The sequence below is a fragment of the Zingiber officinale genome, chromosome 3B (assembly GCF_018446385.1).
Source record: "Zingiber officinale cultivar Zhangliang chromosome 3B, Zo_v1.1, whole genome shotgun sequence".
NCBI lineage: Eukaryota > Viridiplantae > Streptophyta > Magnoliopsida > Zingiberales > Zingiberaceae > Zingiber > Zingiber officinale.
Window position 1 is genome coordinate 1,769,703 of NC_055991.1, and position 69,225 is coordinate 1,838,927.

General features: G+C 41.4%; 8 protein-coding genes across 10 annotated transcripts; 5 read left to right on the forward strand and 3 right to left on the reverse strand.

Annotated features, from left to right (window-relative positions):
- The first annotated feature begins 2,926 nt into the window (after positions 1-2,926).
- LOC122055462 (putative wall-associated receptor kinase-like 16) lies at positions 2,927-5,435 on the forward strand. The gene is made up of 2 exons (XM_042616914.1): positions 2,927-4,029; positions 4,100-5,435. The coding sequence occupies exons 1-2, from the start codon at positions 2,982-2,984 to the stop codon at positions 5,191-5,193; spliced, it is 2,142 nt and encodes a 713-aa protein (XP_042472848.1). The 5' UTR covers positions 2,927-2,981; the 3' UTR covers positions 5,194-5,435.
- Positions 5,436-12,112: 6,677 nt separating this feature from the next.
- Positions 12,113-14,608, forward strand: LOC122055464 (putative wall-associated receptor kinase-like 16). The gene is made up of 2 exons (XM_042616919.1): positions 12,113-13,207; positions 13,273-14,608. The coding sequence occupies exons 1-2, from the start codon at positions 12,160-12,162 to the stop codon at positions 14,364-14,366; spliced, it is 2,142 nt and encodes a 713-aa protein (XP_042472853.1). The 5' UTR covers positions 12,113-12,159; the 3' UTR covers positions 14,367-14,608.
- Positions 14,541-17,716, reverse strand: LOC122055466 (protein disulfide-isomerase LQY1, chloroplastic-like). Its single transcript, XM_042616921.1, has 5 exons — positions 17,425-17,716; positions 17,261-17,344; positions 17,139-17,190; positions 15,454-15,607; positions 14,541-14,767 (listed from the first exon to the last, which is right to left on the reverse strand). The coding sequence occupies exons 1-5, from the start codon at positions 17,584-17,586 to the stop codon at positions 14,746-14,748; spliced, it is 474 nt and encodes a 157-aa protein (XP_042472855.1). The 5' UTR covers positions 17,587-17,716; the 3' UTR covers positions 14,541-14,745.
- Positions 17,717-17,924: 208 nt separating this feature from the next.
- Positions 17,925-26,199, forward strand: LOC122055465 (calcium-dependent lipid-binding protein-like). The gene is made up of 11 exons (XM_042616920.1): positions 17,925-18,281; positions 19,042-19,143; positions 19,748-19,798; positions 20,280-20,400; positions 21,026-21,144; positions 21,243-21,341; positions 21,868-21,948; positions 22,048-22,133; positions 22,879-23,104; positions 24,162-24,329; positions 25,605-26,199. Exons 1-11 carry the CDS (start codon positions 18,177-18,179, stop codon positions 25,977-25,979), a joined length of 1,533 nt encoding a protein of 510 aa, XP_042472854.1. The 5' UTR covers positions 17,925-18,176; the 3' UTR covers positions 25,980-26,199.
- Positions 26,200-26,298: 99 nt separating this feature from the next.
- LOC122055463 (putative lysine-specific demethylase JMJ16) lies at positions 26,299-34,963 on the reverse strand. 3 transcript variants are annotated; one of them, XM_042616917.1, is made up of 12 exons: positions 34,339-34,963; positions 32,856-33,206; positions 32,616-32,687; positions 32,449-32,526; positions 31,865-32,353; positions 31,408-31,635; positions 31,062-31,223; positions 30,516-30,884; positions 28,918-30,442; positions 27,903-28,006; positions 27,354-27,551; positions 26,299-26,836 (listed from the first exon to the last, which is right to left on the reverse strand). In XM_042616917.1, exons 2-12 carry the CDS (start codon positions 33,201-33,203, stop codon positions 26,474-26,476), a joined length of 3,936 nt encoding a protein of 1,311 aa, XP_042472851.1. In that variant the 5' UTR covers positions 33,204-33,206; positions 34,339-34,963; the 3' UTR covers positions 26,299-26,473. The 3 variants fall into 3 exon arrangements, with proteins under 3 accessions (XP_042472851.1, XP_042472850.1, XP_042472852.1); XM_042616916.1 differs by having other exon boundaries at positions 34,316-34,962; XM_042616918.1 differs by having other exon boundaries at positions 26,299-26,788; positions 34,316-34,957.
- A 227-nt stretch (positions 34,964-35,190) lies between these two features.
- On the forward strand, positions 35,191-36,717 carry LOC122055468 (putative lysozyme-like protein). The gene is made up of 2 exons (XM_042616922.1): positions 35,191-35,981; positions 36,051-36,717. The coding sequence occupies exons 1-2, from the start codon at positions 35,915-35,917 to the stop codon at positions 36,440-36,442; spliced, it is 459 nt and encodes a 152-aa protein (XP_042472856.1). The 5' UTR covers positions 35,191-35,914; the 3' UTR covers positions 36,443-36,717.
- Positions 36,718-37,825: 1,108 nt separating this feature from the next.
- On the forward strand, positions 37,826-39,004 carry LOC122055469 (basic blue protein-like). Its single transcript, XM_042616923.1, has 2 exons — positions 37,826-38,106; positions 38,635-39,004. The coding sequence occupies exons 1-2, from the start codon at positions 37,836-37,838 to the stop codon at positions 38,826-38,828; spliced, it is 465 nt and encodes a 154-aa protein (XP_042472857.1). The 5' UTR covers positions 37,826-37,835; the 3' UTR covers positions 38,829-39,004.
- Positions 39,005-39,748: 744 nt separating this feature from the next.
- Positions 39,749-43,437, reverse strand: LOC122055470 (KIN14B-interacting protein At4g14310-like). Its single transcript, XM_042616924.1, has 3 exons — positions 41,605-43,437; positions 40,803-41,428; positions 39,749-40,529 (listed from the first exon to the last, which is right to left on the reverse strand). The coding sequence occupies exons 1-3, from the start codon at positions 43,363-43,365 to the stop codon at positions 39,995-39,997; spliced, it is 2,922 nt and encodes a 973-aa protein (XP_042472858.1). The 5' UTR covers positions 43,366-43,437; the 3' UTR covers positions 39,749-39,994.
- Positions 43,438-69,225: the final 25,788 nt, after the last annotated feature.

The window sequence follows — 69,225 nt, forward strand, 5'->3', positions numbered from 1 at the left end:
GTTATCATCTCTATAGCGAGCTGGTTTGGTAATGTTCCTTCGGGGTCTCTAAGAATTTTCTACATCAATAATTTCTTCTTCTTGTTGTGTTTGAGGCTGAGATTGATTTGACCTCCCCCTTTCACTTTGTTCCTCTCTAAGTTCTTCTTGCTGATGATGAGATTAAGGTTGATTCAAGACCTCACTTCCTTTTGTCCCTCCCTGGACTATAAAGAAGAACTAGAGATATTGTTTATCAAAGAAGGAAGATTTATTGATTTATGCTTGAAACTTTTAGAATCTCCATTTACAGGTGCAACTCCATAATACCATGAAACTTCATCAAACACGACATCTCTTGAAACTACAAATCGATGACTTGTAGGATCCAAGCACTTCCAGCCCTTTTTCCTTTCATCATATCCAACAAAAATGCATTTCCTTGCCTTTGCATCTAATTTACTCCGTTGAGATTCTGGTACATGGACGTAGTAAATGGAACCAAACACCCTCATATGCTTGATATTTGGCCTCTTCCCAAACATGAGCTCGTAAGGAGATTTCTTGTTTGTTGGAGACTGAGGCAATCTATTGATAACATATGCTGCACACATCATTCCTTCTGCCCAAAAGGTCTTGGGCAAATTCTTTGCATGCAACCAACTCTTGTAGGTCTCAGTGAGATGTCGGATATTTCGCTCAGCCCTCCATTTTGCTGCGGAGTTTCTGCATAAGAAAGTTCTCTTTTGATGCCATTTTCACAGCAAAAAGATGAGAACTCATTTGAAGTGAACTCTCCTCCGTTATCTGTCCTTAACTGTTTTATCTTGGTACCAAGTTCAGTTTCAACTGTCTTTTTGAATTGCAAGAATCTATTCATGACTTCAGACTTTCGCTTGACAAAATAGACCCAAGTAAATCTTGTAAAGTCATCAATAAAGATTAGCATGTAAGAATAATCAGAAAAGGAGGGAGTCTTTGTTGGATCCATTAAGTCACTGTGAACGAGTTCAAGAGGATCCTCACACTTTGATATTGATCTTTCGAAAGAAAGCCGATGTGCCTTCCCCATCCTTCACATATATGACTTTCGCTAAAGTTATTTAATTGAGGCATCCCATCAACTAATTTCAACTTCACCATAGCCTTTAATTTCTCCATGTCGACATGCTCAAGTCTGGCATGCCAAATAGCGGGATTATCATTGCTACTCATCTTTTCCACATACAAATTTGAAGTAGACAAAACAAATAAATCATTTACTCTCTTGCCGGTGTGAACAACATCAACTTTCAACTCCTTGATATTCCGGAGAAACTTCACATCATGGGGTTCGAATAGCACGAAATGGCCAGCATCAACAACATTTGCCACTGAAAACAGATTCTTACGCATGCCCGGAACATGGTACACATTGTCAAGCATTATCGGGTCCCGGTGCTTCCCATTTATGATCACCGTGCCTTGATTCTTCACTTGATGGACTGTATTATCAGCTGTAACAATAGCTTTACAACCACTGTATTGTTGAAGGTTGGAGAGTTTTCCATCGTCCCCAGTGAGATGATGCTCACAACCCGAATCAACAATCCAATCCTTGTCAAAGTTGATTGAGTTCATAGCATTGATAGTCTTATTTTCAACCATAAAACATTTGGCCCAATCTTCTTCGTCTTCAACCAGCTCAGTACCAATCACATTACCTTCCTTTAGCTTTACCCGACAATTCTTCTTTATATGACCAATTTTTCTACACCGATAGCATTGGATCCTTTTCCTACCAAATTGATTTTGAGAATAATCTTTTTCAGCGTCAAAAAACGGATCCTTCTTATTTTCCACTCCCCTTAATCCTTCTTCCTCGTTATAAGAGCAGCTCCTTCTGATTCCTTCAAAGAGACTTCGGCCATTTGCTTGGCCAAGGATTCTTGGGATGATAATAGGCTCTCTACTTCCTCCAAGGATGGTTGTTGAGCCCAACCTTGGACTGATGTTATGAATGGAATGTATTCTGGTCTTAGTCCACGAACAATATTTCTCCGAATTCGAACTTTTGAGATAGCTTCCTCTGGATTTAACAAGGAAATCTCCGAACAAAGATTCTTAATTTTCAAGAAGCACTCCGAGATAGACAGATTACCTTGAGTAGCTTTCGCCAAATCATTTTCCAAGTGTTGCAACTGAGCCTCATCCTTCTTATTGAACAACTTATCAAATGTCTGCCATATCTCATGAGCAGATTTGCATCTCACTATATGATCAAACAGGCTAGGTGAAATGGATCTCTTCAAGACAAACTCAACCTTTGCATTTAACTGCTTCCATTTCTTGAGATCATTCGAGTTATCAACCATGGCTTCTGGACATGTGGTATTGTTTCCATTTACAATATCCCATAGATCTTCTCCATACAACTCCTCCAAACCTTTTAATTTGACTGGTTTAGCAACTCAATACCATGGCCACCATCATGACCACTTAGATCCATTTGAGGCACCGGCTGAATCCTTCACCAAGAGTTGTTATCACATGAAGCTACCAATCCCTACGGCCCTTGTGCTCTGATACCATGTGAACAAAAAAATAGCTCTACAGCTAGTTCTTGCTGGCTCAAGATCTAGAATCAACTTGTGAAGGAAACGACCAAGAAACAGAGGAGCTTTTTTTAATATGAAAACTCAAAAAAAAAACTACCTTGAATTACACACATAGAAGCATAAAAAAATAGAACAAAAACTAAGGAAACTTTTTGGGAAGAGAGCTTAATAATATCTGCTACCTAATTGACAGCTAATAATAACCATTTCTAATACAAAATGAGCTTTATAATGTTCGTTCAATGGATCGACAGGACGCATCGTTCTAGTCAACGCGGCGGCGGCCTCCGCCCATCCTTCTTGACTCCTCGTTGAACTGTTTCTATCACGAACTTTAAGAGGTCTACCGTCTACGTCTCTGCAGCATGACTGCATCCATCGCAGTGCGAGACTTCGAGTAATTCCATGACGGAAACGAAGCAGAGCATGCCTTTCTATTATTCTTTCCTTCTTCCCCTAATTGTGATAGCAACAGCAGCAACGACGGCGGCAGCGAGCAATATCACGACGTTGCCTGGTTGCCCGGCGAAGTGCGGCGACATCGCAGTCCCTTACCCATTTGGGATCGGCGCCGGTTGTGCCCTCGAAAGCTTCGAACTCACCTGTAATGGCACCAGACTCTTCATCTCAAACTACGAGGTCGACTCCATCTCCCTCGACCCGCCGGAGGTCACCATCCAGCTCAACGCGAGCTGGAAGTGCTACAACGCCACCGGATACGTCGTCGGCCAAGAGTCTCCCTCCTTCGAGACCGGCCTAACCAAGCCCTATCGGCTCTCCACCCGCAACACCTTCGCCGCTGTCGGATGCAACACCTTCGCCGCCTTCGACGACTACGAGGGCTACTTTGCTAGCGGCTGCGTGTCGCTCTGCCACCAGGAGAGCGTTGTCGTCGACGGGGCCTGCTACGGCGTTGGTTGTTGCCGGTCGCCGGTTCCTAAGGATGTGCGGTACTACCATCCGTGCTCCGATGACAGGTTCAACAAGTCACAGGTGGTGGATTTCAGCCCCTGCAGCTACTGGTTCCTCATCGACAACGACAAGTTCCAGTTCCGGGCGGCAGAGGCGAGGATGAGTGACAGGGGAGGGTTCACGACGCCGGTGGCGCTGGACTGGGCCGTGAGAACTCCTGCCACGAGCTGTGAGGCGGCGAGGAGGAACATGTCGACTTATGCCTGCCGGAGTGACAACAACGAGTGCTACGAGACGACGAATGGAGAAGGGTACCTCTGCAACTGCTCCACGGGGTACCGGGGCAATCCATACCTCGCCGGCGGATGTCAAGATATCAACGAGTGCGACCTTAAAGAGGAGTTCCCCTGCTACGGCCAGTGCACGAACAATAATGGAAGCTATGTTTGCTCGTGTCCATCGGGACAAGAAGGCGATCCTACTCGAGAACATGGCTGCCGATCGAAGGATAGCTTCACGCTCGCTCTCAAAATCGTCACTGGTACTCAATCGATGCAGAGAATCCATACCTGACGCAGAGCTTCTCTTCTTGATCAACACTTCACTTGCAGGTGCCGGCGTCGGCGTCCTCTTCCTCCTGCTGCTGTCTCTGATGGCGTACTTGGGATCCAAAAGGCGAAGGCTCATCGAGACGAAACGCAGATTCTTCGAGCAAAACGGCGGCCTCCTCCTGCAAAAGAGCATCACTGCTAAACAGAGCATCGGGTTTAGGATCTTTGCAGAGAAGGAACTGGAGAAGGCGACGAACGGTTTCGACGACGACCGCGTCCTCGGCACCGGCGGCCACGGGACGGTGTACAAGGGCGTGCTCGACGACCGGACCGAGGTGGCGATCAAGAAGTCCAAGGTGATGGACGAGGGGCAGCGGAAGGAGTTCGCGCAGGAGCTGCTCATCCTCTCGCAGCTCAACCACAAGAACGTGGTCAAGATTTTAGGGTGTTGCTTGGAGGTCGAGGTGCCGATGTTGGTCTACGAGTACGTACCCAACGGCACCCTGTACGGCTTCATCCACCGGAAAGAGGCGATCTCCATTGACACGAGGCTGAAGCTGGCAGCGGAGGCTGCTGAGGCACTCGCGTACCTGCACTCATCTGCGTCGCCGCCGATCATCCACGGCGACGTGAAGTCGGCCAATGTGCTGCTGGACTGGGATTTCTCGGCGAAGGTGTCGGATTTTGGAGCGTCGAGGCTGGCGCCGACCGACGAGGTGCAACTGGCGACGCTGGTGCAGGGGACGTGCGGGTACTTGGACCCGGAGTACATGGTGACGAGCCAGTTGACGGAGAAGAGCGACGTGTACAGCTTCGGGGTGGTGCTGCTGGAGCTGCTCACGAGGAGGAAGGCGTTGTGCTTCGAGAGGCCGGAGGAGGATCGGTGCTTGGCGGCGAGCTTTGCGAAGGCAATGGAGAAGGGGCGGCTGACGGAGGTGGTGGATGAGCAAGTCCTGGTGACGGAGGGAAGAGAAGCAGAGTACGTGATCAGGGACGTTGCAGAGCTGGCGAGGTGTTGCTTGCGGATGACGAGGGAGGAGAGGCCGGCGATGAGGGAGGTGGCAGAGGCGTTGCAGAGGTTGAGGAGGTGGAGAGAACATCCGTGGATGCGTCTTGATCTGGAGGAGGAAGCGAGTTTACTTGGAAGAGATTGATGAAGATGATGATGCACATCAAGAACAAACAGGACAAAATTACTATCAAGAACAGCTCCTTCACCTCAGTTTTGTGAAGAATGAAATGTACCATTATAGAGATATATATGCATTAAGTGTTTAGTCCAGCAATAAAGATCATATATTTAGTGTTTTACTGCATAAAAGATCATATATATGTATGAACTCTGGATTACGATAGTGAAAAAAAGAATGATTTGTTTGGAGAGAGTTACATTAAAGGCTGCACAAATAGAGATAAAATAGTGACAAAGGCATATATTTTTATATATATGAATTCTGTTGCATTGTTATGTTGGCCTTCAAACTAAATCACGCCCTCACTTTTTCAGTCACTGGAAGAAATGGCATCAATCATCATCCTTGAACTCTCTAATGGAAAACAAGAGAAACAAATATTTCAGAGATGCTGACTCAAATTTGGTAAGCTGAAGTTTAGAGGCAAGTATCTATTACTCAAAGCTGATAAATGAAATCAAAGTAAAATTGTGAGTTTCATTCCGAGCCTAAGCAAATTGTTTTGTTAGTCTCACAAATTTTGGAAATCCTTAAATAACAATAAATTTTACTGTTATTGGTAACTAAATGTTAATAGCAACAATAACTTATTCCGACATCAGAACCTTCTAATCAGAGAGTTGCTGATCAATACTGCCAACATTGTTCCTTACTAATTGACACAACCTTGGAGCATGCGTAGGCATACTCACACTGACCTATGTGTCTGAATTCGAATAATAACCATGTTGCTTAAACATTTTATCAACTGAAGAAAGATTTTTTTTTTTTCAGTTCTACAAGTGCACTAATAAGATACGACTTGGAGTTCTTTAATAATATGCATAGGAGAATTGTTCATCTGCAATTGCCAATTTACTTGATAAATTTTTTTCTCGAACAAGCACTCTAGGAATCAAGTGTCATTTTCACCTAGTGCTTTTAGCAACAGGATAATATCCAAATGATATTGCAGCTTATGATGATGATTAAAGGAATACCTTCGATCAAGATATCGCGGTTGGATTCCAGTGCCTTGACAAGTAGTGCAGGTTAAGGTACCAGCACCATCACAGTTGATGCACTGTGAGACTTCATTTTCACCTCCTAACGCTATAGTGATCTTGCCACTTCCAGTGCAAAATCTGCATTGTTCTGAAAGAAACCAATTCCAGCTCAACTGAAGTATGGATGCTGATCCGGTTGTGTAAGGGGCAGAGAAGGAATTAGGAGGAAAGTGGAGGGCATTTTAGACATTTGGGATCAAATTAGGTTTTGGGCTTGAAAGGGAGATGACGGTTCATGAGGAGAGAGAGGGGGGGTTCGTGGGAGAGAGCCGCCGCCGCCAAACGGAGCAAGGACAGAAGCATTTTCTCCCCTTCTCGCTTCTCGCCGGCGCCGGCCACCACTGCCTTCCTCTCCTCCTGGCGATTCCGACCACAACCCTCCTTTCTCCTCACGGCATCACCCGACAGACCCGGTGGACGGCGACGAGGAGCACCACCACTGCTGCCGTCAGCGAGCACCGCTGCCGCCAGTGAGCGCCGTTGCCACCAGAACGCGCCGCCGCCCCCGACAGGCGCTGCTTCCGCCTCCGGCGACTACAGCTGCCGATTCCCTTGGCCGCCGTCAGCATGCGCGGCTGCCACCAGCGCGCACCGCTGCCGCCAGTGAGCGCCGTTGCCACCAGCGACCATGGACACCTCTCCCATACTGCCGGCAGTGAGTGCCTCCGCCGGCCGTGACTTCCAGTGGCCGTCAGCGCCTCCCGCCGGCCATGTGCCTCCTCCAGAGGCTGCCGCTACCGGCATCTCCTACGGTGGCCACTGCCACAGCGCCTTTGGCAGCCCGCGTCTTCGGCAGCCAGCGCCTCCGGCGTCTAGCGCCGTCACCTCCGGCAGCTCCTGCCGCAGCCACCGACACCCCCAGGCAGCCGTCATCACCCTACAAGCAGCCGTCATACGACGGGCTCAGGTTTGCGTATTTAGGCCTTCGCGCCAAGATTATGTTCGGCTTGTGAGCCGATGTGGATCCGGCCATCGTGCCGTTGTACTTCATTCTTCGTACCATTGTTGTTATCCGGCCTGTGTGCCGTGTGCCGGCCTATGAGCCACTGTATTGTTCCGGGTCGCTACGACTCGATTGGCGACACGACCAGCTCATCCATCCATCCGAGGGCGCCCCCCTGGGCCAGGGTACGTTCTCGTACCTTCTTTGCATTTATTTCAATATTCTATTATTATCCGGATATTTATGCATATGTGGGATTCGCCTCGAGCACCGAGGTACCAGAGACCGGGGGAACCCGGTCGCTGGATACAGGTACAGTTGACCGGAAGAGGACTTCTGACGATCTGGTCAACGTAGCGGACAGATCATCGACCGGGTCATGGGGATGCGGTCAACCTTCCAGACACGTCACACCGGCAGGTTCGTCTTCTCAGCTTCCAGACAGCATCAGATGCATTTATTGAACACCTAATTCATATGGATGTGCGGTCTGTGAGCATCAACTAAACAACCAAAAAACACTAACTGATAAAGTGAATCCTAGCCATTTCACTTCCAAGAAAACAAACTTGTCCATGAATCAAATATGTTCTTAAGCATTAAAATGAATCGCTATTCTTAAACAAACTCAATTATTGATGTACTTGAAATTTTATTTAGTGAAAGAGATTAGAGATCATTGAGTCTAGAATTAACTCGGGCGGACCAACTAACACTGGAGTAGATTACACTGATAAGAAATGTTTAAATTACTAGAGTACTGGTTCAGATAAAAAGAAAGATCTAATGTGTTGGCGATTGAACATTGTGTTGCTTTTAAAGAAAAGGGTTATAACTGTCAGTAGCTTAGCAAGGAATCCATTCTTACAGTATCCTCTTTCAAACATTTTGTAGTGAGCAAGATAACTATGTAATGAAATTTCACAAGCACCAAAACAAACAGATGATTTGCAGATCATCATTTTGTACATTCCTATCCTACATTGTTTCTTAAATACCCAATCCTCATTTGTTAGTTATGCAAGTTCATGATTCCATATAACACACTTGCAAACCATCGACAACAATGCCTTTTTATTTATACTTAATAAACCTACATTAGCAATTTTTATCTGTAGTTTTCCTTTCAGAAAAGCCTTTGTAACAGAGAAAGGCACTTTGTTCTCCCGACGGAAGGCACCTTGCCATTATGCCGCATCCTGAAAGGTGTTTTATGATGTGGCAGTTCCCATGGTTTCCGAAGGAATGGGATGCCGACAAGAGAGGGCCTAGTCCATGGCTACGCATGTTTCAGAATGCTCGCGAATGGTGCTCTTGAAAGAGGTGCACATATCCTAATCAATTGTTGTGGTGTTTCTATCTTTATTGCTGGGTTCACCCTTTGATTTTGTTACTGAGCTTGTTTTGATGCTCTTCTGCAGAGCTTGAGCAGATGACAGAGCTTCATACTTTCTTGAGATGCCTCTCTTTATCTGAGTTTAGTTCGGATGATATATTTTGAGTACAATTGTTGGATGAGACTTTAGCCCGTTCATGGAACTCTTTCTTCTTCGACTTTCTTTCTCTTGTAAAAAATAAGATCAAAATTGCATCTTGATTACTGTTATTGCACTGTCTAATGCTTTACTTGTACAAATTGCTGTGGCAGATCTTGTGCCGGTCACACGCAGAGGAAACTGGAGAAGCGATAAGCTGGCCGATCGGATCAATGCATCCACTCACCGACAAGGCTTATCAGTTGTCGCACCGTTCTCTAGTGATTTGAATGGCAGTCGGGAATCAATTTCTACAATTTGGTGATTCGACCGTGACTTAACTCAGCCTCAACCTTAGTCTTCCATTGGCCGCAAGACCTCAGCCACACGGTCTGACTTCATTCCTCAGCAGACACATGACGCAGACTCATTAAGCGACCACACAGCCTCAGTGCAGTCATAGTTGCACAGTCTCGGCTCTGATCATATGACTTCGTTCTTACTTTTATAACTTTAAGACATCATGAACTTGTTCTTGCTTTATGATCATACCATCTCCTTTCTTTTGCTGTTTTGTAGACACACAGCCTTAACCCGACCACACGGCCCTAATTCTATTCTGGTGCTCAATGACCCCACGACCACACATTCGACGACATGGCTTGATTTTACTGCTCAGTCAGCCATCGCCTTCGACCACATATAGCCATCGGTTGCTGAATCATCGAGCTTCTTACAAACATTTTCTTCCCTAAGGCTATAGTGTTATGATATGATATTTAAGTTATCATCAGACATTCATAATTTGATCTTAACTATAATATATATGTAGATTTTTTTTTTTCAAAGAAGAGTACAACTAAATAATATTAAATTTCTGAATTAATCGTCGCACGCGCTTTTAGATAAATCAAGCGTAGAAAATTATTATAAGATCAAATGGATATTTAAGAAATAATTAATGAGGTTGAGTTTAATATTTTTATATATTTAATGGACTATGCAACCAAAGTATTTAAAAATTACATATCCATTTAGGTGAGAGCTGCTTTTCCCCTCCCTAGACCCTCACCTCCCGGGCCCACCAAATCTTTTTGACCCTTATATCCTTTTCTTAGTCAATTGTCCATTTTTTCTCTTTTATCTATTGAATTTATTTTTTAATCATTTTATTTTTTTTGTCTGTTCAATCATTTTTTTTTTTTTATGTTTGTAATATTTTATTGAAAAAATTTTACTAGTGGAAAATTTTAGAAGTTATTATTTGTAAAAAATTTAAAAAGTAAAAAAATATGGATTAAAATAAAAATTATATATTTAAAATTAATAAAAATACTAGTGAAAAATTTCGACATATGTTAAAAGTTAGAAAGCGATAATTTAAAGAGATGAAAGATTTTGACATGTGTCAAAGGTTGGAATTGAGATAATTTAAAGGGATAGAAGATTTTAACATGTGACAAGAGTGGGAAAGGGGGTAATTTAAAGGGAGGAGAGATTTTGACATTATCAAGGGTTGAAAGGGGTAGTTTAAAGGGAGAGTGGTGTTTGACATGCGTTAAGGATTTGAGGGTGGGTAATTTAAATAGATGAGAGGTTCTGACATATGTTAAGCGTTGAAGAGGGGTAATTTAAAGAGAGTGGTGTTTTGATAAGTGTCAATGGTTGGAAGATGAGTAATTTAAAAAAAGTGAGAGATTTTGACATGTGTCATATGTCAAGAATTAGAAAGGAAGGATAATTTAAAGCGAGAGAAGATTTTGACATCTGTTAAGATTTGGATAGGGGTAATTTAAGTGTCGAATTAGGAAGGTAATTTGAAGGAAGGGAGAGATTCTGACATATATTAAAAATTATATAAAATAAAAAAAAATCATAAATAATAATAAATAAAATTGATTAAAAAATAAAACTAAATAAAAAATAAATAAAATTGAAAAAATAAACTAAATAATAAACTAAATTGATTGAAAAAATAAAATTAAATAAAAAATAAATAAAATTAAAAAAAATGATAAAAAATAATAAATAAAACTGATTAAAAAATAAAACGAAATAAAAACTAAATAAAATTAAAAAAATATGTAAGTATTGATAAAAGTAATAAATAAAATTAATTAAAAAACTAAATAAAAATTAAGTAAAAATAGAAAAAAAAAAAGAAGAAGGATAGAAGTGTCATTTAGCAGGGAGAGAGAGGGTGCTGTCGGGGTGGAAAAAATAATTTAAATGACCTTGACAGTCCCTTGACAGTCCACCCCTCTCTCTCCCTATTAAATGACCTTTTAACCCTTCTTTCCTTAAATAACAAGTTCTTTTTTTTTTTAATTTTATTTGCTTCTTTAATTTTTTCCAATTTTATTACTTCTTTAGTTTTATTTTTTAAATAAATTTTATTTATTATTTTTTCATCAATTTTTTTATTTTTTATCTATATTTTACTTTTAAATTTTTTATAAATAATAATTCTTAAAATTAATATTAAAAAATAAAAGATTACAAGAGATCTAATCCTCTATTCCAATATCACCTGCCCCTGTTCCCACTCGTTGCCTCAGCCCATCGTCGATGGCACCATCGGCGGCCCTCGGTCGTCGCCTCGATTAAAATTATATTCTAAGGGGAAGGTGAATGTAGTGGGGTCGCATCGATGCGATCAGCGCCGAAATTTAGTCGGATCTGAGCAGATTTTCTTTCACCGTTGATCTGAATCCCTGCTCAAATTCGACCAAATTCCGATGTCGATCGTGTCGATGGCAATCCCCCTAAGGTATAGTTCTGGTCGGGGCGACGACAAAAAGCCATCGGTAGAGGGCTAGAGGCGACGAGTAAAACACAAGGAGAGAGAAAATTAGAGACATAGGATCCGATTTCATATTATAAATATAAAAACAGTATGATATTCTTGTCGGAAAAAATACTTAATAAAGAAATAAAAAAAATAAAAATAAATGAAATAAAAAATAATATATAGATAAATAATATGATCGGTGGAAGAGAGTGGGTGAAATATTAAAATTTATAACTAAAAATTAAATAAAATATTGCAAATATATAATAAATATTTATTTAAAAAGAATAAAATTGATAAAAACTTATTAAAAAATCAAACTGTTCAAAAAAATTTGATTAAAAAGAAATAAAAATTTGTAAAAAAAAAAAACGTGGACATAAGGGGTATTAAAGTAAAAAAAAAATGGATGGGGCTGGTAGGTGAGGGTGTCAGGGGAGGGGGGAAAAAGGATGTCTCTTTACTTACAAGGTACACTGAACAGGTCATTATTCAATGGATCGGCATGACGAATCGTTCTAGTCAATGCGCAGTGGCGGCCCCCGCCCATCCGTCTTGACCATTTCCACGGTTCCACCTCCTTGTTCAACTCTGTTTCTATCACGCACTTTTAAGAGGCCTACGGCTCTGCTGCAGCCTGCATCCATCCCAGTTTGAGACTTGAGTAATTCCATGGCGGAGACGAAGCAGAGTATGCCTTTTTATTATTCGTTCCTTCTTCCCATAATTGTGATAGCAACAGTAGCAACGGCGGCGGCAGCGAGCAATATCACGACGTTGCCTGGTTGCCCGGCGAAGTGCGGCGACATCACCGTCCCTTACCCATTTGGCATCGGCGCCGGTTGTGCCCTCGAAAGCTTCCAACTCATCTGTAATGGCACCAGACTCTTCATCTCAAACTACGAGATCGACTCCATCTCCCTCGACCCGCCGGAGGTCACCATCCAGCTCAACGCGAGCTGGAAGTGCTACAACGCCACCGGCGACGTCATCGACCAACGGGCCCCCTACTTCGCGACCGGCCCCGGCAACCCCTACCGACTCTCCACCCGCAACACCTTCGCTGCGATCGGATGCAACACCTTCGCCGCCTTCTTCGACCCCCAGGGCTACTACGCTAGCGGCTGCGTATCGCTCTGCCGCCGGGAGAGCGTTGTCGTTGACGGGGCCTGCTACGGTGTTGGTTGTTGCCGGTCGCCGGTTCCGAAGGATGTGTGGTACTACGAGCCGTACTCCGATGACAGGTTCAACAAGTCACTGGTGGTGGATTTCAGCCCCTGCAGCTACTGGTTCCTCATCGACAACGACAAGTTCCAGTTCCGGGCGGCAGAGGCGAGGATGAGTGACATGGGAGGGTTCACGACGCCGGTGGCGCTGGACTGGGCCGTGAGAACTCCTGCCACGAGCTGTGAGGCGGCGAGGAGGAACACGTCGACTTATGCCTGCCGGAGTGACAACAACGAGTGCTACGAGACGACGAATGGAGAAGGGTACCTCTGCAACTGCTCCACGGGGTACCGGGGCAATCCATACCTCGCCGGCGGATGTCAAGATATCAACGAGTGCGACCTTAAAGAGGAGTTCCCCTGCTACGGCCAGTGCACGAACAATAATGGAAGCTATGTTTGCTCGTGTCCATCGGGACAAGAAGGCGATCCTACTCGAGAACATGGCTGCCGATCGAAGGATAGCTTCACGCTCGCTCTCAAAATCGTCACTGGTACTCAAGCAGAGAATCCATACCTGACGCAGAGCTTCTCTTCTTGATCAACACTTCACTTGCAGGTGCCGGCGTCGGCGTGCTCTTCCTCCTCCTGCTGTCTCTGATGGCGTACTTGGGATCCAAAAGGCGAAGGCTCATCGAGACGAAACGCAGATTCTTCGAGCAAAACGGCGGCCTCCTCCTGCAAAAGAGCATCACTGCTAAACAGAGCATCGGGTTTAGGATCTTTGCAGAGAAGGAACTGGAGAAGGCGACGAACGGTTTCGACGACGACCGCGTCCTCGGCACCGGCGGCCACGGGACGGTGTACAAGGGCGTGCTCGACGACCGGACCGAGGTGGCGATCAAGAAGTCCAAGGTGATGGACGAGGGGCAGCGGAAGGAGTTCGCGCAGGAGCTGCTCATCCTCTCGCAGCTCAACCACAAGAACGTGGTCAAGATTTTAGGGTGTTGCTTGGAGGTCGAGGTGCCGATGTTGGTCTACGAGTACGTACCCAACGGCACCCTCTACGGCTTCATCCACCGGAAAGAGGCGATCTCCATTGACACGAGGCTGAAGCTGGCGGCGGAGGCTGCGGAGGCACTCGCGTACCTGCACTCATCTGCGTCGCCGCCGATCATCCACGGCGACGTGAAGTCGGCCAATGTGCTGCTGGACTGGGATTTCTCGGCGAAGGTGTCGGATTTTGGAGCGTCGAGGCTGGCGCCGACCGACGAGGTGCAACTGGCGACGCTGGTGCAGGGGACGTGCGGGTACTTGGACCCGGAGTACATGGTGACGAGCCAGTTGACGGAGAAGAGCGACGTGTACAGCTTCGGGGTGGTGCTGCTGGAGCTGCTCACGAGGAGGAAGGCGTTGTGCTTCGAGAGGCCGGAGGAGGATCGGTGCTTGGCGGCGAGCTTTGCGAAAGCAATGGAGAAGGGGCGACTGGCGGAGGTGGTGGATGAGCAAGTCCTGGTGACGGAGGGAAGAGAAGCAGAGTACGTGATCAGGGACGTTGCAGAGCTGGCGAGGTGTTGCTTGCGGATGACGAGGGAGGAGAGGCCGGCGATGAGGGAGGTGGCAGAGGCGTTGCAGAGGTTGAGGAGGTGGAGAGAACATCCGTGGATGCGTCTTGATCTGGAGGAGGAAGCGAGTTTACTTGGAAGAGATTGACGAAGATGATGATGCACATCAAGAACAAACAGGACAAAATTACTATCAAGAACAGCTCCTTCACCTCAGTTTTGTGAAGAATGAAATGCACCATTATAGAGATATATATGCATTAAGTGTTTAGTCCAGCAATAAAGATCATATATTTAGTGTTTTACTGCATAAAAGATCATATATATGTATGAACTCTGGATTACGATAGTGAAAAAAAGAATGATTTGTTTGGAGAGAGTTACATTAAAGGCTGCACAAATAGAGATAAAATAGTGACAAAGGCATATATTTTTATACTAGAATATATATGAATTCTGTTGCATTGTTACGTTGGCCTTCAAACTAAATCACGTCCTCACTTTTTCAGTCACCGGAAGAAATGGCATCAATCATCATCCTTGAACTCTCTAATGGAAAACAAGAGAAACAAATATTTCAGAGATGCTGACTCAAATTTGGTAAGCAGAAGTTTAGAGGCAAGTATCTATAACTAAAAGCTGATAAATGAAATCAAAGTAAAATTGTGAGTTTCATTCCGCGCCTAAGCAAATTGTTTTGTTAGGCTCACAAATTTTGGAAATCCTTAAATAACAATAAATTTTACTGTTATTGGTAACTAAATGTTAATAGCAACAATAACTTATTCCGACATCAGAACCTTCTAATCAGAGAGTTGCTGATCAATACTGCCAACATTGTTCCTTCCTAACTGACACAACCTGGGAGAATGCGTAGGCATACTCACACTGACCATATGTGTCTGAATTCGAATATCCATGTTGCTTAAACATTTTATCAACTGAAGAAAGATTTTTTTTTTCAGTTCTGCAAGTGCACTAATAAGATACGACTTGGAGTTCTTTAATAATATGCATAGGAGAATTGTTCATCTGCAATTGCCAATTTACTTGATAATTTTTTTTCTCGAACTCTTGATCATCTGTTGGTTGGATGTGTATAAATGAACATATAATAGCAATAACAGAATGTGCTGTCAAAGACTAGGAATCAAGTGTCATTTTCACCTAGTGCTTTTAGCAACAGGATAATATCCAAATGATATTGCAGCATATGATGATGATTAACGGAATACCTTCGATCAAGATATCGTGGTTGGATTCCTGTGCCTTGACAAGTAGTGCAGGTTAAGGTACCAGCACCATCACAGTTGATGCACTGTGAGACTTCATTTTCACCTCCTAATGCTACACTGATCTTGCCACTTCCAGTGCAAAATCTGCATTGTTCTGAAAGAAACCAATTCCAGCTCAACTGAAGTATGGATGTGCGGTCTGTGAGCATCAACTAAACAACCAAAAAACACTAATTGATAAAGTGAATCCTAGCCATTTCACTTCCAAGAAAACAAACTTGTCCATTAATCAAATATGTTCTTAAGCATTAAAATGAATCGCTATTCTTACACAAACTCAATTATTGATGTACTTGAAATTTTATTTAGTGAAAGAGATTAGAGATCATTGAGTCTAGAATTACCTCGGGAGGACCAACTAACACTGGAGTAGAGATTACACTGATAAGAAATGTTTAAATTACTAGAGTACTGGTTTAGATAAAAAGAAAATACAATTTTCTCACAATGGTAGATCTAATGTTGGCGATTGAACATTGTGTTGCTTTTAAAGAAAAAAGGATTATAACTGTCGGTAGCTTAGCAAGGAATCCATTCTTACAGTATCCTCTTTCAAACATTTTGTAGTGAGAGCAAGATAACTATGTAATGAAATTTCACAAGCACCAAAACAAACAGATGATTTGCAGATCATCATTTTGTACATTCCTATCCTACATTGTTTTTTAAATACCCAATCCTCATTTGTTAGTTATGCAAATTCATGATTCCATATAAAACACCTGCAAACCATCAATAACATTGCCTTTTTATTTATACTTAATAAACCTACATTAGCAATTTTTATCTGTAGTTTTCCTTTCAGAAAAAGCCTTTGTAACAGAGAAGCTCTATTTATAGGATCATAGTCTTCTCCAAGGCCTTCAAAATTTCATCAATATTATCACAATCGAGCATTTTGTGATGAATAAAAATGCAGAGTGCATTTGGAATTTTAAAAATTTTCAATTCTTCAATACTCAGCAGACTTGTTTCGAAAATTTTCAACTTTCCTATTTAACAGGATTCTAGTCTTCACTGAGGTTTTACAAGATTTACTACTCATCATCCATACAAAATTCTTGTGAACCATAAACACCAATCGGCTAAGAACCTCATTCTAAGTGCTAGAGAATAGACTTTACATGGCATTTATGTCTTCTTAGTGAATCTAGATTAGGCATTAGTTCTTAGTTTCCTTTCAAACCAGTGAAACCAGTGCTTGAGAACAGAGAAGCTCCATTTACAGCATCCCATATTTCACTGGGGGCTTAGCAAAATTTCATGTAAGCAAAATTTCATGTACATTAGGCAATTGAGTATTTTGTTGTAAATGGAAATGAGTGAATGATGCATATGGAACTTCTTAAAATTTCTTATTATTCAATCTTGATCATAACTATTCTGAAAAAACAAAATTGACTTACTGCCATTTCAAAACCAGCAGATGAATAAAAGAGCATAAATTGAACCAGAAAAAACAGATAACCAACTGCATATATCTAGCCAAGAACTTCAATTTTTTCTTGTTCTTGACCACAAGGTGGAGTCGACTCCCGAGCCAATCTAGCTCACTTACCACCATACTAAGCCAAAAGCTACGATTACAATGAAAGAAATTGTAAAATATGGTGTTCAGTACTTACGAGCGCCGGATCCATTGCAAGGAAAACAAGGCTGGGAATTCTCCCGCTTAGCCTGCAAATCCAACAAAAAATTTCACCATCACAGCATCCCAGCCCAATTGAACATCCACGACAAAACTTACCGCATTATCAATCTGAGACTCGTAGAACACGGGTATAGCAATCCCCACCGCAACACTCACAACCCCCACGGAGATCGCGACGAGCTAAAGCACAGAACAAACGCGTTACGACCGGCCATCGCTAGGGCCCCTCATTTGGGAGATGAAACGGAAGAGGGGATTACCGTGTCCTGGTCCAGGTCGAGGGCTCGAACGCGGGGGTACGAGGCGGGAGGACGGTGGCGAATCGCCGGGGGATTAGGTGGGAAGGTGAGCCGGGGGTGGGCGGAGGGGGAGGCGAAGAAGGAAGGGCAGAGGGTGGCAACGACGGGCGGCGCCAAAGCCATTGCGAGCGACGGTGGCGATCGACTGCCGTCGGCCGCCGCAGTGGCCCTTTTCTGGATCTGGCTTCGATCGTCTCCGGCCACACGTTGAGGATCAGGATTCAGGACGATGACGTGCGAATAGCAAGCGAGTACGCACCACTCATATGAACTGATCGGGCCCGACAGCCGTCGCGTCAGTATTTGATTGGATGCCCAATATCAATAATTCTAATTAATTTTATTTTATGTTTTCGGATGTTTAATTAATTATTAAGTACCATTTAAACTGCCATTATTTGAATAATAATTACACATAAATGATCTCGTGGACCCATTTATTATCCTCTCTTCCCGCTCCTTCAAAGCAACGCCATCCGATGCCTCTCTGTTTCCTTTCCATCTCATAACGCCGACAACTCACTCGACTAGTCGACTTCCCTTCCACTCTTCCGTCGCTTCCTTCCTTCCTTCCGTAACGCTTCGATTTCATTAGGTTTCCCGTCGGCAAAGGATCGGATCTCGTACGACTTCCCGATCCGATCGGGTTGTTCTTCGATTGGATAGGTAGGTGGTTTTGCTGGAATTCGTGAGAGGAGAGGCGGAAGGCGGGGATGGGGCTGCTCTCTGGGTTGGTCATGGGGGCGATTGTCGGGATCGCGTTGATGGCCGGGTGGGCACGCATGATGAGGCGTCGCAGCTCTAAGCGCGTCTCCAAGGTGAGAATTTTGTTTTTTTTTTCTCTTTCATTCCCCGGGGATCTTGGGTAGTTTCAATACCTCGTCGGCCTTTTTTTTTTTTTTTTGATGTTTTAGTGTAGTGTCTTTTTGGATCTGGAATTGCGACGGAAATTTGGTTCTTTTGATTGACATGAATGGCTCATAAGTCTTCTGTCTCTCTCATTCTAGTTGAATTGACAGAAGTGACAGGGAATTTACTGGTGTTAAGTCGTGGGTCTGACCTTTTTCTCGCTGCAGATGAACCTGATGATAGGTCTTCCTTTTTGATTGAGAATCATCTCTGCAATTCTGCAAAAAGTAATTTCTATTTGCCAGTCTGAATTCTTCTTTAGCCAGTCCTTCAACACACTTGTCGGAAGTTTTTGGGAAAAGTGAGAGAGTTACCTGTCATTCCCTGCTCAACTATTGGTCAATGCTCTCCTTGTTCCCAACTGCTGAAAGAATTAATCGTTTCATGACAAGTTGGAAATCCTAGCAAATCATTGTACTGCAATCAAATGACTCTAGGACTTGGTGACTGAGTTTCAACAAGCGCCAAGCTAGAAATAATCAAGTCAAGAGTTTTTTTTTTTTTTTATCATGATGGCTCTATGGTTTACTCTGCTTGTTGTCAAGTTTCTATTTCACAGGAGAAATTGATTTGATATTCATGTTTAGGTTAGCTAGTAATTGCAGCGGCATGAAATTTAATTTTTGGATTAACGCTTTTAATCTGTTGCTCACATTCACTTTCCTACAGGCTGCTGACATAAAACTTCTTGGGTCTCTAACAAGGGATGACCTGAAGAAACTTTGTGGTGATAATTACCCTGAATGGATTTCATTTCCTGCATTTGAACAGGTTATTGCAACAAAATAAAGATTATCTTTTTTTAAGATTTTTCTGTAGTTATACACCTGAAATGTTAAAATGATGATCCTGGACGGATATCCTGGAATATTGACGTGATGCATAACATGGCTTATTAGTTGTTATTATGGTTGAGGTGGAATGCTATTTAACATAGACAATATAATATGAAAAAGTCTCGATAATCATTTAAGGCTCCTAGATCTAAGGATGAAGGGGTTTTGCAGCTTGATGTTGCGACTGGGACTCATCTGTTGCTGAACAAACTACCAGGTTATTGTGTCACTACATATACTAGGTACAAATTATCTTGCTAGGAGTTGCACCTTATGCAAGCTCCCTATCCCAGAAACCACTACCTGCCCTAGTCAGTTCTAGTCACAAAATTAGACCATTTGTATTTTTCTTCTCCTAATAGTTATTTCACTTTTTCAATGAGATCAAATAGATTTGTTATAGCCTTAAGGCATCCTAGGTAGTATGAAAATGTTTTTTCTCTCTACAGTATATGCATTTGATTGTTCTATTTTACTTTGTTCAGTTTTACACGAGTATCTTCAATAAATTTAATTTACATTTCTGTTTTTTTCTTCAGGTGAAATGGCTAAACAAGATGTTGGGTAAATTGTGGCCTTATATTGCAGATGTAAGCTTTGTGATTTTTTTTTTTTGTTTAGAGCTCTACTTCTATTCTAACAATTTCTCCATTAAAATATCTTTCATTCTATTTGTAAGAGTTATTCTGAGTTTGTGATTAGCAATACTGATAACCTCATTTCTTTTGGATGCTCTATTTTTTTAATGGGTTGGTGGTTATGGTAATTTCAGCTATAAATATCACGCTGTGAAAAAGGAAATTAGTCATTCTTTGACAAGTAGAATACACAATTGACTGTGATCTGAATCTACAAATGTAAATTCGTGTTTCCTTTTGTAATTGACTGTGAACAGCGTCTGCTACTCTACTGCCATAGATTTTTTTGTTTATTTATGGGTTTTTGAATTTTTTTAATCTATTTTATTTTTATCCAATAGTATATATCTTTTGCTTTCTGGTTGCTAGTGTTTGAATTTGAATCAGCCAAATTCTACTTGCATGCTAACTTATAGGTTTTACATGGTCATAGGCAGCAACACTGGTAATTAGGGAAACAGTTGAACCATTACTGGATGATTACCGTCCTGCAGGAATAACTTCACTTAAGTTTAGCAAGCTATCTCTCGGGACAGTGCCACCTAAAATTGAAGGTTTGTTTAGGTTTCAATTTTAAGTATCTGTATATTCTAATAAATTTATATATGCTTCCTTAATTGTTAAACATTGTAGTTTCATTGTCCAATCAAGTCTATATTTCTAATGATTTTCTATATGCTTCCTTAATTATTAGAATAATGTTGTTACGTTGTGCTTATTGTCCTGTTGCTTAAAATATAACTCTTAGTGTTAACGTAGTGTTTGTTCTCACTAACAGTTTGTGAATTAATTTTACCGTCTAGTCCGTTCTTGTTTTCACAGTGAAATACTGATTAGTTGTCCCAAAATGGGAGGTATATATGACTGTTTTCTTCTTCTTATTTTCTTTAAACAAACTAAGTTAATGAATTGTACTTTCCTAATTCTTTCCATTAAGCTTCCTGGCTTAATTTACCTATTTACAGTGAATCAAAACTTATGCCTGTATGGGTCTATTTTAATTGATTCCTAATTTCCAACCTGAAAGCTTGCTGTTTTCTATGATTCTTTTTCATCTTGACTATTCCGATTTTTTATTCAGAAAAAGGATATTTCTAAAACAACATAATCCTGTACAGATGAGCTATTCAGCCTGAATTATGTTGTACATTGTAGTTGATGTATTTATCTTTTACAAAGGTATCCGAGTTCAAAGTCTCAAGCAAAGTCAAATTACAATGGATATAGATTTCCGATGGGGTGGAGATTTAAGCATAATTCTTGCAGTTGAAGCACTTGTTGCATCACTTCCTATTCAGGTTAATAGTTGATTATAATTTTCTAAGAATTTCTGTAGCCCTTGATTATCATTGTGCCTTATGATATTTTATGTGCTGCTTCATTTTGCTGGTTGTAGTTAAAAGATCTCCAGGTCTTTACGGTCATTCGTGTTATATTTCAACTTTCTGAAGAGATACCCTGCATTTCTGCTGTTGTTGTTGCACTTCTTGCTGAGGTATGCTTAAATATTAATTGCACTGTTATGGTATATTGGTGGCTTCAGTTTATAATCATTGTCTAAAACAACCTTTGTTATTATTCTAGACAACTACCAAATATATTCAAGTTTGGGACTAATTTCGTTGCTAAACTTTGACAAATTCCAGGCAATGACTATTTAGTTATTAGTGTTTTAAATGATGATACGTAGCTTGGATTTTGGAGCACTTATTTGAACTGCGATATGGCATCCCAAGTTTTGGACGTAAAATAGATAACAATCCTAATGTTATTTTCTTTTGTTGTTAAAAGTCCTAATAAAATTGTTAGCATAGATTTGTTCTATGAAAAAAAATGGTGAAAATTTGATGTAGTTGGCAGATGGAAAAGATATCCAAGCTGTGAAATGTGGTTAACTTTGCACTATTCCTATTGTATTATGAAGGCATTTTCACCAGATATTGCTTCTGCATGTTTGCATATAACTGATGTACACAACTTTGAATATCAAGTTTATATTGACTTGAAGCTTCCCCTTTCAGCCAAAGCCTAGAATAGATTATACATTGAAGGCTGTCGGAGGGAGCCTCACTGCAATTCCTGGCCTTTCAGACATGATTGATGTAATTAGAATTCCATATCTTCTGTTAAGAAAACTTGGTATAAATTTTCTAATTATCAAAATAAATAATGAGGAAGTTCGTTCTCTATTTGATTTGTAGGATACTGTCACTTCAATTGTCACTGACATGCTTGAATGGCCCCACAGAATTGTTGTTCCACTCGGTGGAGTAGATGTTGATGTTAGGTACTATCTCTGTTTTTATATGTTTATCATGTGTTTTTTTTGTTGTACTTTGTAGTACATTTCGCTGAAAGCTATATTGGACTTTTATGCTTGCCTTACCAAGTTATAGTGTGTACATCGTTTATTTTTTTGTTTATCTCTCTGTGTAACCAATCTTCTCTGGTTGAGATTCTTTGTAGACTATCTTGTTCCTGTCATATTTCGCTTCTCTTTGTTATCTTTCAGTTAGTTGAAATTCTATTAGCATCAAATTGTTTTAAAAAATCTGAATGTGATGATCACCAAAATCTTCAATGCTATTTTCCACTTCAACTTCTAACTTGATCGTATGTTCATATCCATTCTATTTGTTCCTTCATACAACTAAATATTTTGAGGTTTGCTACAAAGATTAGTTACTGTAAGGTTTTTTTTTCTTACTCCATTTAACTTAATCAACAACCTTTGTTTCTATCTAATCCTTAGCTAAAGTCAAAACCAACAAAAAAAGAATCTATAGTAGTTACTCTCCTCAATTAAAATTGTTAATTAAATTTGGATAACCATGTGTGTCATGTCATATTTTATGTGTACTTTCAATTTCAAGAATGACATTCAACTAGATCTATACCTTTTATGTCCTAGAGGTACATTCAGAAAAAAAAAAATTGTTTTATCTTCTAATCAACCAGAAATTAATAAACTAGTAGTGCTGTAGGTTTTGTCTACTCTTATGATGAACTGATATGTTAATGATGTTGTGCAGCGAGCTAGAGCTTAAACCACAAGGAAAACTCACAGTAACAGTTGTCAGAGCAAATAGTCTAAAGAATCAAGAATTAGTGGGAAAATCTGATCCATATGTGGTTTTATATGTTCGCCCAGTATTCAAAGTGAAAACAAAGGTAGTCGACGACAATCTCAGTCCTGTATGGAATGAAACATTTGAACTGCTTGCTGAAGACAAGGAAACACAATCTATTATTTTTGAGGTACATTTTTATATCTAACTCCTTCAAATACATGGTAGATCTTGTCTCATAATACATCAATGTAAAGCAAAGATGGGAGTAGAGAGTATCTGGATGAACAGGCAAAGGTTTAGTTTCTTGTGATGCATAATGCTTTACTAGGTATTTTATTATTATGCCAATGAAAACAATTCCATTGACATACTATATATATTTATATCTCAGTCCATTGCCATTCTGTCCACTTGACAACGCTTTTGATAACCTCTTTCCAAATCTATATTAATGTACAAGGCTACAAGCAATGTAAAAAGTATCCAAATTGCAATTGCTTTACCATGATATATTATTTGCTCATCCATCTTTTATCACAAGTGTTAAAGCTGCACTTGTCATGCCACCTTTAGTTCGTTCCTGTTATTACTGCATTTGATAAAGTAAAACAAGAGTAGAAGAAACCAGTTCTGCTTTAACATATGTGCAACTGAAGTTTGCTTTCGATTCTTCTGTTGCTATTTTTTTCCCCCTATGTTGGTTTGTTAGTAAAACCTCACCACCCGACCTTGAGCTTAGCCTGAGTTGAAACTGAAACCTTTGGGAACATCTTTGTTAGGATGTGTTGTTGGTCACTGGCAGAGTTTAAGTTTCAATGCTACACATGAAACTTGTCTCTCTCTTTTTTTCCTCTTTAGCAACACAAATGTGTCGACCTGTGGAGAAACTAAGATTTTCTACTCAAAGGGACACCAAATATGTGTCCTATGTTCCTACATGTAATTCTGCCCTTCATCTTGGCTGTCTATTTTATAATTGGGCTGTCAGCACCATGATTTACTGAGAGGACTGTCCAGCAAGTTCCTGTATAGCAAACATTGCTGTGTCATATAAACGGGAAAAATGATTAACAATTAAGTAATTAACTTCTTATTGTTAGCACGTTATTTTTTCCTTGTAATGACTACAAATGCTCGATGCTTTCTATACATGCTTGATAGTTGTTCCTTCACGTGTTGATAGATGCCTTGTTTTGCCAAAGAGAACTTCCTTCTTCACTAAAGTTTGCTTCTTGATTTTCCAGGTTTACGATGAAGATAATCTTCAACAAGACAAAAAAATGGGTATCGCAAAATTAGGCTTGCAAGAATTGGAACCTGATGTCACAAAAGAAATTGAACTAAACTTGCTTGCATCACTAGATACACTAAAGGTCAAGGATAAAAAGGACAGAGGGAGTCTTACCATAAAGGTCAGTATATGCTTGCTTCAATCTACAACGATTACTAATTACTCGTGGGAAGCTTTATTAGTTCTAATCGGGAAATTATTTGTTTACATACTTTGGACTACTAGTCGTGCTTGACAACTTAATTGGTCAGATCACTTATTTAAATATGTCATAATAATTGATATCATAGTAGATCTAATTATAGGCACGATGAAATGTTGGAAAATTCTACTCGTCTGAGAGTGTACCTATACTGTTGGACCTTACACACTATTATTGATTGTAGATGATTTTAAGCTGAGTAGGATTTGGAACAACATCAAGCCCTAAGTAAGTGTAACAATTACACTCTATAACTTAGTCCATGTTGTGAATTGTGAACTAATAAAGAACTTTATAATCTTAAATGAGTATACTACTATCAACTTAGTTTAAAGCATTTTAAATTAATGGTTGAATTTGGCTAGTTATTAAAACATATTTGTCATCAGAAAAGGTTGGGACATTAAATACCATCAGTGTATTTCATGTCAACGCCCCCAAAATTGTTTGCTGGGTTGTCACTGTTTTAACTCTCATTTTGGAACCTAATAAATTACCCATGGCACTAGTTTGAAACCTTAATAGCAAGTATGTTCCTATCATTATAACAATCAAGTTTCAATATTAAACATTAACGTCAGAATAGTAAGGTCAAAGAGAAAGTCAACTAGATTAGAATTTATAAGAAAATCATACACAAATTTCTACTTATCCAACATTTTTATATTATAAGATATGTACCATAACGATTTCTGATAAATCTATAACAAATCTATGCGCATTTAAAATTATCTGTTTCTTATTTTACTCCTTCCGTAAATTACTATGATGTTGTATTCAAACAACAACACTCGTGTTGCATTTTAAAATTAGTACTAGTGTGATGTTGGTTTTCAAAATACAACATTGATCTTGGTTTTTAAAATACAACACTATGGTGATGTTGATGTTTAAAATGTAATACCAGATGTTTTTTGAATGTAGCACTAGTTGATGGGAGGAGTAAAATAGAAAATAAGTGCGTCCGATAAAAAAATTTAAAAGTTAAATACATCTTTTAAAAATGGACAAAGGAGATGATTGGTCGTAAGTTATAGATTATTAATGATATTCATCAATGAGATAGATTTATTATTTTGTTACATGGCAGGTGACAGATTTATTATTTTTGAAAGAATTGATTGATTGATTAAAAGTGGTAACTGTAATATATTACACTAGTTTGTTGAAGTTTCCATAACCTTCCATCTTTAGGTACTGTACCATCCATTCACAAAGGAGGAGCAGCTGGCGGCGCTGGAGGAAGAAAAGAGGATTTTGGAGGAGAGGAAGAAAATGAAGGAAGCTGGGCTCATCGGAAGCACGATGGACGCACTCGGCGGCGCAGCTTCCCTAGTCGGTTCAGGGGTCGGGCTGGTCGGCACCGGCATCGGAGCAGGCGCCGGGCTGGTCGGCTCCGGTATCGGTGCAGGCGTCGGTCTGGTTGGCTCCGGCCTCGGCGCTGGCGTCGGGCTGGTCGGGAGTGGGCTCGGCGCCGTGGGCAGAGCCGGGAAGTTCATGGGCAAGAATGTGACGAGCCAGTTCAGCAGCTCCAAGAAGAACGGCCACACTGATGCGAGTGCAAGTTGAAAACCTCAAATTTCTTCACGGATGGCAGTCGATGCAACAAACAGTGTCATATGTGCAAATGTTCAATTCGTAGCTGTTGAGAGTCCGAGGTTCGATCTTCGTTCTTCGATGTAATATTAATTGCTGAAGTGGTTCAATTTCCCAAGTGTCTGGAGTAACTAAACATGAACCGAGTTGTAAACAGTTGTAATATTAATAGTCTAAAAAATTTCCTTGTCAACCTTTGGGACAACCGATCCTGTCAAAAAATTTCCTAAGCAAAAAATTAACAACGATATCTACAACGTTTTTAATATGGCACCCACTACTAGTCTTCTACTACACAAGCCTTGAACAGAAGGCAATGGCTTCATATTGCTCAAAGAATTATCAACGTTATCTACAACGTATTCTACCATTGTGCAGCTAATTTCCCAAATGGCCTGTAGAAAATTACAAAAAGGAAAACAATGAAAAATGAGTATCGAATTAGTTAGGCGACCGCGGATACGGATTTATGTAGGGAAGTTACGGCTCTTGATTTCTTCGTTGACCGTATGCATCAGTTCTTGGTTGGATTTGTTCGATGGATCATTGCCTAGTACTGTCTGTAGAGAGTGCAGCTCGTCCATGTTAGCTTTCTTGAAGAGGCCTCTGATGGATACAAAAGAAGCGGTCTGCGATGGGTCTTCTCCAATGCCTCGACATCTTTTAGTAGGTCTCTGTTCCTGAGAGTTCGTGGAGTTTGCCTGAGTATCTGCTGCTGGAGGCTTCGGTCTAGATCTCCAGTACTCGGTGCAGACGAAGTCCTGATCAAGCGCCTGAATTGCCTGCAATGAAGAAATTGATGATACTGCTTGAGGATCATTTTGAGTCACCTATAGAGCAAGAAAAGATCATTACATATGCTGCAAGATAAGCATTCGAAATTGATGGAGAAACACAGTAATATAAGAGATCTTGAATTAAGACGAAAAATGTAGGGAGTTGTGTTAGAATCAGCGTTAAACTTGTCTAAACCTCTATGAATATGAATTTTCATCCTATTTTTCAATTGCAGGGTAAGATTCATGTAGCTGGTCTTAAATAATTTTGAAAAACAAAATTTGATGATGATGATGATGGGGCACGATTCTAATTTTCCAACTAATTCACAGGAAAACAAACTTGTTGACAAGCTAATGACCGGCCCAAATCGAAAGAGTAGGTATTACCAAGTTGGATCATTACATTGTCCTCAGATATAACAAAGCATCTCTTGACAAAAGGAAGAAGGACTATGCAAACGACAGTGATGGTATCGGTTAAACTTATTTGAAGGATATTCATTAGAAATTTATTATTGAGCATGTCGGCAAGAAAAGAAATTTGGCAGTGATATTAAAATAACCTCACCTGAAGGATTTTTGGTGATGATAAACCAAACATTTCAAGGCCATCAAGAGATCCTGGAGGCTGCAAGGGAGGAAGGTTTTGCCTTCCTGTACCACGGTGCTGCCTAATTTGATCATTCACCTTTTCTCTCACCATGTCCCAGCATTTTGTGGCAGAAACATGGATGAATACTTCACTTGGACATTGTTCAACTACAACCTGAAGATCAAAGGAAGAAACAAAGTATTATATGCAATTGCAACATTATGAAATGACACTTCTCTTATAATCATGAGGGGAATAACACAAGCATAATGCCACCCAACTCAAGACCAGAGAGCATGCGAGTGTTTATTCATTTTAGTTGTAGCAATTATGGAAGAACAGTACATTGCAAACAATCCTGCTTTTATCTGTAAATGCATCAATTTTTTTTTAATTGAGAAGATAACAAGTCTAAAGTAAACAAGAAAATGCATCAACAGCACTTTAACTAAAGACCCAAGCACACTTCTTTGATGTTCAATAAGATAACTTGATGCATGAAGAAGAATTAAAAGGCTTACTCACCATAAATAGGGGCCCAAGCAATCCAGCATCCAGAATCTCAGATATGTAGCAGCACATCTGTGTTGGATCTAGAACACTGAAGTACCTGACCCGACTTCTGTATCCTGTAATGAAAATGGAATCATAAGCAACTGTTGAAGGGAGAAAATAATGAGTGAATGAGTGTAGGACACAGAAGTGGTAGGAGTAATTGAATATACTTACAAAATACAAAAGCAAGCTAACATATGATAATATCTCTATTTCCAATAGTAGATGCGTTTATAAAATCGTAAAGTCAACCAACCTATGATAGAATAACTAATTGTACATTTACAAACATAAAGCTAATGAAACGACGATAGAACTGAAAATAGCATTCTAATAAGGAACATAGTGCTCACACTTTGAATCCACCACTTTAAAGTCATCAAACCACAGTTATGAAAATGGTAAAGATTAGGGCTTGATAAGCCGTGTGTCTCATCATGCCTTTGATAACAGAGCAAAAAGGGAATTTCTAGAGATTGTTCAGGCAACTTTTTGGCTTAACTTAGATACCCTTCCATATGGATCAATTATTCAACTTCTTGGCATACTAACTTGCAGTAGATCTACTCAGTAGTAGATGTGGCATTACAGTCAACCAACTATGTCATTAAGGCTCTGGCACGATTCTCTTTCATTCAATCTTATCCTCTTGAAACAAGAAGGCATAATCTTCTAAGGTTTTGAACTATTTAACAAATGTCAAAAGAATAATCTATTGAAAAGATAGGAACCATAGTGACAAATATCTAGGTAATAGGTTAACACGTGTGCTGTAACAAATCTGAAATGTTAGAGGGGAAAATCTGCAATTGGTGAGTTTAGCAGAAATAATAAAACACAAAGAAAAGACATGGAGCAACAAAAATATGTAAATCAATTTCAAATACAGATAAAAATATGAAATCATAATATGAAAAGGAAAGAAAGTAAAAAATATTCCAAATGGGGTAAATTCCTGGGATACTTCGACTATAAGCAATTATACCTTTTGGGAATATGGCCTGACTAGTGGACCATAATTTTCCGGAAAGCATGACACCATATTCCAACACCTGAACATTGCAATTAACACGCCGCACCACCTTGGCTATGCGAGGGCCCTTTTGTTGCAGATAGTATTTATCAATATTATTTTGTGGATAAGAAGCTGAGCTTGTTGCAATTGGATTTCTTCTGTCTACCCCATTATTCTCTGGACTTGATTCAATTTTCCCTTTACTTTCATATATTTGCACATCACCTCCAGAAAATTGATGATTTTGGAGAAATTTTGAAGAATCACCTCCATTTGTTTCTTTTAAATAAGAAGGATCTGTCAATGGGCTTGTGATGATGTCGTTGGCAGATTTAGGGCATTCAGACGCTTTGCCAAAAGGCACCGTCAACAATTGTTGATCCAGTATATTGGATGAATACTTAGTGAAAGTTACCTTTTGTTGCATCTTGACATCAGGCTCTATAGAGCTTAAATTCTTACTGCTTGATGTTGCCATTACAGGTAGCATGTGGATCTCTTTTTCACTCAGTAGTGATGCATTTGTCTGAGGGGTGATAAGATCTTGATCCTTGTGAGAACTGCAGGATGTCACCTTATCTTCAGAATTCAACAACCTAGACAATGATTCAGAGCAAACAAATGATGCTTCCTCAATTTTATTTGTTAACGATTTCTTTGCATCTTTAACTTCATTGGCTACTGGTGCAATGCCCCCTCCACCAGATAAATAACAGGTTTTTGGTTCGGTGTTGCCAAGTACTGAGACGCTTGTACTTTTTATCTCTGTTATTTCACTAGAATTGGTTTGCAAAATAACATGGTTTAAAGTGCTATTGGAAGAATGTTGAGACTCTGAAGAGACCACCGAAGGGGCATGTGAACATCCATTTGCTCTAGGATTTAGACCACTCAAAATGCTGTTTTGATCTGTTACAACTGACAGATATTTTGAAGCATCATCAGCATGTTCACCAGTTGACTTATCCATGTCATGAGTTTTTCTTTTTCTCTCTTCTATTCCTTCAAAATGTTGCAGCTTTGATGCATCATAGTCTTTATATGAACTGCATCTTGCATTGACGGTCCTTTTTTGATTAGCCATTGTGTTATCCTTGTGCGTTGTTCCTTCTTTACAAGCCGGAAGAACTTGTTTGCACTCTTGTGCTTTCTCTTTAGTAACATGAGAGCTTAAACTTAATCCAAGATCAATAAGGCCCCATCTATGAATTGCACTCAACTTCCCTGCTAAAGCATCTAGTAAGACATTCAACTCGCTGATCTCATAGCGGAACAAAAATGACCTCATTGTCAAAGCACATGAGCAAAGCTGTTTTGCGTGAACAAGACACGCATATTTGTCTGGTGAACATTCACATTTGGTAGCTGAGATGTATAAGTCATAGTGGCAAATGAAACATTCCCTTTCACAGTCAGTATCAAAGTTAGAGTCCATTTTTGCTGACTGGGAAGAACAAAGATTCTCTCTTCTAGCTCGCTCCATATCAATTCGTTCCTAAACAAGAAAGATGTCAGTTTCTAAATGTTTTATGCAAAACTACATGGGAAATTAGGGAGAAATAAATCACCTTGAGTGCCTTCACCAGTGTGCTTCCAGGTCCACAGAGATTTTTCCATCTTAAATTATCTGGAGTGTTTTTCCTCAGGAATAGAATATTCCACTGTGCTCTAATGGCTTCTCTTGCAGCTCCCAGCAACAATTTGTCATGCGATATGGATATCCTGCGTCCCTGTTCGCGGTAAAGCTCCACGGCATGCTGCCCATGGAGCAGCCAATCAACAGGAGCTACATTTACAGCCTCCGCACAGTTGAATCCAGAATTGAAACCAGAATGATATGCTCGTGGGAACGTGAGAACAAATTCTCCTTCATTTTGAACACAACGATATACAGGTACACCTTCCAACCGTAAAAGAGAAGGTGAAAATTGTGTCACCTGATAAAAGAAGGATTAGTAAAAAGAGATTCTAGCACATAAACTAGATGTTTAAAAAGATTTTCAAGTTTTAATTTCATTAACAGATACATTTAAAATAAAACACGATTATAACAGTGCATAAAAAAGGAATGAATATTATTGTAATAGGATTACAAAAACCAAACATATACATACAAGATTGTGCAGCAAGTCCGGTTGTTCTTCAAACAAATCTGGCAGATTTTTTTTCATAGCTTCCTCTAATTTTAAGGCATCTTTCCCTGCAACTCCATACCATATTTTTGGTGCACCCCAATGCATATAGTTTAATGAGTATAGATGATGATCTTCCACATGCTGTTAACAAAAGAAACATCAATTAGCCTACAAGTTCAAAGTAAAGAACTATGCACTTGCAATGTGCAAGTTTATTAGATGCCAATTCTACGGCAAGTTTATTAGATGCCAATTCTAAGGCAGCCTCATGCCACATGTAAGCTATGGATTTGCTGAGTGTGTGATGTGAGAAATACCATCTTACCCAACAAAAGGAGGAAAAGCACATTCCAACATACAACCATGGCACTAGAACACCAGAAATGTCTCCACTTTCAAACGATAAAACAGAGCCCGGAAGCCGAGGGAAGTTATTTAAATTCCATCCCGAACTCATATACTGATCCTCTAGTGTTGGTACCTTCGCAGAGGATAACTCTTTGGGAAAGCCACTACTGAAAACTCCAGTGTCAACATCAGCACCATAAAGAACCTAAACAGTCAAAATTAGCATATGAGTTAGAGTTCTACCTGGCTGCAGGTTCTGGTCAAAATCAATATATGAATAAAGTTTCTAATATTAAGGTATGGAAACAACAAAGGGTTTAAGGAAAGAAGAAAGTGGATACAGCACATCAAAGTTGTGAAGCCAAATTGTGAAATAAATCAACAGATGAAAACGCATAATGATTATGTATGTCTGCATATGAAAGTGGTGGCACCTCAATCTCTTCTGTTGGTCTTTCCACTATCCGCCAATATTCACCTTCAATATCATCAACGGAAGGTTCCTGCTGGCAGGACCCTAAAACAAATTCTGCACTTCTGCTAAAATATTGTCTCTTGAACTCATCTGCATATGTCTCAAAAGATTCCAGAGTGAAATCTGGACCAGGTACAAATCCAAACCTCTCAACATTGTTACAGCAATTAGATTCTGCCTTATCTTCTTCATTGGTATTCTCTGTTTTCAGGGCCTTTCTTCTTCCCCTCATAAAGATATGACTTCTGCCCATCTTCTTTGATGTAAGGCGGTTTTGAAGCTTATCTACCTGTTGGATTCGGGTAGCAAATTTTGAATTTCCCCATATTTGCTTCTGCTTGAGAAGGCACGTGGGATTCCAAGATGAGGGTGGAACTATTCGGCATATTCCATACTGCTCTGCACTTTGGCGTATAGTTGCAATATATTTGATAGTATCTTTAAACTCCTATTCAAAAACCAAAATTATTCATTAGCACCAAAAGAATGTACAAGTTCAAATCTAGAGCAGTCTTTTCAGATAGCACTATAAATTAAAATAACCTCTTCAGTAGGATAAAATACAGGCGCATTGTCAAGAACAGGCTTGCGAGCATCTTGTGGCTTCCATCTTGCAGTAACCTATTACAGCACTCTAACAGTCATTTTGTAAACTAGAAACAAAAACTGTGTAAGTAATGTCTGCAAAGTTATTGATGGAATTTCACTACCTTCTGACAATTTTCACATTTGGCACATCCTCGAAAAACACCTTTAGGTAGACGGCGAGTTGAAGAGATGGCCTACATGAGAAACAAAGTAGGTTATTAAGAATGGCCACATGCATCATATTAGCAAGGCTCCAACAAAATTAATTTCTTAGAACAAAGTACGATGCTCAACAAGAGATTCTAACTAAAAGCTCATCATTTCCAAGACTTCTGTGAAGGTCATCATCTACATCTACTAACCTCTTCAAAAGGTTCATAGTCAGACTCTTCATCTGAACTAGTATCAAACTGGCGATAATTTATAGATGGTCTTTCTCGAAGAGACTTCCTTGATTTCTCTTCTTTTGTGGTGCATTGTACAAATTCAGGAGCATTTCTAGAATTTTTAAGGTCTTGGGAGATCTGCAAGGTGACACTTGATTTGTCATCTCTCATGATATATTGCAACGCTTCCGATGCATTTGCTGGAGCCTTAAGATCCTGGGCATTATGCATGTTCAATAATGCGATTGGTGCAAAACCTGGTGGAAATTGTGACATTCCATCCAGGTCGTCTTTAACAAGGGTCCCAATGCAGTCTGCTCCCATACTCTGTTACAGAAAGACAGCACAATGTACTCATGATATCACCATATAGAATGTTTCAGATCACTTCATATGTACTTAACTAATAAAACTTAACCATTCGGCAGGTAATTTCTAGAGTCTGATGATCAATGGAATGACTATGCAAGTAAACACTATAATTCATCCATGATTCGTTGTAATGAGATTGCGTCAAATCACTTCATACACAATTACACTTCACTAATAAACCTACCCATTAAGATAATGACTTCCGAACTCTGATGACCAAAGGAGTGACTATGCATGCAAACATTATAATCTATCCATGATTTGATGTAATAAATATTTAAAAGGCACAAACATCATAAAGAAATAACACATGTATTTCAATGAATACCAGAGCTTAATTAATATACAGCCTGAAAATTTAATCATATAGTTAGCTCATATTGGATTACTAAATCTACTTGCGATGTAAGTCATCAAATTCCAAACAAGATAGATATCAGCATTCATGAATTTGCTTATGGTGTAATTTCTAACAATTTACTACTAGATATATGTACTCAACGTCACAAACGTAAGATCAAGACTGCAATTATTTCAAAAGAAACAAGCCTCACTCTCTATCTAATATATGCCAGAATTTAGATAGTCACAAGTGATTTGCAAAGAATCATGAATATCACTTCTAGATGTGTCTCACCGAAAACCTTGTCAAACAACGAAGCATCAAAAATGAAATGCCATGGACCTCTAGGCAAAAGCCAAACTGCATCTAGACTTTGGCAGGTCATCAGAGGCCTCCTACAAGGGACTAGTGAATCTTAGGTTAATATTTCTAAGCTCGCATCTAAAATTCAACATTTCAACTGCTGATTGCTGAATGATGAAATAGCCAATTACTTGTGTTAAAAAACCACAATATTTTTTGAGCTAGAATTGATGAAAGTTCATCAAAATTCAAGCTTACAATCTTCCAGAATAACTAACCCCAGACTCTTATCTCAAAATAAAAAGCATTCATTAAGACAACACAACAAGAACCTACCAAAAACAGAAATCAGCACGCATACATTGACAAATAACAACATTATTCAAGAAAAATGCCAACAGAAACTACATGGACTGACCATTTACAGGTAGATCAACTCACAAATCCTCGAGTAAACAGCCTCGATCTTCTACTGGAGGTCAGCTGTTGAATTCCAAGTTACCTTGCAGGAGCACAAGAAGGCAAAAAGGTGAGGACCCCAAGAACCCTAGCAAAGCTGGATCTTGGTGATGGATAACCCTAACCCTAACCACCACCAGGAGACAAACCCTTTCCCAAAAGATCCATATCCCTCCTGCTGCTCGATCAAAAAGAACAAGAAAAAAAAAAAATCAAGAACTCAAAGGATTGGGGGTTTTGCAAGTTGAATCCGAACAGATCGACATCGGAGGGACGAAATCAAGAAGATTGGGGGGGCCAAACTACAGGAATCAAGCGAAGGCCGACAGGTGAAAAATTAGGCAATTTGTGAGATCCCCAAATTAGGGGGGTGGGGAGGAAATCCCTAAATCAGAGATTTTTTTCATTTTGTTCTTGAGTATTAATGATGCGATTACAAGACGATTCGAGAAAGGAAGGATGACCAATGCGGTAGAACTTGGCAAGGGATCATCATCAACAACAACAACTACATGATCATCATCTACTTTGCTTGTTTGATCTTGAACAGGTGACGATAAAGGTAGATTGGTTGGGCACAATAAATAATTGCAAAAATATTATCGTAGCTATTAAAATAATTAATAGCGTGCCTGGAAAAAGGTTGGTTTAATCTAAGCCGTCCATCCGAGGAGTTCGGGGCCGAGTATTTGCGACATTATCGCCGTCCATCTAAATAATATTTTTTTTGTTTTTGCCCTTTTTCCAACTTTTTATATTTTATATTCCGACAAATGCAATAGATTATAAATTTACTAATTTTATGTATTAACATTATTTATATTTTGAATAATCAAGTAGAATATTTGAATCTTATATTTTGAAAATTTTAATTAGTGGTTTTGTAACAAAAATAATTTGACTCACCAAGTGATGGCGTGTCATCGTTGACTCGACGGAATTTCTCAACCGCTCTCCCTCCCGCTATTCGCGCCACGACACCAACCGCCAACTGCCTTTTCCTGGAACCAAAATAGCCATAAAAAAGAAGACGAATGAATTTAAGAGGTTGGGGGTAAAAACAAACGAGAATCCGTCGAGTTAATTTCGAGAAATCGAGTCGTCGATCTTTTTGATACCCGGTTGGCAGCTGCGTTGACTGCATCAGCCAACATGGTCACCGGCGTGAAGTTTAAGAACCTCTTCCGGGGTCTCCATTACATATCTCAATTCCTTGGTGGGTTTCGGTGACCTTGATGATTAGGTTATCTTGTTTCGACGAGTCTGAGACGAGTTTGTCGAACTCATAATGCAGGGATAGAGGAGGAGGAAGAAGAAGAGATGCAAATCGGCAACCCCACCGACGTTAAACACGTCGCACACATCGGCTGCGACACTCAATCGATTAATAATTCTCCTAGTTGGGTGCGTTTAAATTTTATTTTGATCTTAATATTGTTTTTTTTAATGTTTTATAAGGGTTTTTTTTTAAACTTTTGTTGAGAAAGTTTTATCACGTTTCGTTTATCATGCGTCTTCCGATCTTGATCTGACGGACGTCTCTGATTGCCTCGGTCAGATGAGCGAGTTCCGATCGCGCCCGCCCACATCCGACGCGGATACCGCTTCCGCCGACGCCGCTTCAGGTTCGTCACTTCACCATTTTTGACGCGATCGACGCCTCGACCGACCCTGACCTCGCTTTTCGGCCGCAGACCCCCACCCTGGCAGCGGATCCAACACCCGCGACGAGGCGGCGCCTCCCCGGTCCTCGCGGCACGTGGAAAGCCCCAGCCGCGAAGGCTCCGTCCGGGGAACGCGAGGCCACCAGTCGTCCGGCGGCAACGACAGCCCGTCGAGGGAGCCGTCGGATGGGACCAGAAAGGGGGCGCGGAAGCACCGCGGAGGCGCCGCCGCGGGCGAGGAGCATCTCCCGGCCGTTACCAAGAAGCCGCACCGCCGCAAGCCCAAGGCCACCTCCTCATCCTCGGCCGCCTCCTCCTCCTCCCCGAGGTCGAAGGCAGCGGTGGGATCGAACGTATCCGGATTTGAAGAGCAGGTATCCGACTCCTCGAAGCCCGTGGCAGAGGACGGTGAACCGAAATGAAGGATGCGATCGCAGCTACGGGCTGATGGTAGGCACAGAATAAGAAGAGAAGCAAGTGATTGAAATCTGAAGAGATAAACTTTGCAGAAAACTTAAAGACATAATTGTAAGATTATGGAAGATCCATTTGTCGGAATTAGATGCGAAAAATGCAAATTTGAAGGATATATACGTATATATAATCATGTAATCGACTAAACTAGAAAACTATGGAGATAGCAAATTGTTTGATGGATTATGAGATATATATGGAAGATTACATGTGGTTTATCTGATTTGTTTACCGCCTTAATTATAGTTCAACAAAAACCTCAATTGAGAAATGAAGGCATGATGCTCTAAAGTTGTATAACAGCCACACAAAGGAATGCTCATAACAGAAGACGAAATCCTGAATTAAGTCAATATCAAGAACTAGTTCATTAACTTAATTTTTATTAGCTCAGAATTCATCGTACAATTAATCACGTGGAGTTAAGCTGTGGGTGTTACAATTAGCATTCATTGAGAGATCATTAATATCAAAAGCAAGAGATATCGAATGATTAGGATCTTATCAATCAAGAAAGAAAGATTATCTTTGACAGAATGGTTCGTCTTCAAGCATGTCAGGGTTTAGTGGGCTTAAAAAGAAACAAAAGAAAGGAACTATGACTAGAGGCAGCACTAGCATAATTGCTAATTAACTACCATAAAGCTACTTAAGCTATGGTTTTAAAAGACCAATTGAGTTTTACTATTGGCCAATTTGCACGATGCTCTCCCTGTGGATCTGCACCAACATTGCCATAAACCAAGAATATTGCAAAGCAAACTACCAAATGATGAAAATGGACAACATGTAAAAAATGAGCAAAAAATAACGATAAGATTGTCATTCATTGTGCTCCACCACCGTCCTATCAGACAATGTATTGTCCAGTGGAGGGACGGGGAGGAAAAGCAATCATTTCCCTTATCTAATACAATAAAATAATAATAATAATAATAATAATAATAAAAGAGAAAAAGAAAGGAGCAATTAATTAATTTGAAGGTACTCTGCCCGCTAAGTGTTAGCTAACAAATTTCTAATTTAAATACTTTTTTATATATTATAAACATTCAGGTTTAGAACATTAAAATTTTTCCTACAAGGAATAATAAGCTAAGAGATTGTCTCTCTATAGCTTCTAACTTATTTTCCCGAACTCATTTGACAATGAACCAAACATCTTTTCTCAGCAAAAGTTCAAGTCTTTTCCTGTAGTACTAAACAATTGTCAAATAGCCATCATTGATCCTCCCACACTACCATCATTTTTATTTGCACGCTCAAACCGTGCTTTCCAGTCTTCTGGAGAATTTTTTATATCCACGTAGAAGTGGCCTTGAAACTTGCCAGTGCCACTTTATGGTTTCACTCTTCTATAAATGCATAAGCCTGAAGGCAGTGAGTGTATCAGCTAAGTCAGGTACACACCAAGTAGCTGTCTCAGAGAATATGGCCATGGGAAGAGGCAGTTGCTATGCAGCCCTGCTACTATCCTTACTGTTACTTTTATGTTCACCCAGGCACTCTTTTGCTGCCACTCATGATGTTGGAGAATCACAGGGCTGGGGTTTCTCATTGTCCTATGATAATTGGGCGAGGAGCAAGAGCTTTGCCGCTGGAGATACTCTTGGTATCTTCTCTCTCTCTCTCTTTTTCACTATACTGATCGGGCCAAGTGTCCCTAAAACATCCAAGAGATCGGTAGTGTTACTAGTATGTTATTGTTTGAGAATTCTTCACTAAGCCTGCATAAGGTATAAATAAAGTGTCCATGCACACATAAATACTATGTGTGAAAAGAATTTATCATTAAGCCAGCGAAGTCATCCCTCTCTCCTTTGTTATATATAAATACTATGCACATGTCTATATAAAAGTGTTCCTAACACATCTAATTGTCTAAAGATTGCAAACGTTCCTTATATATTAGTGTTCGAGAGTTCATCACTAAGCCAGCAAGGTATATCCCTCTCTCACTTTCATTATATATTGACTTCTATGCACATATATATTAAAAATTTCCTACAACATCTAGAATTTGGTAAATGTTCCTAGTATGTTATTGTTCAAGAACTCATTGCTTGGAGCCTAAGCCTACAAAGTTCGGAGAAGGCTCTTTAGGTTTGAATGCTAATGATGGAATTTTCCAAACTGGCAGTTTTCAAGTACCAAGCTGGTCAGCATAATGTGGTGCCAGTGAGTGTGGCAGATTACAGGAGCTGCAAGGCATCAGGAAAGGCAGCTGCCACGGGCAATGACAAGTTCTCTCTCAAGAAAGGGTATAACTATTTCATCTGCAGCCTCCCAGGTCACTGTGAAGCAGGCATGAAACTCCAAGTGGTTGCCAACTAAATGCCAAATCCTATGTCTATCGTCAACGATGACTCAACTACATATAGTAACAACTAGCAATGGCCAACGGTTGCTCAGAGAAACAGTCACTCTGTTTGCTAGCTTAAATAATGACTGCAGCTCCTCCAAATGTCATGCTTCTAATTATTCCTCAAATGAAAGCTTCAATATCTAAATGATTGTCTTATAATTTTTAGGTGATCCTAAAATAACCAAGAAATAGAATTGCTAATAAGCTTTTTGCTTAAAATTAGCACGCATCTAAAAATGACAGAATTGAATAACAAATGATTTAATAACTGTCATCAAAGTTTACAGTTGGTTTATTTAACAAATTGCACAACAGCAACAAATAACCTTCATTAACAATTTTTAATATAAAAATATATTGCAGACAAATAGAATGATGGGAGAAGTGTGTCATAGCATTGGCCTAAGAGGAATGGGCAACTCACGTGTGGGGTTGATCCTCATGCCTACTTTCAAGGTATAAATCAGAGAGCATAATGATAATAAGTTAGGATGGAGCCTACTATATTGTGATTGTTAATTTCCCCAATTGAGATAAAAGAATTTCATCAAACTATATTACCATCTACAGATGCTACACTCAAGAGACTTTTAACAAGCATGTTGTATTAACAAGGTTAACTTTCCGAGTTAATTCCCCATTAAGTCATCAACTACTAATGGAGTGATTAGCATCCATCAATCCTAGTTTAAGAGGCAAAACTGAAACTGGTGAAAACTTGGATGACTTAAGCTAGAACCAGTAGGAAACCAATAAGGGCAGCCATGAAAAAAAACAGCAAAAAGAAAACCTGAAGACATTGATTTGTATTGCAAAAAACAGTAATTACCATTTTGATACTTAAATTGGCAGAGAAATTCCATAAAGATTTGGATGGTGGAAATTTCTGCAGGAGATAAATTAACTTTGACAGGATATCCTCCTTATGAAGTTGATATTCCAAATTAAACAAATCCAACGAAGTGTCAGCTTGTATCTTTTGGACTTTCAAGAGATACTTAGATCAAAGAAAAAGATGTTGAGACTGTAGAAGAGTACAAGACTATAACAAACTAGGTATACAATTCTAAATACAACTGTTAGACGACATTTCTACAGGACAATCATAGAGTAATTATGGTGCATACATATCTAATCACAATAAATACCTCCAAGAAGCAGGACGGTCTCTTGATATGACAAGAATTCTTGATCCAGAATAATCAAAAGTAGGGCGAAAGTACAAATCGGCAGGGCAGATTGTTTCCTTCGCATAAACTATATTCCCATGATCAGAGCAAAAGGCTTGAGATTTTTCATCCTGCAAAGAATCAAAGACGAAAAGTCCCATCTCACCGATGCCCATCACATTGTTGGCATTTCCCCATGTTTGAGTTAATGAGGAATGGAGAAACTTAGAATTGAATTCTGGTAGTTGATATGATGTAATAAGCTTTCCTTTGCGCAAAGAGTAATGTTGCACTAGTGATTGTGGACAACCTTTATTGCACAATCTTTGTCCAGTGCTTCCAACATATATGGAGTCCCCACGAGAAAAGACTGAATATCCTATGCCTCCATGGTTAGATACTTTCATACCAATACCAAATGGAATGCGAAAATCAAGCACGTTAATACTCTCTTGACAGCAGAAGACACCATCATTACCCTCCACCTCAGAATAACTCACTCTGCAGTTATTCAAAAATTATCACAACAACAATGAGCCGTCAATGGAAATAAACAGAGACAATAAAAAATCAATCATTAATTCTGAAAAGGAAAGAACTTAGCAGGATCTTTTACAAAAGATACAAATAACAAATAACAAAAATAAAGTTATGAGAGTTCCAGATCTCTTTTAGCTTATGCATCTATCTCAGGCTTACAAAACACTTACACAAGACCATGTGATAAAATATGTTTTCCATTTCAAATGAATGTTTAAAAGAATAGAAAATTACCTTCGCCGAACACCAACACTGATCTCAGAATCAGTGTTGTTTACATGAAGGGAGTATATCTGTTTCCCAGCACAAGAAATAGACAATAAAGGCTGTGGGTTAACAGCATTAACATCCCAAAGACTAATGGCTTCAGTTCCTGCTATGATAACCTTTCCTTTACTTCGCCATTGTAGAGGGCTTGAGTAGTCCATCCCAATCACAGGACTACTAGTCTCCCACTTCATTACTAAGTCCCCATCACGAATATCATAGGCACTGGCAATTTTTTGCCCACTAGCAGCGGAGATTAAGAGTGGGCCAGAAGGCTTGCACCACCACTGTTGTGGTCCAACAATCATCCCACATGAATTACTCTGCCTTAAACCCATATTACTTGTTGAACCAGGAGTAATCCTAGATGAGATTTGTGATGGATAATTGTCTGTCAGTTCTCCAATACAAAATGCTTTAACATCTCGTGTGTAATAATCCCATGAACAAAATCCAGATTCTGCAGCATTCCCAGCTGATGCTGCGACCACATATTTTCCTGGCAATCCGTCTACACCTGGTGCGAGGATTAACCAACAATCGCCCCACAAATTATCTGACACTCGTGATGGTGGTTTGTATTCAGCCTTGAACTGAGACATGGAAAGGACAAGTAAATTAGTGGATACATATACTAAGGGGCATCTCAGAAGCAAGCAGGTGGTTCACCCAGTGCTCCACCAACTGCATTCAGGAACAAAGAGGCACACAGAATAGATCAATTTAAGCATTAAGAAGATCTATAGGCATTAAAAGTTCAACCTTTTACCTCGTAGTTGACTATGTCATAGTACGAACAGGATCCATCATGGTGAGCAAGAAGAACACCTCCTTCAGAAACAAACCATCCACAAGTCGAGGGTTTTTGTCCTATCTCACATAACAGTTCTTTTTGACGTTCCTCAGTTTGTTCATGCAACATAGCTGAAGGTTTTTTCTCTGTGCTATCAAATTCCTCCAGTATTTCATCTGATGTGAGTTCAATTTCCCCCTTGGAAAGTTCACTAACCATCTTCTTTGAAACATGTTCAGCTGATGATGAGTTTTTGTCAGACCCAGATGCTTGTAATGACACATCCTTAGTTGCTAAATTCACTGTGCGCTGACGAGGCTCATCTTGCTCTAAATCATTATGACCTGAGCTATGACCTCCCAAAATGCCAGATGCTTTCCTGTTTCGTAGTAACTTATAATGAGGCAAATTTTTTGCTTCTACCAAATCATAATTCAATTCTTTAACAGAATAAATTGGTCCATTTGTTTGTTCAGTGTCACCTGATATCTCGTCATTTATTCGCAGGCCATTAGCTTGGACAACCTCAGTGAAACTCAATTGAGTTGTGGTATCACCATATACATTAGCAACGACTTTCTCAATTCCGCATATTTGGCTCTGGATGTCTGACAGAATCAGCTTCACATCATTTGGTTTGTTGCTATCCAAGATTTCCTTAGACCACAAGATTTCAGATGTTATATTTTGAACTCTCTCTTCCAACACTGACAGCTTCTCATGCAGCTTACTGGGGTACTTAGAAACAACATGAACACCTTTAACACCATCATTTGCCTTCTTAAAAACACCAATATCAGCCTCAAATTTTGTGACTGAATCAACACATGCCTTCTCAGGAATGCCCTTAATATTAACGTCAAGTCCATCCTCTTTTGAAGTCTCCAATTGCAAAATTAAACAATCTTTCTTTATGTCATTCGATGGAACATGTGTGACGAATTCATCAATTTGGTTCGAAGGTTTTGGATTAGATGCTCCATACCATGCATCCATCAATCCATTTTGATCGGGATGACCCTTTGACGCTTCTCTACCAGTAGATTTTAAACTTGAGGCCATAAAGACTTTATTTATACTAGTTTCTGGTGGCAGACTTTCGTTCAAACTTCTTGGTTTCTTTGACGGCAATAGAGCTCCATTCTTCTGTTTTTCGGAGTTAGAAAATCTCTTTGCATTAGGGCCACCATCAATTACTGCCATGGGATCCAATGCAACCATTTCTTTGCCCGAGCGTACCTCTGATTCTTCACTGCGCCCAATCCTGCGACTTAGAATCTCTGTGATCAAACCCAAAGAACTGATATCTTTGTTCACCTCCTGCAAGCCTACGACCCATTTATGTTTACGGTTCTGAAGCCGCGAGACGCTAATCCTATTCTTAAAACCCTGATCATAAAGCCCCTTCCCTAGCAGAAACCTGTCGGAAACCCGAATCCCGCCAACACTACTACAACCTTCGGCCTCTTCTTCCAGATCCCTCCCCAGCACTCTTTCTAGTTGCTTGGACGTGGAAACCCTATAGAGCAGTCGGCCTCTGCAGAGGTCAGAAACCAGATCGGAGGCCTTACCGCTAGCCAAATACGAGGTGGAGCAGCGCGCCCCAGCGAAGGAGTCCGGAATAGAAGAGTTCTTGACGGCGGCGACGGGGAACCAGACGGCGACCTCTCCGCGGGGCTCCGGCGCCGTGATCTTCGTCCCGTCTCCACCTCCTCTCTCCTTGAGCCGCGTCGACATCTGGATTCCGGCGACCGCGATGCGGATTCGGGAGTCGGCCGCTCGCTCTTTTCTCGAGCGGAGACTGCGATTTGAACTAAACGGGCAGAATGTGATGGTCTTAAGCCCATTTATGAAACGGATTGAGCTCCGGCCCAAATCGCTTCGTTCCTTTCCTTTGCCCATTTTCTTTATTTTTTTATATTTAAAAATTAAACTTTTCCTTTATTTTATATTCATAACGATACTTGATTTATGGTGACGTTTAGTTATAGATAAACTCATCTCTCTCTTTTCTTTCTTTGAGTTTTGGGTAAAATTATGTTTAATATATTTATTTAATTTTTTCTTTCATCTCATTTTCTCATTCATTATTCTTTATTATCATACTTTCTCTCGCTCCTCATTGTATCATCACATTCTCTTTTTCATTATACTTTCTTTCTCCTCAATTTCTACGATCATATACTCTCGGATGGGTCTAGTGGCTAGCGCATAAGGTGTTGCCACAATGAGATCTAGGGTTCAAATGTCGACAAAGTCGAGGTAAATACCTCCCTTATGTGCTAGTCACTATTCCAAAGGCTGGTAGTCACCCATGATTTATCTCCTCCATATTGGCCCTGGGACGGGTTAGCAGGGGCACTGGGGGCGAGCGTATTCGTCTTTTTTTTTTACCACAATATACTCTCACTCCTTATTTCTCTCTAATCACACTTTCTCTCTTTTTTATTCTCTCTCATCATACTTTCTATTTCATCACTTTCTCTCTCCTTATCTTCTCTTATCATATTTCTCTCCCATCATGTTGTCCCCTTTGATAGGTCTAGTGGCTAGCGCATGAGGTGTTGCCACAATGAGGTCTGGGGTTCGAATCTCGACAAAGTCGAGGTAAATACTTTCCTTATGTGCTAGTCACTATTCAAAGGCTAGTAGTCGTCCGTGTTTTACCTCTTCTGTGTTGGCTTTGGGATGGGTTGGCGGGGGCGTCGGGGGCGAGCGAATTCACCTTTTGCCACAATATTTCTCTCCCATCATGTTTCACCACCATGTTGGGGCGCTGGGGGCGAGCGTATTCGCCTTTTGCCACCATGTTTCTATCTCATCACGTCCTCTTGGGACGGTACGATGTTGAGGCATAGAGTGTTGTCACATAAGGTCTTAAGGTCGAAACTCAGCGTGTCCGAGCATGTCATTTCCCATGCCATGGCCACTTGCACTAATGGCTAGTGTTAGCTAGAGCCCTAGAGTCAATCATTTGATGATTGTATTTTGGACTTATTGTATCATATTCTATATAAATAAAGGCATTTGGATTTTGGTTATTATACTTACTTGTATTAGTGCCAAATAAATTAAGTATAATAATGTCCTTGAGTAGACGGTTCTCACCTATATCAATCAGTTAGTTGAATCGATAGTGAGATGATATAGGGAACACTACTCTTAATCATTCCTAGTCGAGTATTAACATTCAGGGACAATGTTAATGCAATAAGACTAGCATGTAGGTCAACTCGATGACTTGATCTCACAAGTCATGGATATAGAGATATCAAGTTGACACATGAGTATACATTAGAGAATGTATACTGAATGACCCGCCATGAGAAAGTATCATGGATCGTTATATGAGTGTCATATACTTTCTCATGTGGCTATTAGTATGACTACTAGTCCTTAGACCTGAAGTCACCATAGATCCCTACATAAGGAGTTATGTACTTTGGTTTCGTCAAACGTCACCCGTAACTGGGTGGACTATAAAGGCGATTACTGGGTATGTAACGAATTATGCAGAGGGATGTGAGTGATGTAGATGGGATCTATCCCTCCTATATGACGGGAGAGACATCGGTATTCTTGATAGAGTGAGACCACGAAGTGCATGGCCATGCCCAAATGAGTCAATATAGGATATTGAGCTCATTTGATTTAGTGAGTCTACTTGGAGTTCAAGATTTAGATTGGTCAGAGGATGACACGGTCTATGCCTCACATTGACCAATCTAGATGTCTAGGATAGAAGGACACTTGTCATATATTGTGAGGAGTCACAATTAGTAGTCACAAGGTGATGTTGGATCTCAACATTCTTGTAACTTGGGTAGTAATGATGTGTTGCTAGATACCGCTCATTACTTATGCTCCTAAATGAGTTTCGGGCATTGCCAACGTTACAAGAACCTATAGGGTCACACACTTAGGACAATTAGATGGAGATTAGGTTCATATGATGAACTAAGAGGATTAGATTCATTTGATGAATCAAATTGGATTAAGAGTAATCCTAATTGGGCTAACTTGAGTTGGACTCAAGTGGATTCATGTATTCAATGAGTCTAATTTAGATTATGACTGATCCTATCCGAACCAGGAGTCAACGGAAGCTGGGGGTGTGGCGCTTCTTGTTGGATCCTCGAGTGCTCCGGCGAACCTGCAGCAAAACCGAGCCGGGAGGGGTGTCCCGGCGACGGCCCTCCGACGCTCGAGTCAGGCGAGGGATAACAAAAAGGTGGCCTCAGGATCAAGACTCGCGTACCTCCGGTGAAGAAAAGGAGACCTTATATAGACCTCTCGAAGGAGCCTGGGCGCGCCAATCAAAGCAATCACCTGCTTTCGACCATGCCCAGGTATGGGTCTGTCAGAAAGACCATGCCCAGGTATGGGTCTGTCAGAAAGACGTCCATAAGGCTATACCGCTACTGTACCAACCTCTCCATGATGTGACGGCGAGATCCTCCATCGTGCACTCTGGTGTACGGCGTAATCATCAGACATGCCTTTGCTGACATCCCATATCCTGAGCTGAACGAATAGGCCGCTCGGCTAATCTTTGCATCCTCGCTCTTATCCTGGACGAGCGGACCGCCCGCTCGGCCCTCGGTCCCAGCCGGGCGGACACCCGCTCGGCCATTCAGTCTTCCCGCCTTGGCGTCGGAAACCCAAGCCCATGGCTGGGTTATCTTTGGTTCAGCTCGGACCTACTCAGCTGCTCGGCGCGGCCATTAACCGCTTAGTCAGCCCTACATCTGTCCTCAAGCTGAGACCCCTCAGGAAGTGGATCCCCCATTCTTACCGCCGGATCACTTGCCTTCCCTTCAAGTCTAGTCGAAGGAGGCAGTGAGTCCGACTGACTGGACTATGTGTCCGAGCGGGCGGTCGTCGCCTTACCATCGCTTATAATATCCCTTGAGCCGTTCGACCCTTATGCCAAATTCAGCCGCTCGGCTCTTCGTTTTGGTTGCCTTATCGCTTAACGTGGATGTTTGCTTGTCTAAATCTTCTCGAAAATCACGCAAATCCTCTTCATTAAGCCGAAGCATGCGCGGTATGGGGGCATTAATTGCGCCTGGTGACAGAGCGCCACGTGGCTCTTCTTGCGTGGCGGTGATGATCCGTACGATGGGACGCCGATTACTTTGAAATGGACGGTTAGATGATGACCTCGTCTCTCGTGACCTGCATCCGACGGCGGAGGCCGACCGGCCTCGGCCGTATAAAGCCTCCGTCTCCTTCCTTCGCCGCATGCTTGCTTGCGCGTTGTCCTTCTGCCTCTTCTTCTGCTGTGGCCTCCGACGATCCAGTTCCTGTTTTTCGGCGGCTACCATCCCACCGGTGATCCTTTCCGCCTGTTTCCTTCTCAGTGAGTCTCCTCCTTTCGTTTACAAGGTCTTCCCAACTCGTTTTGCCTCTTTCGTTCCCGTTCCTTCGGTTTCTTGCTATCTTTTTGCTTCTCCGAGATGGCAAGCTCCTCCGAACCCGCTGTTGCTGTTCATGGCCCTTGGTATCTGACCATGGAGAGTCGATTTGATGAAGAGGGCGCTCGGCGCCTTGTTCGGACGTACGAGATTCCTGATGACCATGAAATAGTTATAGACGACCCGACCGACCGGCCCCATGACCCTCCGATCGGCACCGTTTGTTTTTTTCTAGACCAATTCCAGGGTGGCCTTAGATTTCCTACCCATCCCTTTATTTTAGAGGTTTGTAATTATTTCTGCATCCCGCTCGGCCAACTTGTGCCGAATTCCTTTAGGCTGCTGAGCGGGGTGGTCGTCCTCTTTAAGCTGCACAGTATCCCACTCGACCCCAAGATATTCCACTATTTCTTCTACCCCAAACAATCCGAGTTGGGCACTTTTATTTTCCAAAGTAGAATAGGCTTCAAATTTTTTGATAATATGCCGACCTCCAACAAGCACTGGAAGGAGTTCTTCTTCTACATACGACTTCCCGAGCGGCCAGCATTTAGAACCAAATGGCAGACCGCTGTGCCGACCCAGCCAGATCTCGGCAAATTCAGAAGCAGTCCAGCCTACCTTCATGCGGCAAACTGGTTGTCCGGTCAACGGTACAAAATCGACCAGTTGCTTCTCAAGGGGGTGTTGTACATTTTTGGATTATCTCCCATTCGGGCCAACCTCCCCCACCGCATGGGTAAGGACTCTTTACTTCTTTCACCTTTTTTGTCTAACTGATTTTAATTTCTTCTGCTGCAGCTGAAGTCATGTGGCGCTCCAAGGCTACCGACCATCTGAAATTGAAGGCCGTGGAAATTGAGGCGGCCACCAAAAAAGAGCTCGCCGAGCGGGGTCTCATCCCCAGCCGCCCGGCAGATGCAGGAGAGGGGGGGCGCAGTCTGCCCCTGAAACAGAAGTTGCCCAAGCCGCTTCAACGGAGGTCGAGGCGGATCCTGTTTCTTCTGCTCCAGCCGAGCTGGGAATCCCCCAGACCGGGGATTCACCACCGGGAGTTCGGCGGAAACGTCAAAGAGACTCCAGCCTTCCGCCGACCAAAGAGGGCGAACCACGGGCGCCGATCGAGATTGCCTCGCCCGATCGCACGGAGTCGCAGATCGGGACCCCCGTGGCCTCGCCTATCGCACAGCATTCTGGCTCTCCTCCGCGGACTCGCCGTCGCTTACGACGGTTGGGCAAGACTTCAACCATAGGGGAGTCCTCGGGCCAGGCGACTGCGGCCGAGACAGGGCCGGCCGGCCACCCGACCATCAAGACGACCCTCCGATTTCCTTCGGAGGAATATTTATTATCTGTCGATCGGCCATCGAGCCCCGTTCACGAAATAACCCTGACGGGTCCGCTTGCCAAGCTCTTCGAGGACGCCCAGATTCAGGTGGCCCTCATGACGCCCAAGCAGCTCAGCGATAACAACATGCAGCAGGCCACTCAGGTACGTTAATTTTTCTTCCTGTGACATGCTACCGTTTGGCTCCTGATTTTATTATTTCCCTTATAGCGTTGGGCTGAGCAAATCGCCACTAGCCATCGGCTAGCCGAACTGGAGGATCTCCTGGAAAAACTCCAGGTGTCGGGAGGTCCATCGGCCGAGCGGGAGAAACAAGCCCTCAAGGCCGAACAGAAGAAGGCCGCCGACCTGGCTACAGAGGTGGCTCGACTCGAAGACTTGGTGAAGAAGCGCGACGGGGACGTGAAGCGTGCCAGTAGCCGGAAGAGGCGGGCGATTGCTGATCTGGATAAGATGAAAGTTGAAGTCCGAGCCCTAGATCAGCAATTTAAAAAGCTAGAGGCCCAACTGGCTGCCGAACGGGATGGACGCTCTGCTAAACGCACCAAAGCGGAGGTGGACCAGAAAGTTCTTCAAGATTCACTGATTGCCTCCCGGGCGGCGCTCAGACAATATAAGGAGGGAGAGTCGAGTCGTCTAGCAGCAGCGCGCCAAGAATACCTCCGCTCGGAACGGTTCAGCGCAAAATTCGGCGGCAACATCTCCTCAACCTTCGCCGAGGCGGTCAAGGTCACCATGGCGTACTTGAAGAAGGGTGGCCACCTACCTGCGGGAATGCATATTCCCGCCTCCGACCTGGCGGCCATGATAGATGATATCCCGGACGCCTTTTTTAATTTTGAGGACCCGGAGTGAGGCGAGCTCTTCTAAGTACTTTCTGTATTTCATCTGCTTTGCGAATGTAGGACTTTTGTACGTGCCGTTCGGCATAATTGTGTTCCTTTACTTGTATTTTTGTTTGCCCTTCATTGCCCCTTTTTATTCCGTTTGATGCTCATTCGTAGAATCAATTAGGCTCCACGTGTTTCTCACTAGACGACCGATCAGGTTAATCGATTGGCTCGTTTTCCTCAAAATCGTTTAGCGCTTGGCTATACTGTTTGCGTTCAACGAATGCGAAGTATTGACAAACTGACGGCCGATCGGCCTCAATCAATTTAGTACTTGCGAACGCTCGTTATTTGGCGTCCTTAGTTCCGTCCAAGAAGTTCACAGTCGCGGGTTCGGCACTCGATCTTTAACGACGGAGCTCGTCGGCGCGGGTATTTATAGCCGATCGGCGCGGCTCCCGATCTTTAACGACGGGGCTCGTCGGCCTTCCGCTCGGACATTTATAGACGTCGGCTCGTCTCTCGATCTTTAACGTCGGAGCTCGACGGCGCGGATATTTATAGCCGATCGGTGCGGCTCTCGATCTTTAACGACGGGGCTCGTCGACCTTCCGCTCGGACGTTTATAGACGCCGGCTCGTCTTTTAATCTTAGCTCCCAGCGCGGATATTTATAGCCGATCGGCGCGGCTTTCGATCTTTAACGACGGGCTCGTCGATCTTCCGCTCGGACGTTTATAGACGCGCGGCTCTCGATCTTTAACGCCGGAGCTCGACGCGGATATTTATAGCCGATCGGCGCGACTCTCGATCTTTAACGACGGGCTCGTCGATCTTCCGCTCGGACGTTTATAAGCCGGCTCCTCTCGATCTTTAACGCCGGAGCTCGAGCGCGGATATTTATAGCCGATCGGCGAGGCTCTCGATCTTAACGACGGGTTCGTCGATCTTCCGCTCGGACGTTTATAGACGCCGGCTCGTCTCTCGATCTTTAACGTCGGAGCTCGACGGCGCGGATATTTATAGCCGATCGGCGCGGCTCTCGATCTTTAACGACGGGGCTCGTCGATCTTCCGCTCGGACGTTTATAGACGCCGGCTCATCTCTCGATCTTTAACGTCGGAGCTCGACGGCGCGGATATTTATAGCCGATCGGCGCGGCTCTCGATCTTTAACGACGGGGCTCGTCGATCTTCCGCTCGGACGTTTATAGACGCCGGCTCGTCTCTCGATCTTTAACGTCGGAGCTCGACGGCGCGGATATTTATAGCCGATCGGCGCGGCTCTCGATCTTTAACGACGGGGCTCGTCGATCTTCCGCTCGGACGTTTATAGACGCCGGCTCGTCTCTCGATCTTTAACGTCGGAGCTCGACGGCGCGGATATTTATAGCCGATCGGCGCGGCTCTACGGTTTAACGTCTGGGCTAGACGGCCTAACTAGGCTAACTCCTTACCAGGTCAAGCGACCTTGGCCTTCATACCTTATCCCGTGCTTGAACAGTTTTTATGCCCATCCGAACGACACGGGTCATTTGCTTACGAATCTAAATGCATACTCCTCCTGGCCGATCGGCTCGGGGGCCTTCGCTATTCGAACGCTTGGCTCGAATACTCCATATGCCCCTGCCGAACGGTACACCGTTCAGCGGAGAATGCTCAATGTGTTTTCATCTTTTTGCTCCCTGCATCACAAGTATATAGGCGACCAAAAAGTATATAAATTTATATTTAGCGCACCTTTCTCCTAGCTTAGAGAAAGTACTCCTGGCTGAACGGCTCAGGGTCTGCTTCGTCGAGCATTTCGGCTCGGATAATTTACCTTCGTCCGAACGGTACGGGGCCTTCAATTCTTGTTGATGATGCCTTATATTTGTTCTCTTGATTCTTCATTTCTGCATTTCAAGTATTCAGTCGAAAAAAGTACACAAGATGATTTACATTGATACACCTTTCACCCCGCCCGGTAAGGCTGGAGGTGGTTCGCGCTCCACGGTCTATCTAACTGCCGACCGTCCTCATCCTCCAAATAATACGCGCCCGAGCGGAGCTTTTCGATGATTTTGAAGGGACCTGCCCACGGAGCTTCAAGCTTGCCGACGTCGCCGACCGGCTTGACTTTCTTCCAGACCAGGTCGGTTGTAGTTTTGCTTCATCCGCTGACGGTATGCCATCAGCCGAACGGATGCCTTGGCTCGCTCCTCGTCAACCAAATCCAGCTCCATGTTCCTTCGCTCGGCGTTGCCTTCATCCTAACATTGGACCCGGACGGACTCGACGCCGACTTCAACCGGAATGACCGCTTCGCCGCCGTACACCAGATGAAAAGGTGTGACGCCCGTTCCTTCCTTAGGAGTCGTTCGTATGGCCCACAAAACGCCCGGTACTTCATCCGACCAACTTCCTCCCACGTGGTCGAGCCGAGTGCGCAGAATACGGAGAATTTCCCGATTGGCTACTTCGGCTTGACCGTTGCTTTGGGGGTAAGCCACGGATGTGAAGTGTTGCTCGATGCCGTAGCTTTTGCACCAATCTTCTAGCACCTTCCCTGTGAATTGCCGCCCATTGTCGGAAACCAATCGGCGAGGGATACCGAACCTACAGATGATGTGTTTCCAGATGAACTTTTTGACCATCTGCTCGGTGATCCTGGCTAGCGGTTCGGCCTCCACCCACTTGGAAAAATAATCGACCGCCACCAGCAAAAATTTCCTCTGCCCGGTCGCCATCGAAAATGGACCCACAATATCCATTCCTCATTGATCGAACGGACATGAAACGGTTGATACTTTCATCTCCTCTGCCGGTCGGTGGGAGAAATTGTGATACTTCTGGCATGAAAGGCATGTTGATACTGTCCGAGCGGCGTCTATTTGTAAGGTCGGCCAAAAGTATCCCGCTAGCAGGATCTTCTTAGCTAGTGACCGTCCGCCCGGATGTCCTCCGCAAGATCCTTGATGTACCTCTTGGAGGCTGTAAGCCGAGTCTTCCGAGCTCACACACTTCAACAGCGGGCGAGAGAAAGCCTTCTTATAGAGCTGATCGCCGATGAGTGTGAACCGACCGGCCCTCCTCCTGAGCAGCTGGGTTTCTTCCCGATCGGCCGGTGTGACACCCGAACGCAAAAACTCTGTGATGGGAGTCCTCCAGTCGTCCGGAAACATGAGGCCTTCCATCCGGTCAACGTGTGCCACCAAAGATACTTGTTCAATTGGCCTTGGTACAATGACCGGCGTTATAGAACTTGCTAGTTTGGCCAACTCATCGGCGGCTTGGTTCTCCGTTCGGGGAATCTTCCGAATAAGAACCTCTCGGAAAGTAGCTTTGAGTTTTTCAAAGGTCTCAGCATAGAGTCTAAGCCGAACGCTGTTGATTTCAAAGGTGCCAGAAAGTTGCTGAGCGGCCAACTGTGAATCCGAATAAAGCGTCACCCGACCGGCTCCTACATGCCGTGCTGCCTGCAATCCGGCTATGAGGGCCTCATACTCCGCTTCATTGTTGGTTGCTTTGTAATCCAGTCGGACGGATAGGTGCATCTTTTCTTCTTGAGGTGAGAACAGCAATATTCCAATCCCACTTCCGAGCCGAGTGGAAGACCCATCCACATATATTCTCCACATAGCTTCCGGCTCTGGCCTTTGCACTTCGGTCACAAAATCAGCCAAGGATTGCGCTTTGATCGCCAAGCGGGGCTGGTATTGGATGTCAAATTCACTTAGTTCTGTCGTCCACTTGATGAGCCGTCCGGACGCTTCTGGATTCAACAGTACTCTTCCTAGTGGACTGTTCGTCCGGACAATGATGGTGTGAGCCAAGAAATATGGTCGAAGGCGCCGAGCGGCTAGAACCAAAGCAAAGGCCAACTTCTCGAGCCCGGTGTAACGAGATTCAGCATCTTTTAAAATGTGGCTCAGAAAATACACCGGCTGCTCTTCGCCGCTCGCCCTCACAAGTGCTGAGCCTACAGCATGCTCAGTTGACGACAGATAAATATAAAGTGACTCACCCCCGATCGGCTTGGCAAGTACAGGCAAAGAGTTAAGATATGTTTTCAATTCTCCGAATGCTCGGTCACATTCTTCATCCCACTGGAACTTAGTAGCCTTGCGCAGGATCTTGAAGAATGGTAGGCTTCGATCGGCGGTTTTGGAGATGAATCTAGACAAAGCAGTTATCCGACCGGTCAACCGCTGCACTTCCCTTGTATTTCTGGGAGGCGGCATGTCTTGTAGAGCTTTCACCTTGCTGGGATTTGCCTCGATTCCCCGCTCGGTCACTATGTACCCCAAGAAACGCCCTCTTTTTGCTCCGAACAGGCACTTCTGGGGATTTAGCTTGACTCCATATTTGCGTAGCGTTTGGAAGGTTTCTTCCATGTCCTTGAAGAGATCGGCCGCTCGGACGGATTTGATAAGAATGTCGTCCACATAGACTTCCAAATTCCGCCCGATCTGCTCTCTGAACACCTTGTTCATCAAGCGTTGATAGGTGGCCCCGGCATTCTTCAATCCGAACGGCATCACATTATAGCAATATGTGCCGTCGGCAGTCACGAAGCTGACTTTTTCTTGATCTTCACGGGCGAGCGGCACTTGATGATAGCCTTGGTAGGCGTCGAGCATACATATTAACTCGCAGCCGGCCGTAGAGTCCACCAGCTGATCTATCCGGGACAGGGGATAAAAATCTTTGGGGCATGCTTTGTTTAAGTCCCTAAAGTCGATGCAGACTCTCTACTTGCCGCCCGGCTTGGAGACTAATACTACGTTAGCCAGCCAGCTTGGGAACTGCACCTCGCGTATGTGGCCAGCCTCCAGAAGTTTCTCTACTTCCGCCCGGATGATGGCATTCTGCTCGGCACTGAAATCTCTTTTTCTCTGCTTTATCGGCCGAGCGTCCGATCGGACATGCAACTCATGCTGCGCTATGCTCGGCGAGATTCCGGGCAATTCATGTGTCGACCAGACGAAGACATCATGATTTCGTTGGAGGCATTGGATCAGCTCTGCCTTCTGCTCCTCCTCCAGATCAGAGGCGATAAAAGTCGTGGCCTCCGATCGGGTTGGATGGATCTGAACCTCCTCCTTTTCATCATAAATTAAAGCAGGAGGTTTCTCGGTTATGGCGTGTACCTCGATCCGGGGCGCCTTCCGAGCGGAACAGGCTTCTGCTCGTAGCACCGCCGAGCTGCTAGCTGATCTCCACGTACTTCTCCCACTTTGTCCTCCACGGGGAACTTGATCTTCTGATGGAAGGTTGAGACGACTGCTCGGAATTCGCTGAGCGCCGGTCGTCCCAAAATGACGTTGTAGGACGAAGGAGAGTCGACCACCACGAAGTTTATCGTCCTAGTCCTCCTGAGCGGCTCTTCTCCCAGCGAGGTAGCCAGTCGGATCTGTCCGACCGGCTGCACTTCGTTACCCGTAAACTCGTAGAGCGGCGTTGTCATGGGCAGCAGCTCGGCTCGATCAATTTGCAGCTGATCGAACGCCTTCTTGAATATAATGTTGACCGAGCTCCCTGTGTCAACAAATATGCGATGAATAGTGTAATTTGCTATTACCGCTTTAACGAGCAGAGCGTCGTCGTGGGGCACTTCAACGCCTTCTAAGTCCCCAGGCCCGAAAGTGATTTCCGGTCCACTTGCCCGCTCTTGGCTGCAACCGACTGCGTGGATCTGGAGCTGCCGGACACCCGCCTTTCTGGCTCGGTTGGAGTCTCCGTCGGTCGGCCCACCAGCAATAACGTTGATCTCGCCCCGAGAAGTATTGCTCCTATTTTCCTCTTCCCGAGTGGACGGTCGGGACTGTTCTCTGGACGCTCGACGATTCTCCTGTCTTGGAGAGCGGTGCCGATCGGGCGTCTGTTGATGTCGTCTCTCGGTGCGGGTCCGGTCGGCTTCATGGGTCCTTTGTCTCCTGTCGATGGAAGGAGACCGTCATTCGACATTCCTGGGAACGGGATTAGCCACGAAGGGAAGACTTCGACAATCCCTCGTGTTGTGCGTATCCGTCCGGTGGAAGGAGCAGAACATAGGGGTCCATTTCTTCTTGGGCTTGCTCCGAGCGACAGCTACTTCTTGCACTTGGGACCTCATATGAGGGGAGCGGATTACTTCAGCTCTTGGTCCTTTCGGCGGTTGATGAGCGGCGAAGGGTCTCCACTCGGCAGGAGGAGCCCGCTCGGTTGGCATTTCTTTTTTCCTGGCCGCTTGCGCTTCCTCCACGTTGATGTATTTGTAGGACCGTTAGATTCGGTAGAGGGGGGGTGAATATCGATTCGAAAAAACAAGAGTTTAAATGCAGCGGAAAAGTAAAATAGACACAGTGGTTTTACTTCGTTCGGAGCCTGTGACGACTCCTACTCGAAGGCCCGTGATCCTTGACCACTTTCGTTGGGCAATCACTAGCAATTCGGAATAATAATTACAACAGAACCGTACAGGGAATGCTAATGAAACTGAAAAACAAATACCGACAAAAGGGAAAAGACGAAGCGTAGTGTCGGAGCTTTGTTGGCGTCGCACTGAGCGTCGAGCAGCAAGACCAGCAGTAGAAGAGTTCTCAGCTTGATTGATTTCGCTCTGCCGGGCTTCTTTTATATCTCCGGCGCTGGATTCCTTCCGCACCGGAGGTGACGTAACTGCTCAAACCAAGATGCTCCACGTGGCGACGACTTGGCTGGATAAAATTCGCCTTCCGGGTGCCCGGACTACCTTATTCCAGAAAACTCCCTTTTCCTGCAAAACAAAGTTAGTCCGAGGCAAATGTATATCCTGTAAAACAGATTGTCAGCACAGTTAAAGTTCAACAGATGGATAAAAAGAGTATGACTTAGATTTCGTCTTTCCGAGACCGGAATCTAGTCACGATCTCGACTTAGACATCCGAAATGGATCTAAGCCGGATCGACGCCTAATGTCCCCTTCCCGGGAACGCGTCCTCACAGTCACTCCCCTCCAGTGACTTACCTTTACCTGCCAGACGTCCGGTCAGCCCGTCGACCCGTCTGGACTTCTCGCCAAGCGTCCGGTCAGCCCGTCGACCCGCTTGGACTTCTCGCCAGCTATCCGGTCAGCCCGTCGACCTAGCTGGACTTCTCGCCAAGCGTCCGGTCAGCCCGTCGACCCGCTTGGACTTCTTGCCAGCTATCCGGTCAGCCCGTCGACCTAGCTGGACTTTTCCTGCACACTCGATCAAAGTGTCAGACAACAACAAAACTAACTTAACCTATTTGTCATTCATCAAAACCTGGGTTAAATCGTTAGTGCTAACCGCACCAACAATCTCCCCCTTTTTGATGGAATGACAACCTGGTTAAGTTAGTGAAAACATATGCAAGAAGCAACATGCATTTATGTGGTTTTAAGTTAGTTTGTATTTTCAAATTGGTTTAGCTAACTTAACCACCTAACCCTCCTCCCCCTTTGACATTCATAAAAAAAAATGAACAAAGGTAAGTAACCATAGTGAAGAGTTACTGTAACAGGTAATCAAATTTTGAAAGATAGCTAAGTTTGGTTCAAAATTTGAAAGATAAAAGTGCAATTTTTAACACCAAGTTAAAAATTAGGCAAGTTGACTTGGGGTAGACAAGTTGAGTTTTGAAAAGTTAAAGTTAATCAAGTTTAACTTTTCAAGCGTGTAGAAATTTTCAAGACAGGTTTTTCAAATTTAAGTAACATTTAATTTTCAAAAGGTAAATTTTTCAACTTTGATTTAAAACAAAGTAAAATTTAAACTTTTCAAGAAATAAAATTTTTGTCAAGATTAATTTTTAAAGTTAATTTTTCAAATCAGGTTTGAAAATTAGGTGGGATTAAACTTTCACATTTTTCAAATACTTAGTTAAATTTGATTTTTTTTTTTTTTTGTAAATCAATGTTCAAACATAGGTTAGGTTTTAAAAGGCATTTTCAAACATACAAAATTTGAGTTTATTCTCCCCCTGAACTTGATACTTACTCTAACCAGCTGTCTAACCAATTAGCTACTAACTGACTATCAGAAGATAGTAGCTTTCACTTGGTTAGTCAGATTAAGTTAATTATAACCAGTCAGTGTTTGACTTGACTGATGAACTTTAATCTGATTAATGTCTGAATTGTATTTAACGTCCAGACTTATGTTGATGCACTGAAATAAGCATCTTAAGTCCAGACAGTTGGCCTATGCATCTCACCCCTTTCTATGTTTGTCAAACACAAGCAAGGTAAACCTAAGGTGTTGGTGAGATGCTCAAAAACTAGTCTTATGGGTATATGCTTTCTAAGGATTCAAAACTAGTCTAAGGCCAAAATTATTTTTGAAAATCTAAAAATGGAAAGTTTTGAAAACAACCAAATTTGACTTATAATTTGAAAGAGTGATTTTTGAAAGCAATTTTGAAACTTAAAATTTCTAGTCTATTGAGCACATTCCTAATTTTCGGCGTAAGTTGCTAAACTCACTTTCAGGGAGTGGTTTTGTGAAAATGTCAGCTAAATTTGATTTGGACTCAATGTATTTGAGTTCAATATCACCTTTAGTAACATGATCCCTGATAAAGTGGTGCCTAACTTCAATATGTTTGGTTCTTGAATGATGCACAAGGTTCTTGGTTAAGTTAATTGAACTTATATTGTCAATTAATACTTTTACATTTGTAATGTTTAAGTTGAAATCTTTTAGAGTATGCATCATCCATAGTAATTGTGCAACACATTCACCTATGGCTATGTATTCTGACTCAGTTGTAGATAGAGCAACACAATGTTGCTTTCTACTAAACCAGCTAACAAGTGATGAACCTAATAATTGGCATCCTCCACTTGTGCTCTTGCGGTCTAATTTACATCCAGCATAATCTGAGTCAGAGTACCCTATTAGTTCAAAATTATTGGTTCTAGGATACTAAATTCCTACATTTATTGTTCCTTTAAGATATCTAAAAATTCTTTTAACTTGTGTCAAGTGGGATTCCTTAGCACAAGTTTGGTATCGTGCACACATACTAACTGCAAATAAAATATCAGGTCGGCTTAAGTATAGTAGGCTACCTATTGCACTCCTATAATATTTTAGGTCAACTGATTTTCCATTTGGGTCATTATCTAAGATTGTGTTTACTGCCATAGGTGTTTTTATTTCTTTTGTATTTTCCATTCCGAATTTTTTAAGTAATTCTTTAGTGTATTTGTGTTGATAAATGTAATTTCCCTCATTTGTTTGTTTGATTTGTAATCCTAAGAAATATGTTAATTTTCCTACTAGGCTCATTTCAAATTCTTTTTCCATTAGATTAATAAATTCCTCTAAAAAATCTGAATTTGTTGAACCAAATATTATATCATCTACATAAATTTGTGCAATAAATATGTTTGAATTTAATGATTTAACAAACAAGGTTGGGTCAATTTGACCTTGTTTGAATCCTTTAGATGTTAGGTAGGATGTTAGCCTTTCATACCATGCCCTGGGTGCTTGTTTAAGTCCATATAATGCTTTCTTTAACTTAAATACATAATCAGGGTGTTCTAGACTTTCAAACCCAGGAGGTTGACCTACATAAACTTCTTCTTTTATTAGTCCATTAAGAAAGGCAGACTTAACATCCATTTGGTATAGTTTGAACCCTTTATGGGCTGCATAACTTAGTAACATTCTAATGGATTCTAATCTGGCTACTGGGGCATATGTTTCATCATAGTCAAGTCCTTCAACTTGACTAAATCCTTTGGCAACCAGCCTAGCCTTATTTCTAGTAATTTCCCCAGTTTCACTTAGTTTGTTTCTGAATACCCATTTTGTTTCTATTATTTTCTTATTCTCAGGTGGTGGAACTAGGTCCCAGACCTCATTACGCTCAAATTGGGCTAGTTCTTCTTGCATAGCTATTATCCAATCTGGGTCTAGGAGGGATTCATCCACAGTTTTGGGTTCAATTTTTGAGATTGATGAAATTTGACTTAGGTTTCTAAAGGATGATCTGGTTTGAACTCTTAAGTCTGGGTCACCGATTATTTGATCAATTGGATGATTTGGGTTAACCCTTATTGTTCTAGGAGGTTGATTCTCTTGATGTTGTTCCTCTTCTTCATGACTTAGAGTTTGGTTGGTTTCTGGAACAAACTCAGGTGTTTGTGTAGATCCTATGTCTTGTTTAGTTTCTTCAAACTTTACATTAGTAGTTTCTTCAATTTTTAAGGTAACCTTATTGTAAATTCTGTAGCCTCTACTATTTAGGGAATATCCTACAAAAATTCCATTTTCAATTTTAGAGGTGAATTTTCCTAAGTGTTCTCTTGTATTTAAGATGAAAACTGGGCACCCAAATACCTTAAAATATTTTATATTTGGTTGTTTATTATAAAACAGTTCGAAGAACGTTTTGTTATGAGTTTTATTTATTGTCGTTCTGTTCTGGACATAGCAGGCTGCCCAAAAGTATTTAGGTAGGTTATACTCATTTAACATTGTTCTAGAAGCTTCAAGTAAGGTTCTATTTTTTCTTTCTACAATTCCATTTTGTTGGGGGGTTTTAGGGCATGAGAACTCATGATGGTAACCGTTTTCTAGACAAAAACTGTTAAAGTGGTGATTTTTAAATTCTCCCCCGTTGTCACTCCTAATTCTTTTAATTTTGATATCTTTTCGTTTTCAATTTGTTTGCAAAAAATTGAAAAAATTTCAAAAGTTTCATCTTTATGTTTTAAGAATTTGACCCAAGTAAACCTAGAATAATCGTCTATAATTACTAAGCAATATAAGTTTCCATTTATAGATTTGACTCCATGGGAGTCAAAAAGGTCTAAATGTAGGAGTTCTAAGATTGAGATAATTTGTGGTTGATTTGTTTGTTTGTGGGTTGATTTAGTTTGTTTGCCTTGTTGACAAGCATTACATATGGTTGAATCTAAGTTAGGTAACTTTGGTAATCCTTTTACAAGTCCATTTAGTTTACTTATATTTCTAAAGTTGGTGTGAGACATCCTCCTATGCCATAACCAAGTTTCTTCTTTTTGTGTTAAATAACACTTAATGGAAGAAATGGTTAAGTTGATGACATAGATGTTGTCTTTTCTAAAACCTTTTAGGCTTATGGTAGGATTATCTAGATGTTTGATTGAGCATTCTGTAGATAGAAATTTGACCTTATACCTAGTATCACACAATTGACTTATACTTAGTAGATTATATTTAAAGTTTTCAACAAGTAAGACATTTGTAATTATAAAGTCTAATTTTAATTCAATATTACCTATACCAATTACCTTGAGTTTGCCGTTGTTTCCAAAGGCAACTGTTCCTAGGCTTTTGTAAGTGAGTTGAGTGAACTTGGTGTGATCTCCAGTCATATGTTTGGAGCGACCACTGTCCAAAATCCACTTGGTTTCCTACCGTAAGTAGGATTTAAAGTTAGTCTTTTGAGCATGTATTAATTTAAGTTTAAATTAAGATTTTGAAATTAATTTTTAAGTTAAAATTAAAAATTTTGAAATTAATTTTTAAAGTTAAAATTAAAATTTTGAAATTAATTTTTAAGTTTAAATTAAGATTTTGAAAGTAATTTTTTAAAGTTAAAATTAAAATTTTGAAATTAATTTTTAAGTTAAAATTAAAAATTTGAAATTAATTTTTAAAGTTAAAATTAAAATTTTGAAATTAATTTTTAAGTTAAAATTAAAAATTTTGAAATTACTTTTTAAAGTTAAAATTAAAAATTTTGAAATTAATTTTTAAGTTAAAATTAAAATTTTGAAATTAATTTTTAAGTTAAAATTAAAATTTTGAAATTAATTTTTAAGTTAAAATTAAAATTTTGAAATTAATTTTTAAGTTACAATTAAAATTTTGAAATTAATTTTTAAGTTAGAATTAAAAATTTTGAAATTAATTTTTAAGTTAAAATTAAAATTTTGAAATTAATTTTTAAGTTTAAAATTAAAATTTTGAAATTAATTTTTAAGTTAAAATTAAAATTTTGAAATTAATTTTTAAAGTTAAAATTAAAATTTTGAAATTAATTTTAAGTTAAAATTAAAATTTTGAAATGTAAAAAAAAATTTTGAAATTAATTTTTAAGTTTAAAATTAAAATTTTGAAATTAATTTTTAAAGTTAAAATTAAAATTTTGAGATTAATTTTTAAGTTAAAATTAAAATTTTGAAATTAATTTTTAAGTTTAAAATTAAAGTTTTGAAATTAATTTTTAAGTTAAAATTAAAATTTTGAAATTAATTTTTTAAGTTTAAAATTAAAATTTTGAAATTAATTTTTAAGTTAAAATTAAAATTTTGAAATTAATTTTTAAGTTTAAAATTAAAATGTTGAAATTAATTTTTAAGTTAAAATTAAAATTTTGAAATTAATTTTAAGTTTAAAATTAAAGTTTTGAAATTAATTTTTAAGTTAAAATTAAAATTTTGAAATTAATTTTTTAAGTTTAAAATTAAAATTTTGAAATTAATTTTTAAGTTAAAATTAAAACCTTGAAATTAATTTTTAAGTTTAAAATTAAAATGTTGGAATTAATTTTTAAGTTTAAAATTAAAATTTTGAAATTAATTTTTAAAGTTAAAATTAAAATTTTGAAATTAATTTTTAAGTTAAAATTAAAATTTTGAAATTAATTTTTAAGTTAAAATTAAAATTTTGGAATTAATTTTTAAGTTTAAAATTAAAATTTTGAAATTAATTTTTAAAGTTAAAATTAAAATTTTGAAATTAATTTTTAAGTTAAAATTAAAATTTTGAAATTAATTTTTAAGTTAAAATTAAAATTTTGAAATTAGTTTTTAAGTTTAAAATTAAAATTTTGAAATTAATTTTTAAAGTTAAAATTAAAATTTTGAGATTAATTTTTAAGTTAAAATTAAAATTTTGAAATTAATTTTTAAGTTTAAAATTAAAAATTTTGAAATTAATTTTTAAGTTTAAAATTAAAGTTTTGAAATTAATTTTTAAGTTAAAATTAAAATTTTGAAATTAATTTTTAAGTTTAAAATTAAAATTTTGAAATTAATTTTTAAGTTAAAATTAAAACCTTATTCATCTCACCCGATCTATATTTTCAATCAGGGAATCCTATGATTTCGTGAGATGAAATTGGATTTTTAATTATAGAGTTTTGGTTTAACGTGTGTTAGATTCAGATTTAGTTTTGGTTTCCACAAATAGGCATTCTTCGGATAAACTTCTAAGCTTGGTGAGTCACATGGACATCATTAGAAGTAACCAACCTTTCGAGGTTTTTCAAATAGTCCTATCCACGGAACTTAGAACTAAATCTTGGATTCATTTAAAGGTAGCTTCGATCGGTTCCACTTGGCCAAATGCACCGATCGAAGCCATATCTTTCTAGACATGCGATGCCCAAGCTTCCTAACGTACTATCATCCAAAAATTTCACCAGTACCATGATTCAAGTTAAACTTGGTCTCTTTTAACTAATCCTAATTACCTGCCGGGTTAATTTGTTTTGGTTACCCTGTCGGGTAGTTTTGGAGGTGCCAGCTATTCTGAGCCTCCCCTGAATTATTGGCCATTAATTTAAGTTTTAATTTTAGGCTTGTGTCGATTCTTTTTATAGTTATAGTTAACTTGGTGATAATTTTGTTGTTTCTTAAACTGTTTAGATTTTGAATTTGATTTAGGTTTGTATTTTGGATTTTGGTTTGGTTTATTTAATTTTATATAATGTATTTTTTCTTTAGGTATATAATATTGATTAAGTCCTACTTGCGTGGTCAGACACGCTTTCGGAACCCAAGCTAAATTGGTTGACTTGTATTGGGTTATTAATGATTTGAAGGTTTTATTTGAATTCGACTTATATCCTAGTCCGGTTTTATTATAACATGCTTTTTGATTATTTAGGATTAAGTCTAGATTTTTTGATCTTGTTGTAAATTTTTCTAGCATTTCTTTTAAATCTTTAACATCATTTTTTAATGATAGATTTTCCTCTTCAAGTGTTAGATCTTGAGTTGGATTCGAATTTTTTAATTGTTCCTTGAGGTTTTGATTTTCCTCAAGAAGTGATTTGTTTTCATTTTCTAATTTAGTTAATTTACTATTTAAACAGGAAATAATTATAAAAATTTTTGTTTAAATTAAAGTATACCTCATTCGGCCTTCGAAACGAGTACGGACTCGTGGCTTGTTTCAGCAACACCGTCTTCATCTTCCGACTCGTCTTTTGCCGGCCATCAGTGCGAGGTGGCTTTGATGTTTCCGCTCTTCTTCCTCCGATTCGTCCGAGGAGTCATCCCACGTTGCTTTGAGTGCCTTCTTTTGGTTGGCTTTGGTTTTTCAAACTTTAGTTTTGGACATTCGTTCTTGTAATGTCCCTTTTGTTGCGTAGCAAGTCACGTTCTTTTGTTCTGAGGAGAGCTGATCTTTTGAAGATCCTTTTCAAGCACTCTCTTCTTTCTCCTGGTGAACATTTTTCTTACCAAGTTCACCGGTGTTCTTCGTCTTCGGAGTCTTCTTCAAGTTCGGCTTGCTTTTCTTTTCTTTGGAGGAACCTGCAAATAGAGCTATACCTTTCTCGGCTCCGGCATTAGTTTGTTCGTGTAATTCTAATTCACAAAACAGCTCGTCTAATTTTAAGTTGAAAAGATTCTTAGAAATTTTGTAGGCATCCACTATTGATGCCCACAAACTATTACGTGGAAAGGCGTTTAAAGCGTACCTTATTAAGTCTCTGTTCTCCATTTGGTGGCCTATCGCATGAAGCCCGCTGAGGATGTCCTTGATCCTCGCGTGTAGTTGATTCATTGTTTCTCCTTCCCGCATTTTTATATTAAAAATTCTATTTATAAGTCTCTCTTTGTTACCTTAGCGTCGCTCGTTCCCTCGTGCGATCAGCTTGTCCCATAGCTCTTTAGCGTTTTGTGTGGACCAACTCTGCTCAGTTCTTCTCTTGTCAATCCGCATCGTAGAGTGTTGATCGCTTTATTTTCTGTTGATGCTTTTTCTTGAGATCTGCTGTCCGGTCTTCAGGATCCACTAGAGGTGTCTGCCGGAATTTTGTAAGGTTTCGTAATGCTCATCCACCGGTCGAAGTCTGTTTTGAGGTAGACCTCCATACGCTTCTTCCAGTAGGGAAGTCGTCCCGTTGAAGAGTGGAGGTCGACTGTGCTGAATCCTTCTTGTTGGGACATTCTGTGCAGGTAAATAACAAAAAAATCCCAAGACTTGGTCTTGGATTAGAGTGAGGGAAAATAGAGAAAAATCTAGATTAGTGTTGCACTAATTTAAATTGATTAGAGAAATATTAAGTTAACGAAACACCGCTTTAAAATTAATTATTCAACCAACACTCATCCGCAGTCTTGGTCCCTCGGACGCACCGCATACCTGTAGGACCGTTAGATTCGATAGAGGGGGGGGGGTGAATATCGATTCGAAAAAACAAGAGTTTAAACGCAGCGGAAAAGTAAAATAGACACAGTGGTTTTACTTCGTTCGGAGCCTGTGACGACTCCTACTCGAAGGCCCGTGGTCCTTGACCACTTTCGTTGGGCAATCACTAGCAATTCGGAATAATAATTACGACAGAACCGTACAGGGAATGCTAATGAAACTGAAAAATAAATACCGACAAAAGGGAAAAGACGAAGCGTAGTGTCGGAGCTTTATTGGCGTCGCAGTAGAAGAGTTCTCAGCTTGATTGATTTCTGAAGCTCCTGCCTGGGGCTTCTTTTATATGCTGTTCCGGGCGCCTGGATTCCTTCCGGGCGCCTGGAGTGTGACGTAACTGCTCAAACCAAGATGCTCCACGTGGCGACGACTTGGCTGGATAAAATTCGCCTTCCGGACGCCCGGACCTCCGAGCGCCCGGACTACCTTATTCCAGAAAACTCCCTTTTCCTGCAAAACAAAGTTAGTCCGAGGTAAATGTATATCCTGTAAAATAGATTGTCAGCACAGTTAAAGTTCAACAGATAATTAAAAAGAGTATGACTTAGATTCCGTCTCTCCGAGACCGGAATCTAGTCACGATCTCGACTTAGACATCCGAAATGGATCTAAGCCGGATCGACGCCTAATGTCCCCTTCCCGGGAACGCGTCCTCACAGTCACTCCCTTCCAGTGACTTACCTTTCTTATCTACCAGACGTCCGGTCAGCCCGTCGACCCGCTTGGACTTCTCGCCAGCTATCCGGTCAGCCCGTCGACCTAGCTGGACTTCTCGCCAAGCGTCCGGTCAGCCCGTCGACTCGCTTGGACTTCTTGCCAGCTATCCAGTCAGCCCGTCGACTTAGCTGGACTTTTCCTGCACACTCGATCAAAGTGTCAGACAACAACAAAACTAACTTAACCTATTTGTCATTCATCAAAACCTGGGTTAAATCGTTAGTGCTAACCGCACCAACAGTATTCATTGGCTCGGTATAGCATATGATCGTAATCTCGGAGCGGTTTTCGAATGAGTGATCGGAAAAAATCCCCATCCACTAGTCCCTGTGTGAAGGCATTCATCATGGTCTCCGAGGTGGCTGTTGGAATGTCCATGGCCACAGTGTTGAATCGCTGAATGTAGGCTCGGAGAGATTCGCGGGCTTCCTGTTTGATGGCGAACAAGCTGACACTTGTCTTCTGATAACGCCGACTGCTGGCGAAGTGGTGGAGGAATGCCGTTCGGAAGTCCTTGAAGCTTGTGATGTATCCGTCCGGCAGCCTCCGAAACCACCGTTGAGCCGATCCAGAAAGGGTGGTAAGAAAGACTCGGCACTTTACACCATCTGTATATTGATGGAGCGTAGCTGTGTTATCAAATTTACCCAGATGATCATCCGGGTCCGTTGTTCCGTTGTACTCGCCGATCGTCGGGGGCACGTAGTGCTTCGGTAGAGGGTCTCGTAGAATAGCCTCCGAAAATTGGCGATTGATCCGCTCGGGAGATGAGTCCACTCGGGGAGCTTTCCCCTTTCTGTCGTCTCGCCTAGGCATTTCGTCTGAAGAAGATCCTCTATCTCTCCGAGCTGGTACGACTTCAGGGGTGCGAAATAAGGCCCGATGGAATGCAACGGTGGCTTGAGGTGCTTCTGCTCGGCCACCAGACGCAGATGTTGCTTGTTGCTCCGGCCGCTCGGCGGCTGCTTTCTGTTTTTGCTCCACAAGTTTGGCGGCCCTTATCTCGACCAGAGCTTCGAGTTCTTCCGTCGAAAGTGCCACCGTGTGTTGTCGTCCAGCCTCATCCATTGTTTCCAGTCGGATGCAGGAGCGTTCCCACAGACGGCGCCAAATTGATCCTGTCCGAACCAGGAGTCAACGGAAGCTGGGGGTGTGGCGCTTCTTGCTGGATCCTCGAGTGCTCCAGCGAACCTGCAGCAAAACCGAGCTGGGAGGGATGTCCCGGCGACGGCCCTCCGACGCTCGAGTCAGGCGAGGGATAACAAAAAGGTGGCCTCAGGATCAAGACTCGCGTACCTCCGGTGAAGAAAAGGAGACCTTATATAGACCTCTCGAAGGAGCCTGGGCACGCCAATCAAAGCAATCACCTGCTTTCGACCATGCCCAGGTATGAGTCTGTCAGAAAGACCATGCCCAGGTATGGGTCTGTCAGAAAGACGTCCATAAGGCTATACCGCTACTGTACCAACCTCTCCATGATGTGACGGCGAGATCCTCCATCGTGCACTCTGGTGTACGGCGTAATCATCAGACATGCCTTTGCTGACATCCCATATCCTGAGCCGAACGAATAGGCCGCTCAGCTAATCTTTGCATCCTCGCTCTTATCCTGGACGAGCGGACCGCCCGCTCGGCCCTCGGTCCCAGCCGGGCGGACACCCGCTCGGCCATTCAGTCTTCCCGCCTTGGCGTCGGAAACCCAAGCCCATGGCTGAGTTATCTTTGGTTCCGCTCGGACCTACTCAGCTGCTCGGCGCGGCCATTAACCGCTTAGTCAGCCCTACATCTGTCCTCAAGCTGAGACCCCTCAGGAAGTGGATCCCCCATTCTTACCGCCGGATCAATGACTCATTAAATCAACTTAATTTAATGAATTAGATTCATTATATTAAGTTAGCTTGAATCAAATGGTTAGATTAGATCAACTATGGAAGAGATTTGGTCAAGTTTGACTTGACTTGAGAGAAAGATTAAAAGTCAAGTTTGACTTGACTTTATGTCACCTCATTGTGAGTTGGCATTGATGTGGACCAATGATGTTACTCCACATCATCATGGGTGCCACCTCATGGAAGTTACAAAGCCATTTTCTTTAATAGCTTCACATTAATTGCACTTAATGCAATTTTTTGGGAGTTACACAACTTGAAAGTGGCCGACCACTTTTGAATGGGAATCAAATAGATTTTCCTCATTCAAGTGCATTATTCCTTCTTCTTCCTCTTGGAGCTCTCTTCCTCTCCCTCTCCTCCTCAACTTGGTCGAACCACACATAGGTGCTAGCACACCTCTTTGTGTGTTTTTCTCCACCTACGAGTCCGTGTGGATACTTCTAGAGGAGTATCTATCTTGATACTCTTGAGATCCGGCACCGTTTGGACGAGCGGAAACGCGAAGGGCTTCGTTTCAAAGGTATAACTCGTTTCATGTAGATCTAGGAGTAGATCTAAGTAGAAACTCGTACTCATAATTTTTTGTTTTTAAATCTTTTCTTCGCACGAGATCCGTTGGCTAGGGTGATTTGGGGTTTCCGTGACGCGAAAACGCGGTTTTCGTGGCCCGAAAAACCCAACAGTGGTATCAGAGCCACGTGCGAAGCGAGTACGAGTTTAGATTCATATTTTTATGAAAAATATAGATCTGTAAACTTTCTGTAAATTCATGTTTTTATAGTTTTAATGGATAATTTTCTCGTAGAAGCGAAGCACAAGTGTTTCGGCACTTGTAGGCTTCGACTACTGAGAAGTTTTTCCAAAAACGGTAATGTTTCGACCCAAAATCTTTTGGGGCAGCGGGCTAAGGCGCTCTTGGATCGCTTAGGAGCAACTCGCGATGGTTAGATCGCGGGTAGGGGTACTACCCCTAACCCCGCAAGGGGATTTGCTCCGCGATTGCGCCCGAAATCACTAATCGGGACCGTCGGGAAAAATTTACTCATAAAATCTGTAAAATTATGAAAAAAAATTACAGAAAATTATGAAAAAATAAATAATTTTGAATTATATATTATTTTTGTGATAGTCATGGCCCAAAGACCCAATTCGATTGGACAATTGTGTTGTAATTCATAATACGACCTGCGTGCCGTTATGTGATGTGCGTGCTTGTATTTTATTTTTATTTTATTTTCACGACCTGCGCGTCGTGCCTTTCTCTTATATTCTGGTTGTAAATTAGATTTAGACTCGAATGTAACTCGAGTTTCAAAATTGTAATGTAATTTTGAAGCGGTGGAAGGTCCACACGAGACGGAGTTACAAGGAGGGCGCGAGCAACACAAGGTGGTCAAAGGAAGAAGCTTGAAAAGCTGTTGACCTTAGGTTGACCATCCGATCTTCTCATTGGCTTGAGAAGATCGTAGTGGGGCCATGACTAAATCACAAATTAATTTAATTAATTACTTTTGTGTGTATGTGATGCATGCTAGTTAATTAAGTAATTAATTAGTGTCTAACGATTAGATTAGATCTAAGTCGTGCACATGATGCACCCTTCGATTAGATTAGATCTATCGAGTATATGATACGCATCATCATTTAGATTAGATCTAAATCACGTCAACTCGTAATGCCTACCATGTCGTGATACCTACCACTACCTCGATCGCATGTAGTTGTTGAATCTGCCAAAGCAGAGCAACACATACTATCTTGGTAGGGTACGGAGGGACAATCTTGGTCCCGCCTAGGCGCCTATCAACGCATGGGTGAGTACAACTCAATTAGATTGAGTATTCCTAGTTAACTCGGTTGGATCGAGTATAACTATAGGCATTCTTTCAACGGTTGGAAAGTTAGGTCAAAATCACATATATATTAACTCTCGGGCGTATTAGCCAAAGCTAACTCGAGTTTTAATATAAATGCGGATTTTGATTCTATAA

What these genes read in the sequence shown, in the direction of transcription:
- LOC122055462 (XM_042616914.1), top strand. Translation starts at nt 2,982, where the DNA reads ATGACGGAAACGAAGCAGAGCATGCCTTTCTATTATTCTTTCCTTCTT. An exon ending in CGCTCTCAAAATCGTCACTG is followed by an intron (nt 4,030 to 4,099) that starts GTACTCAATCGA and finishes CTTCACTTGCAG; the next exon opens with GTGCCGGCGTCGGCGTCCTC.
- LOC122055464 (XM_042616919.1), top strand. Translation starts at nt 12,160, where the DNA reads ATGGCGGAGACGAAGCAGAGTATGCCTTTTTATTATTCGTTCCTTCTT. An exon ending in CGCTCTCAAAATCGTCACTG is followed by an intron (nt 13,208 to 13,272) that starts GTACTCAAGCAG and finishes CTTCACTTGCAG; the next exon opens with GTGCCGGCGTCGGCGTGCTC.
- LOC122055466 (XM_042616921.1), bottom strand. Translation starts at nt 17,586, where the DNA reads ATGGCTTTGGCGCCGCCCGTCGTTGCCACCCTCTGCCCTTCCTTCTTC. An exon ending in TCGACCTGGACCAGGACACG is followed by an intron (nt 17,345 to 17,424) that starts GTAATCCCCTCT and finishes TCTGTGCTTTAG; the next exon opens with CTCGTCGCGATCTCCGTGGG. An exon ending in AGTCTCAGATTGATAATGCG is followed by an intron (nt 17,191 to 17,260) that starts GTAAGTTTTGTC and finishes TTGGATTTGCAG; the next exon opens with GCTAAGCGGGAGAATTCCCA.
- LOC122055465 (XM_042616920.1), top strand. Translation starts at nt 18,177, where the DNA reads ATGGGGCTGCTCTCTGGGTTGGTCATGGGGGCGATTGTCGGGATCGCG. An exon ending in GCTCTAAGCGCGTCTCCAAG is followed by an intron (nt 18,282 to 19,041) that starts GTGAGAATTTTG and finishes ACTTTCCTACAG; the next exon opens with GCTGCTGACATAAAACTTCT. An exon ending in GCCTTTCAGACATGATTGAT is followed by an intron (nt 21,949 to 22,047) that starts GTAATTAGAATT and finishes TTTGATTTGTAG; the next exon opens with GATACTGTCACTTCAATTGT.
- LOC122055463 (XM_042616916.1), bottom strand. An exon ending in GACCAACAGAAGAGATTGAG is followed by an intron (nt 31,636 to 31,864) that starts GTGCCACCACTT and finishes TTGACTGTTTAG; the next exon opens with GTTCTTTATGGTGCTGATGT. An exon ending in TCAGGCCATATTCCCAAAAG is followed by an intron (nt 28,007 to 28,917) that starts GTATAATTGCTT and finishes TTTTCATTACAG; the next exon opens with GATACAGAAGTCGGGTCAGG.
- LOC122055468 (XM_042616922.1), top strand. Translation starts at nt 35,915, where the DNA reads ATGAGCGAGTTCCGATCGCGCCCGCCCACATCCGACGCGGATACCGCT. An exon ending in TTCCGCCGACGCCGCTTCAG is followed by an intron (nt 35,982 to 36,050) that starts GTTCGTCACTTC and finishes TTTCGGCCGCAG; the next exon opens with ACCCCCACCCTGGCAGCGGA.
- LOC122055469 (XM_042616923.1), top strand. Translation starts at nt 37,836, where the DNA reads ATGGTTTCACTCTTCTATAAATGCATAAGCCTGAAGGCAGTGAGTGTA. An exon ending in TGCCGCTGGAGATACTCTTG is followed by an intron (nt 38,107 to 38,634) that starts GTATCTTCTCTC and finishes CCAAACTGGCAG; the next exon opens with TTTTCAAGTACCAAGCTGGT.
- LOC122055470 (XM_042616924.1), bottom strand. Translation starts at nt 43,365, where the DNA reads ATGTCGACGCGGCTCAAGGAGAGAGGAGGTGGAGACGGGACGAAGATC. An exon ending in ATGACATAGTCAACTACGAG is followed by an intron (nt 41,429 to 41,604) that starts GTAAAAGGTTGA and finishes TCCATGTCTCAG; the next exon opens with TTCAAGGCTGAATACAAACC. An exon ending in AGTGTTGGTGTTCGGCGAAG is followed by an intron (nt 40,530 to 40,802) that starts GTAATTTTCTAT and finishes GAATAACTGCAG; the next exon opens with AGTGAGTTATTCTGAGGTGG.